The 72089-nt window shown below is 37.6% G+C and overlaps 3 protein-coding genes, 2 long non-coding RNA genes and 1 pseudogene across 9 annotated transcripts in view; 2 read left to right on the top strand and 4 right to left on the bottom strand.

Moving 5' to 3' along the window:
• The window catches only part of LOC147481644 (uncharacterized), a 966-nt gene extending 150 nt beyond the window's left edge, over window positions 1-816 (bottom strand). Inside the window, exons 1-3 of the mRNA XM_086578992.1 lie at window positions 726-816; window positions 484-581; window positions 1-225 (exon numbers count right to left, since the gene is read on the bottom strand). The exon at window positions 1-225 is cut by the window's left edge and continues 150 nt beyond it. Of these exons, the coding sequence (XP_086435118.1) occupies window positions 1-225; window positions 484-581; window positions 726-816 (414 nt within the window). The remainder of the gene's footprint in view (window positions 226-483; window positions 582-725) is intronic.
• Window positions 817-30921: 30105 nt separating this feature from the next.
• Window positions 30922-33493, bottom strand: LOC147481643 (protein FAR1-RELATED SEQUENCE 3-like; annotated as a pseudogene).
• Window positions 33494-37211: 3718 nt separating this feature from the next.
• On the bottom strand, window positions 37212-37844 carry LOC147481642 (uncharacterized). The gene is made up of 3 exons (XR_015204130.1): window positions 37709-37844; window positions 37535-37636; window positions 37212-37421 (listed from the first exon to the last, which is right to left on the bottom strand). It is a non-coding gene; the product is annotated as an uncharacterized LOC147481642 (long non-coding RNA).
• A 2626-nt stretch (window positions 37845-40470) lies between these two features.
• On the bottom strand, window positions 40471-42005 carry LOC147481641 (uncharacterized). The gene is given in 2 exon segments (XM_086578991.1): window positions 40471-41165; window positions 41168-42005. Coding segments are annotated over 2 exon segments (1533 nt in total).
• Window positions 42006-51051: 9046 nt separating this feature from the next.
• Window positions 51052-60834, top strand: LOC147481640 (glutathione S-transferase L3-like). Of its 4 annotated transcripts, none has more exons than XM_086581585.1 (10): window positions 51052-51319; window positions 51396-51467; window positions 51589-51649; window positions 52285-52371; window positions 52542-52640; window positions 53117-53219; window positions 53315-53391; window positions 59563-59670; window positions 60388-60468; window positions 60578-60834. In XM_086581585.1, the coding sequence occupies exons 1-10, from the start codon at window positions 51099-51101 to the stop codon at window positions 60587-60589; spliced, it is 921 nt and encodes a 306-aa protein (XP_086437711.1). In that variant the 5' UTR covers window positions 51052-51098; the 3' UTR covers window positions 60590-60834. The 4 variants fall into 4 exon arrangements, with proteins under 4 accessions (XP_086437711.1, XP_086437710.1, XP_086437709.1 ...); XM_086581584.1 differs by having other exon boundaries at window positions 51393-51467; XM_086581583.1 differs by having other exon boundaries at window positions 51066-51319; window positions 53297-53391.
• A 4291-nt stretch (window positions 60835-65125) lies between these two features.
• Window positions 65126-70806, top strand: LOC147481639 (uncharacterized). Of its 2 annotated transcripts, none has more exons than XR_015207030.1 (8): window positions 65126-65253; window positions 66139-66243; window positions 66376-67633; window positions 68070-68166; window positions 68551-68712; window positions 69285-69385; window positions 69497-70069; window positions 70190-70806. It is a non-coding gene; the product is annotated as an uncharacterized LOC147481639 (long non-coding RNA). The 2 variants fall into 2 exon arrangements; XR_015207031.1 differs by lacking the exon at window positions 65126-65253 and adding an exon at window positions 65705-65883.
• Window positions 70807-72089: the final 1283 nt, after the last annotated feature.

The following is a 72089-nucleotide window of genomic DNA, read 5'->3' as shown; positions in this document are numbered from 1 at the left end:
CACATGGGGATCAATTCCTAGGATTTCTTCGAATGACCAAGCAAACACGTCCTTGTACTCTCGGAGGAACTGTGTCAGAGTCATGTGCTCTTCAGAACTCAACATGGTGCTGATGAAAGTGGTTCTTGGTGAGCTGCCTCCCCCAATATCCACTTCCTCTAACGTCTTTAGTGATGGGGGATCCTTCCTTTCTCTTGGGACCAGGTCCGGAAGAGGGGGATCCAACTGTAATTGCTATTTGGCGGGTTTCTCTACCTCTATTGGTTCAAAAGGGAGTGGGGACTGCTTCGTCGCCAGAGCGTAGCATGTTTTGGCAGCCACCTGATCTCCTCTGATTATCTCAATTTTCCTATTATGTGGGAATTTTAGACATTGGTGATAGGTGCTAGGAACGGCACAGAGTCTATGCAGCTAAGTCTTGCCCAAAATCATGTGATAAGGTGTATTAGCTTTTACCACAACAAAATTTATGATGAGAGTTACCGGACCAGTAGCTACAGGTAGCTGGATCTCCCCAACTATTAAAGCTTTGTTCCCACTGAATCCATATAGGTTGGAGTTGGTGGAAACCATCTCAGCATCTGGGATATGCAACTTTTTGAATGTGTTATAGTATAACACATCTTCCGAACTTCCTAGGTTAACCAATATGCGGTGCAAATCATAATCTCCAAAAGAAAGTGTGAGAACCAGCCCATCCTCATGTGGACTCTAGATGCTGAGACAGTCAGCCTCAGTGAAAAGAATGAGAGGATCTTTCTGAGGTACCGCGTTGACCTGAGCACCCGTAGTCAGTTCGTTGTTCATGATCCTCATCTACTTGGCAATGCGCATCTGATATCGCGCACCCTTTTCAGCGACCTGCCCACTTCGCTTACTTGCCTTTCCGGAGATCATATTTATTTGTAGTCAGCCATTGAGCGGCCCAGTTCCTGGAGGATCTTGAACTGACGGGTTGATTTCCTCAGGTTGTACTGCATTCGCCTGTTCGTGTCCCACAAACTGCTTCAAATACCCCCTTTCGATCAGATCCAGTAGTTCATTTTTCAGGGTCCTACAACCTCTGGTACTGTGACCCTTACTCTTATGGAACTTGCAGTAAGTCCTTTAGTCTCGGGTACCCAAATAGCATGGCTTAAGAGGAGCTTGCCATTTGAGGTAACTTTGATTCTTGATTGAATCCATAACCTCATCCGGCATTTTGTTCAGAGGGACGAAGTTCTGGTCCATCAATGGAAGAGCTTCTTTAGCTCCTTCCATACGTGGCTTCTTTTATGGCTTTCCATCTGCACTACTGGCTACATTTTGGTACTGCCCTCTGGGCATTCATCCCTTTGATGGGGATTCGGCCCTTTGGCGACCACAATTACGGTCTCTCTTTGATTTTTGAGGAGAAGAATTCCCGTTCCCTTCTCGGGGGACCACAGGAACTACCCGATTAATCTTCTTCGCTTCCTGACATCTATTCAGGACATCCTCTTCCCACCCCGGATGAGTTTCAACCCTGTCTAGGAGTTCCTCTAAATCATGGGGTGGTTTCCTAGAGAGAGATCCGAATAAGGCATTGTTTTCATCCAAACCTTGTTTGAAAGCTATTATAGCAGTCTGTTCGTCACAAGACTCTATTTGGATTGAAATTTCCATGAACCATTGCATGTAGGACCTTAATGCCTCCCCGTCTTTTTTCTTGATGTTGAATAGTGCATTGATCCATTTTGGTCGATGCTTGTTGCACGAGTACCTATCTCTGAAGGTCCTAAATAACTCCTCTAAGGACCTGATCTGCCGCTTAGGTAACCTATGGTACCACTAGAGCATAGATCCAGACAGAGAGGCTTTGAACTCTTGACACATGACATGGTCATACCTTTCATATTATCACATAATGGCACGATACCTGAATACGTGATCCACCAGATCTGACTTGCCACTAAAGACACAAAACTTCAGTTGTCTATAACCACGGGGATATGGCTTCCTCATCACCCGTGATGCGAAAGGAGATCTTTCTGCCCCCATTATGGCGGATTGAACAAGGGAGTCTTGCATTTTTCTCCCTTTGCCTGTCATCCGATGCATTTGGCGGATCAGGTCATTCTTTTCAGTTTCTCATGCACTTTCTTTGGTAAAAAGTTTCCTGTCTGAGTTCTTTTTCGGTGTCAAGGGTCGACATCATGATCTTGGTCAGTTAACTCTAGTTCTAAGGCTATTCCTGAGTCCTCATCTGAGTTGTTGTATTCTGACTCAGATGGCTCGCACCGCACTGGATCCCCACGACTTGGGTTCCTAGCATAACCACCTTCCGGAGGTTGTCATCATCGACATTGATGAGTGGCTCCTTCCCAGTGTCAGACTGGTATAAGTGCCTCAGCAGCTGTAACTCTCGCTCAAGGTTGTTTCTTCTCTGATAGCGACGCTGGGTGTGGTAGCGCCACCTTTCATTTTTTTTGCTCCTACCATCACAACAGTAGGAGTGTTTAGACTAAATCAGTCGTTTGGAACGAACATTTACCTGCTTTCATCCGCACAGACGGCGCCACAAGATGTAAGGAATTTTTCGAGTATCCCCTGATCTTCCTCTGTGCCTTGTGATCTAGAAGCCCTTACTAGGTAGATAAGGGATGAGATGATTGTGAGTTCAGGGTTGAACCGATTAGCGGCTGCCTACGTATCTCCTTGTTTTCGTTGGAGAATCAAACCCTATTTTGCATAGTTCCTAAGAGTGGAATCCCTATGGTTTATAAAGGAAGAGCTTTGAGAGTCCTAGGGTTAGGGCTGTCTCTACCGCTTGTGAGTCCCCTTCCATCTTTGGACTCTATCTTCCTATTAGGAATTCCCTCTTTATGGAAGTCTGAATCTAGACCATATCTTATGAGAGGTAAGTTTTCTTGTTGATAATAATGTCCCATTGTTTATAGGAAGATTATATCTAAAAGGTAACTCTCCAAGATATGCCATCACGATTCCTTCCTTATCATCAAAGATCGCCCTCATCAGTTTCTCTCTGTTTAGGAACCATATCAGTTCCTAACGACTTGGAGAACTATTGTGCTTAGAGGTGGTCAGTCACCTGCCTGGCACAAGTCAACTAAACACTCGTGCGAAGCATGAGTTCACTTATCCATAGAACTGATCCGATAGTCCTCGTCTCATTCTGGACATCTATAGTCCTAGGTTATTTCTAATGCACGTGTCATCTATCTAATAATGGGAAATCCCCCTTACACCACTTATGAAAGACGAGAGGGAAAGGGGTGTCGAGGGATTAAAAACTAATATTGTAGATATTGTGGATTACTAACTAATTAAATTAAACGAAACTAAAAATTGGGATTTGGAAATAGAGAGAGAGAGAGAGAGAGAGAGAGATTCAAATCCACTAATACTTTTGATTCAAGGACCTTTTACTTCATGTTGTTCTCCCAAGTTATTATTATGCATGTGTTATTAACATTCCGTTTACGGACTTGTATCTTGAACAACTTATATAGTGTCGTGAACAACTTTTATAGTGTCTTGAACAACTTTTTTAATTTATGCTTATTAACTTTTTAATTTATGCTTATATATGACACTATATAAGATGTGCAAGACATTATATAAGCTAAAGACACTATATAACATGTCGTAAACGGACGTCCGTTTAAGAGAGCAGTATATATATATATATATATATATATATATATATATATATATATATATATATATATATATATATATAATCATTCATTCTCTAAAAAGTAACTACTTAAATTAACTTAAAATAAATACGTAAGTAAAACTTCACCTAGAAAATGAATTCAAACCTAATTTTTTGTGGTTATGAAGCACTCACCATAAAGATCATCTCCACAAAATTTCAACTCATTTGGAAACATCCAACATAAATAAAAATTGTTGTCATCTTTAATAAGAAATCTAACGGTCCAGAAATGTCGAGTTTTTGCAATCATTTTTTACCAATGTAAAAGGTTTCCAAATGAGCTAAAATTTTGTAGAGATAATCATTATGGTGAGTATATCATATCCACAAAAACTTAGAGTTAAATTTATTTTATAGGTGAAGTTTTACTTACATACTTATTTTAAGTTAACTTAAGTAGCTACTTTTAAGAGAATGACTGTATATAAGTTTGGGCAGCCATTCAATAAATCACCATCCAAGTCAAACACAAGGAATACTCCTCTTACTCTAAAATAATGATAATTGTAAAATTGAATAGTTTTACTCACAAATATGCGATGAAACTCTAAACGCAAGTAAAACTAAAACTAAACTTGTACTAGATTTATCAAAGATTTCTACTCTCGATACTATTGAAGTAGAGTTGGAATAGAAAATTCGTTCCACTCCTAGTTCTTTAGCATTCAAGTTTCCTATGACTATCAATCCTACCAAAGTCAATGAGAGAATTACGAATTATACTATGAAATGCTACGGAATACTAAGGTTTGAATCTAGAATACGAATTAGGGGGGAATTGAATCCACCTTGAATCCAACTTAAGAAACTAGCATAGATTGTTGTAATCCAATTCTTATGTTCTTACGGTAAGAATTGGTCGTTCTAATCCCTAATTATACATGGCATCTCTACCAATTCATAACTAGCATGTGAGGACGTCCACTCATTCTCATGGCGAATCAACGACCTTCTAAAGTGGAATAGACTCTTACAACGACTCACCGCTAACAAAATCAAGTTTTCATCAAGGCTTCATTCAAACCCCTCTAATGGAGGTTTAGCCTCGATTCATCAAACTATCATTTCCAAATGAAATTGAATAAGACATAATATAAAGATTCTAACTTTATTAAATTTAACTAAACAATAATTGAAATCTAAATTAACAACTAAGAAATCAATAAATAACACGAATCGAAATTAATCTAAACAATCATTAAATAACAAGATCAAATTTAACAAGAACTAACTATTTTATTTATCTAATGAATGATATTCAATGATTCAAATAACTAATCTAAAATAAGGAATGAAAGTAATTAATGGAATGAAAACTAATTAATTAAATCCAAAAACTAGATCTATAACTAAGCTTTTTAATGGCTACTTTCTAACCTAAGCTAATTGATTCTTTTGAGCTAAGTCTTGTGTGTGGAAATGGAGGAGACCAGATCCACATTTTCGTGCATGGGCTGAGGGTCCATGTTTTGGGCGGAAAAAATCGAGCCCAAAGCCCAATTTCTTCAGTCTACAGGCCCCTTTTCAGTTGGCTTTGACTTCAACAAGCTTTTTATCTACTTTTGCTCCTCTGATTGGGTCAAAGTTTAGACCATTGGAAAGCTCTTTCCGAGCTGGTCGTTTTGACATAAGGTATGCCCAATTCCAAGGCTTAAGTCCAAAGATATGATCTTCGGTTCTGCTGACTTTTGTGTGCTGTTTCTGCCCGTCTTGGCCTTTAATCCCATAACTTCTTAGCAACCAACCCTTTGCTCCTTTATATCACCAAAGTGGCATATTTCTGCACATAATTGATTTCAATGCCTAAAATACATAAAAGCATGTAATTAGCATTAACTCTTATTTATTACTCGCATAATTGGTCTAAAAGTATTATTGTTAAGGGGTTAAAACTACAATTTTGGGATCTTATCAAACCACCCCCAAACAGCATTTTGCTTGTCCTCAAGCAAATATGAGAAATTAGCATAAGTGACCAAAAGTGGAATTCTAACTAATCTCATTTCGCCGAGTGCGATTGCATTGATCATATTCAACAAGGCCTTAAACCACTAGGAATTCCCTAGTGGACGAGTTATAGCCTCATGAGAGTTTTCTAGTGAAGGTACTCACAAACTTCATCTATACTACAACGACTCAAAAATAAAACTATTGTTTCCTTATCTATGTCTCAATTATCTATACATCTCACTAGCAATGAATACAAAATAATCAAGTCAAAACCTAAGCTAATATATGCATAATAATCAATCATCTACGAATAAACATATATACAATGAGTAATACTATGAGATGAACTAGCAGGTATGTTTCTGAAAACTCGGAATAGCATCCTTAAGTAGGTCCTCACATAAATATCAAGACAAAAACCACTCTGATTTTTCCGCTCAAGTTTCGTTACTCCAATGTGCAGTGGGCACACTTTACCTTACAATCTCAATGACACACAAGGAAGCCGGAGTCGATCAAACACATCTGTCACTTACTATCACACTAACCTATTCCTAATTGAGCTAGAGGTCTTTATTAGGTGTTGCGGGAATTAGGAGATGGTTTAAGAAGGAAGGAAATGAATATTCAAAGACGACAAGTCTGAGATAATAGAGTCTTCATATTATATAACTAGAGAAAACTTTATTCATTACTTTTGCTTCTACACTTTGTTTCCGTCCTTAGCCATTTTTTTTTCTTTTTCTTTGTCTTTTGACTCCTTGATTCTATTTTTGGAGTTCTAACTCTTTATTTCCTTTTATTTTATTTTATTTTTATGTTTTTATTTGGATGGAAACTTACTTTTTTCTTCTGAAGCGACTAACGAATTCTTGATTTCAAAGGTTCTTCTCTTTTCTATTCTTCATCTCTATTCTCAGACTTATTTAAAGAATTGGGTAGGTTGATTTTTTATTCTGTTTTGTTTTGTAACAGGGTAACGGATTTGTGGTTTGTGAAAGGCTCAGAGGGGCGACTAGCGGAAAATAATTCATAGGTTTGAATTTCTAGTTATATCAATCCAAAGAGGGCCTAAATTCTTGCTTAGGATATGGTATAGTAATCAAGCAAGTGGACGTGTGATTTCTTTATCCGGATTTTACTTCTCCCTTGTGTCATTTCTCAAATATTCACTCATATAAGGCTTTAAGCTATATTCTCACAAGATTTGTAGAATAAGTACTCTAGCCTAGATTTTAGAAACTTACTGCCAACAATCATAGATACTCATGTAACATATTTATAGATAGATGCAAGGATTATTACCTACATATCTACATATTAGCCTAAGTTTCTAAAAACTATTCTAATGCAAAAGCTACGTGAGACTTCTTGATTATTGAGAGCATAGAGAAAGAAAACAATACCAATATTTCTAAGTGCATAGCATACTTTTTATTTATATTTTTAAAAATTTGAATTTTTTAACTAGAAAACAAGTGCATATTATACATATCTATATCCTAACAGATGCCTTAATTACACGTGTTTCTATGCCCCCCCCCAAACAAAAAGCATGATTTGTCCTCAAAGTATTTAAATAACTAGGGTAGAGAAATACCATTGAAACGCGTGAAATTCTGGAGCATCTGCAAAATAAGGTTAAACATACTAATATAAAAAAGAAAAACCGACGCAATTCTATAAGAGTTCCACCCGTTATGGGGTTAATGAGAAATAAATTGCTTGGGACATAAGCAGACACTAACTGAAATAAAAACTAACCTTAACTCCCGTTTAAGCATTTCCCTCCTCATCCTTAATAAATAAATGAGGTTCCTTCGCATCCTGCCACGCCATGGTAATTTGTCAGGCTTCACGCCACTTATCGTCTACTATAGCTAACCTGTCAAGCGCCACTTGGTCGGATGGGGTGTAAGGCGCAACCTGATGAGGTTATATCCTCCACCCTTGCCAAGTCATTGCACGGAAGGATCGAACAATACAATTGGTGGGTCTCACAATGTCGACCCCAACCCAATCCGTGAAACGGGCACAAAAAATAGGAAGAAACTAAGCATTATACGGCAAATTAAAACAGGCATAAGAAGGTACTCATGCCTCTTGCCATGGGCTCGGGCTAAACTAGATATTAAGGTCTGGGGAATATCATAGAGTGTACGTCCCCCAGCTAAAGCAAGGAAAATATCACAAGTTTCATCATACACAGAAGAATAACGCCATTCCCCTCTAATATTTAGCATGATCCAAAACATAACAGTACCCACGTTCATAGACAGGCTACCAAGGGCGACGTTATAATCCCCTTGGTCTTCTATCCTAAAGATTCCCTCCCCGTAATGCTCATGCAAATCTAAGCACAAGTCCAAGCACAAAAGCTATCAAGAACCTGGAAATTTCCATTGGTTCATCCCCAATAGTGATGGAGAACACTTGTTCTCCATCTGGTCTATCAAAGAACTTACAATTATCATAAAAATAAAATGTAAGTGCGGGAGAATAAAGTTCATCAGGACTTACTAATAGTGGCTCCCATCCTGCGAGAATGATCACTTCGCGAAACCAACCACCATAGGTGTCACTTTGGAACAAGTCTTCAAAAGGTTGTTCGGTATGATACGAAAAAATGTCATCCCCAATAAACTTGCTGGAATAGCTGCGAAGGATCCTGGAACAACCCACAAAAAATTGGAATTTTTCTTGCCTACGGGGTTTGGGCGCGGGGTGCACTCCACCTATACCTGGATAGGGCGCGGGGTGCGACTTGGTGATTTTCGAGTTCCAGCGCCATGCAGGTGCTTCACTTTGTGCTCGGATGGCGCTGGTCGGCGCTTCGGGGATGAAAACTGGAATTCTAGTGTTGTGGGCGCAGGTCGCCCTCAGCTCAAGGCTTGGTAGGGAGCGGGTTGCGTGATAAAACATAAAAATGAATAGTTTACCTATGAAATGAACGATAAAACTCAAAACGTAAGTAAACTAAAACTATTTTACGTGCCTAAATTTTATCAAAGATTTCTACTCTCAATCCTATGAGATATAGTGGAGTAGAGTGACTCGTTCCACTCCTAGTCCTTCCGCATGCTGTGTTCTCTACGTATAAGTAAACTTAACTAAAGTCTAATGAGAGATTTACGAAATGGCAACTAGACTACGATGCAACTAGTCGACTATTAGAACAACTATGGGAATGCTACGTCGATTCTATGATAAGGAGTTGAGGGGGATTGATTCCACCTTAACTCGACTTAATCCTACTAACGACGAATCGTCGTAATCCGAATTGAATCGCCTTGCCGCAGTAACACTGTTACTCCTAATCCCTAATTACACATGGCATTTCTACCAATTCATAATTAGCATGTGAACGATTACACCCATTCTCATGGTGAACTAATCATTTCTAGAGTGGAAAGGAAATTATGACGGCTCTACGATAATCGGGATCAAGCTTTCATCAAGGCTTCTCAACCCCCTCAAATGGAGGTTTAGCCGAGAATCATCACGCTATCATTCCCAATGGAATTCAAACAAGACATAATATAAAGATTGAAACTTTGCTTGTTTAAACTCAATTCAAAACTACTAATGCAATAATTGAATTAAACTAATAATGACAAATAATTAAATCTACGAACTGAAATTAAACAATTAATGGAAATGAAACTAGATTATGGAGAACACTATTTTATTAATCTAATGAATAATAAAACAATGATTCAAATACTAAATTAATAATCTAACTAATTTAGGTCTAGCTATCTACGTAATAAGGGAATTTAGATCTAAACAATTGTAAATGACAAGAATCAAAATTGACAAACTAGCTATTTTATTTATCAAACTAATGAAGAACAATGATTCTAAAGATTAATCTAAAACAATAATTGAATTTAAACTAAACTTAATTTTATTAAATGAAAACTAGATCTAGAATTATCTATAGTTTTAGGTCTAACTAGCTACCATTAACAAAGAGTTAAGCTTTGGTTTTTATACTTTCATATCCAAAAATCGTGCATGGGCTTGGAGCCATGTTTTGGGCCAGAGAATCAGGCCCAAAACCCAATTCTTTCAGTCCAAAAAAGGCCTCTTCAGCTGCAGTTGGCTTCAACAGACTTTTTGTCCACTTCTGCTCCTCTAATTGGATCAAGCTTAGACCATTGGAAATCTCTTTCCGAGCCGGTCGTTTTGACATAAGGTAGGCCCCATTCCGAGGTCTGAGTCCAAAGATGCGGCCTTCGGAAGTTCTGCTGACTTGTGTGTTTGCTTTACGCCCAAGGTCGACTTTTCAACTTTTTTAACTGGAATTTAGAAAGGCTTTGTCTTCTTGAATCTTGGCCTTTAATCACGGAACTCCTTAGTAACCGACCTTTGCTCCTTTATCTCGCTAAAGTGGCATATTTCTGCACATAATGGACTTTGAAGCCTGAAATGCATAAAACACGTGTCGGTGTTAACTCTTAATTATTACTCACATAATTGGTCTAAAAGTATGATGTTCTACAGGGGTTAAAACTACAGTTTTGGGCTCTTATCAAACCACCCCCAAACAGCATTTTGCTTGTCCTCAAGCAAATATGAGAAATTAGAATAAGTGACCAAAAATGGAGTTCTAACTACTCTCGTTTCGCTGAGTGCGATTGCATTGACCATATGCAACAAGGCCTTAAACCACTAGGAATTCCCTAGTGGGCCGGTTATATCCTCATGAGAGTTTTCCAAGAAAGGTACTCACAAACTTCATCTATACTACAAATCGACTAAGAAATAAAACTATTGTTTCCTTATTCATGCTCTAAATTAACTATACCTCTCACTAGCAATGCATATAGAGTAATCAAATCGAAACCTAAGCTAATATATGCATAATAATCAATCATCTACAATAAACATATATACAATGAGTAATATTATGAAATGCCTAGCGGGTTAAGTTTTCTGAAACTTCGAAATAGCGTCCATAAGTAGGTTCTCACAATAATAGTCAAGATACAACACTCGATTTTTCCACTCAAGTTTTTATTTACTCCAAATGCAGTGGGCACACTTTACCTTACAATCTCAATGACAACAAGGAAGCCGGAGTCGATCAAACACATCTGCCACTTACTATCACACTAACTTATTCCTAATTGAGCTAGAGGTCTTTATTAGGTGTTGCGGGGATTAGGAGATGGTTTATGAATGAAGGAAATGGATATTCAAAAAGGACAAGTCTGAGATAATAGAGTCTTCATATTACTAGAGAAAACCTTGTTATTTACTTTTGCTTCCACACTTTGTTTCCATCCTTAGCCATATTTTTTTTTTCTTTTTCTTTGGCTTTTGACTCCTTTTATTATTTTGGAGTTTTTATTTTATTTCAATTTTTATTTTTCTTTTCTTTGGATGGAAACTTCTTTTCTTTATTTTCTGAAGCAATTAACTAACTTTTGTTTACACAGGTTTTTCTCTTCTTCTTTCTTCCTTATTCTATTCTCAGACTTATCTAAATTGGGTAGGTTGAATTTTTTATTTTGTTTTGTACAGGGTAAAGGATTTGTGGTTTATGAAAGGCTAAAGAAAGGCTCACAGGGGTGACTAGCGGAAAATAATTCATAGGTTTGAATTTCTGGCTATATCGATCCAAAGAGGGCCTAAATTCTCGCTTAGGATATGGTTTAGTGATCAAGCAAGTGGGCGTGTGATATCTCTATCCGGATTTTACTTCTCCCTTGTGTCATTTCTCAAATGTTTAGGCTCATATAAGGCTTTAGGCTATATTCTCACAGGATTTGTAGAATAAGTACTCTAGCCTAGATTTGAAACTTCTCATTAACAATCATCGATACTCATGTAATATATTTATAGATAGATGCAAAGATTATTACCTACATATTAACCTAAGTTTCTAAAAATTATTCTAATGCAAAATCTACGTGAGACTTCTAGATTATTAAGAGCATAGAGAAGGAAAACAATACCAATATTCCTAAGTGTATAGCATGAACTTATTTATTTATATTTTTGAAATTTTGAAATTTTAACTAGAAAACAAATGCATATTATACATATTTATATCCTAGCAAATGCCTTAATTACACGTGTTTCTATGCCCCCCCCCCCCCCAAACAAGAAGCATGCTTTGTCCTCAAAGTATTTTAAATAAAGAGGGTAGGAAAAATACCATTGAAACGCGTGAAATTCAAGAACATCTGCAAAACAAAGTTAGAACGTACTAATATAGGAAATAAAAATTGACTCAACTCTATAAGAGTTCCACCCATTATGGGGTTAACAAGAATCAAATTGCTTGGGACATAAGCAGACACTAAGTAAAATTAAAACTTACCTTATCTCCGCTTTATTCATCATCCCGCTCATCATCTTCTTCTATAAAGAAGTGAGGTTCATTCGATCTGCCATGCCATGATAATTTGCCGGCTTTCCGCCATTTATCATCTATTATTGCTAACCTATTAAAGCCACTTGATCCGACGGGGTGTACGGTGCAACCTGATGAGGTTGTATCCTCCACCCTTGCCAAGTCATTGCACAGAAAGATCGAATAATACTATTGGTGGGTCGCGATTAATCGTCGACCGTAATCCAATCTGTGAAAACGTGTACAAAAAATAGGAAAGAAACATAACATAATACGGAAATTAGAACAGGCATAAGAAGATACTTATGCCTCATGCTATGGGCTCGTGCTAAACTAGACATCAAGGTTCGGGAAGGTCATGGCACATACGTCCCGTGGCTAAAGCAAGGAAGACGGCAAGTGGCATCATTCACGTAAGAAAAAACGCCATTCCCTAAAATATTTAGCATGATCCAAAACATAACAGTTCCTATGTTCATGGACCGAGGGCTACCAAAGGCGACGTTATATTCCCTTTTGTCCTCGATCACGGAAAATGCCTGCCCCCATAGGACTCATGCAAAACTCATAAGTGTAGACATACATATTATCTACCCAATAGCACCATGGGTCTTGTATTTCAAATGGGCATAGCAAGTCCAAGAACAAATGCTAGCAAGAACCTGGTAATTTCCATTGGTTCATCATCTATGTTGATGGAGAACACTTGTTCTCCATCTGGTCTCTCAAAGAAAATGCAGTTATCGTAAAAATAAGATGCTAGTGTTGGAGAATAAAGTGCATTGGGTCTTACCATAAGCGGTTCCCAGCCAACGTATGTGATCGCCTCGCGAAACCAAGCACCATAAGTAGTGCTTTGGAACAAATCTTCGAAAGACTATTCCGGTATCAATGTAGGAGATGTCATCTCAAAATTACGCTCTGGAATAGCTGCAAATGACCTCGAACAACCCGCAGAAAACCGAATTTTTCGGTCCACGGAAGTCGGTAGCGAAGCGCTCGACTGATTTGAATTCCAGTGTTTGAGCGCGAAGTCACGCTCACCTTAGCGAAAAGTCGCTCTGTACAAAATTTTGACAAATGTGTAGGGCGCGCTGAAAGTGCGCTCCTCCAGGGCGAAAGCGCCCGAGGTGTCTTGAAGATCGAAAAATGAGACGAAACGTGGAAAACGTGGGAGTGAAAGGTGAGTGATGGAAGTTAGGTGTAGTGTGGGTTGTGAGTGTAGAATGAATGAAGTTTATATAGGTTTTAAGTTGCTAAAACGGATCGGGAAGTTGCCAAAAAGTTTTTACGGCAGTTTCCGGAAATAATAAAATTTCCAAACCCGAAAACGAAAACAACTCATTTTCTTGATTCTACAACAAACCTAGTATCTTTTAGGTTGAATTTAGGATAGAATCTACCTATTTTATCGAGATTTCATCCTACCATGATATTTATTCATAGATATGCCTAAACGGCCATATTTTCACCCTGACTCCGCAATAACTTCTAAAACAAGGGTCATATAAAAATCATGCTGGAATAGATAACACCACCCCTAAACAATTTGGGAAGGTGGGATCAATATTAAACAATCACGCACAATAAAAATAACGACATTATATTAAAATTGGCATTAAATGCCCTTTTACTACAAAATCCAAATTACGGAATTAAACCTTACATTAAAATAACTAACAATAATAAAACTACAAATAAAAAACATCAAACTATACTATCCCTAACTACTTCAGTACTGGTAGCGGAGGGCACACGCTCAGGAGATGGCTCCTGAGCTCCCGATGGGCCAGCACCATTCGCCTTTTCGGTGACGACGCTGCGTGCCCTCGATGGTGTGTCCTCGGAAGGAGAATCCCCATGAGGTGGGAATCGTGGTGCGCATGTCGGCCCGAATCGGCGGAAGCTTCTAGCTCGATCCTCATCTGTTCCCACCGCTCGTCCTCCCGCTGGAATCGGATCTTGAAGTTATGATGGATAGGAGCCTGTCGAGTCCAGAGGTCTTCGCAGATAGTGTTGAGTGAACGCATGCCACGATGAATTACGGCCATGCGCTCGATCCGACCAACACCTCCAAGGCATCGATATCAAAACAAGTCAAGTCCTCCTCATCCTCCGAGGCATTCTCATTTCCCCCATCCTCCTCATCATTCTCATTTCCACCATTTTCCTCGTCCTCTACCCTATCCTCAGGCAACCTCCCTCGTTGGACACAATCCTTATAAATAAGGATTTTTCAACACAGTGTAGGGTGATGTAAAACCTATCAAATATAGCGGAGTCGCTCTCAACTTCAGGCAAGATGATCTTGGTTATCAACACGGAGGTGTAACGGACTTCCCTACTCCCCTAATCATGCTAAGCAAAACTCCAAGATATAGAACTTCGTGACTTCCCCATAACGAGTATCCATAAAATGTGGAGGCAGCTTCGGACCGATGTCGCCGACCTTCTCCTTCCCCAAGACGTTCGACCAATCCACCGAGCCGCAAAGCGCAGCCATTGAAACCGGTTGGTTCTAAAGGATGCTGGCGAACACAATGCGAAGCTTCGATTGTAGTTACCTTTCGAATTTCGGCTTTTCACATTCATCAATGGCTCTACCCCGCTATATTGGGACTCTTAACATGGCATCAAAATGGATTCTAGGCGGAATGCCTAGAATCTCAACCAACAACCCAAGAGTTATTTCCTTCCTCCTCTTCGGCCACCATAACAAAATTCTACTCCCCTCCAACTCCCTCATTTTAGATCTAAAACCGTCGGACTAAGTCTTCGTGGTAAAAGGCTTCTGGTTGATTTAAGCCCAAACTTTACCCCTTAAAAACTATTCCAGTCTCTACTAATCATTTAGATTTTTGTGTAAAACGCGCCGAAGTGGTTTAGCAAGAAATGTTTGCTCGCAAAATTCGGACGTTTATTAAGCCATTGGAGTGTTTGGAATGTAGTGGGGGTTTAAATGGGATGTGGTGTTGGAATTTTTAGCACCAGTCGATCGAATGAAAAAATTGGTGGTGGTGGCGATGGTGCCGACAGTTCACAATTTTTTTTTGGTTTTTGAAATTTTCGATGGTTTTTGGTTTTTTAACTTGGTGGAGATGGTGGTGGAAGGATTTAAGAAGATTTGAAGTGGATTTTTGATGGTTTTCCAGATGGGTTAGTTTAGGTTTTAAGTTTTCAATTTTTTTTTTTTAAAAAAAAATTTTGAAGCTTGGTGGTCGCTTAATGGCGGTTTTGAAAAGATGAAATCACGACTTGGTGTGGAGGTAAAGAACCGCTCATTTCCATTTCTAGGTTGGGCCAAGCCCAATTCGAAATTTTCGAATTTTTCGATTTTTAATATTCTTTATAACAACTTCAAACTAAAATTGCCGCCGTTACAAGTCCGATTTTTCTGAATGAGATATGGAAATGATCAGAGAGAATTTCCAATCCAATGATCTATAAAACACTCTATTCCGACCGTGGATGACATATAAGATAGTGGAAAACACCTCGAAGTGCATGCATGACGTATGTACGTTATGCGAACGAATGAACTCTAAATTCATAGAATATGTCAACCCGAATTGAATTACAATTAAACGGCTTAAACAACTCTAATGGGACATAAAACATTCTAGGACGGAAACACGACCACCCCACCCCCAAACAAATTTTTTACAACAAAGTTTAGAAAATTTGTTTTTTAACCGTGACTTCCTAGGCTACTATATTTATTATTTAATATTTTTTTCTTTTATAAGGAAAAATAATAAGCAATAAGGACATAATTCACTCCATAGAGAAACATGACTAAAAAATCCGAGAAAACATGCAAGAGTGGAAAACGTGAATTATGTTAAACGTGGACTTAGGATCCGGTACTTACAGCCACACACTCCATAGGGAGGGCCCGGTTACGTTAATGGTGCACTCACCAATATATGAAAATGAAAGGAAATGCACCAAACACAAAAGTTGAGTTGTTTATAGTGAGATACTCGAGACTTTATTTAAACATATGTCTAAATATGCAGTTTATCATATATCAACAACCGAAATAGTTGTGGATCATTCCATAAATAAATATCACAGAAAACATATCCAAACACAATCAAGCACCAAGATTTCCTATGACGCAACCTAGTGAACTGAAAACGAAGTCGGATAACCCTATAGCGTAACCTAGCATGCACCTTCTTTTTCATTTTTGAATGAGAGGGTGTCCTAGTGAATAAGTGTGGAAAAGTGAATGGTTGTGGAAAAAATGGAGGATATGGATAAGTTGGAGAAGGAAAGCATGTAAACAATGAGGATGTGGGTTTAGCACAAAACTCATTCATGGTGTAGGTAGGGACTGTTTCAAGTCTGAAAATAAAGGTGTCAAATGTTTTGTTCTTCCTCAAGTATTTGTTTACTAGGTGGATTTAAAAATTATGAAGCCTGAAAAAAAACAAAAGGATCGAGTGCAAACTCGAGATCCTTTTGAAAGGGTGGAAGGAGGGGAGTCGAGGTGGATGTTGTGCAAAGTAGTTCCTGATTGGGTGAATCATCACCTGCTCTAAGAAACTCATCAAATTCCTCATCTAGATTGGTCATATCCACGTTACTATGATAGTCCTCTATATCTTTGAGAAAGTCATCTATCTCATCATCATCCGTAATATGTGTATCGACTAGTGTGGGGATGAAAATGTTGGAGTCTGAACTTCCAAAGGAAAGAAATTTGGGCATATGATTATCAGGGAACGTGTTGTTGAAATAATCTCGAGCGAAGCTCTCGATCATGCTAACCTCTCCATCCATAGACGAATCGGGTAAATGTGTCTTTGTTTTAAAAACATTTACTTCAACAGCAAGATGGCCAAAAGACATGGACATTGAACCATCGCGGCAATTAATGAGCGCATTGGCAGTTGCCAGGAAAGGACGCCCTAAGATGATCGAGACAGAGTCGTTAGCGACATCTGTATCGAGGATGACAAAATCAGCCGGATAGTAGAAATCTTGAACTTTTACCAGCACATTTTCGACCACACCCTTAGGATACTTAATAGACCGATCAGCTAATTGCAACGTCATTTTAGTGGGTTGCATCTCGTCTAGACCTATTTGTCTATACAAATAAAACGGGAGTAAGTTAACACTAGCCCCCAAATCTAATAACGCTGTCGTCAGATAAGAATCTCCTAAGGTGCATTGTATAGTAGGGACTAACCGTGGTCCTTGTACTTAACAATTCCATTATGTTCGGATAGAGTTGGGAATTATTCTGTTAAAAAGGCTCTTTTGGTATATTGGTCTTAGGCCTAGTAGTACAGAAACTCCTTAAGAAACTTAGCATGGTGTGGTAGCTTTTTAATAGCTTCAAAGGAAGGGAAGGTTTATAGTTAGATTTTTGAAAACGTCCTAATCTCCTCATAATTAGTATCCCTAGTTAACATGGCTAATTTTTGTGGAAAGCGGTGGCTACTATATATTTAGCAATGGTATCACCTGGATGTTTAACCTTGGCTTTCTGTTTCTTAGGTTGTGTTATGGCCGGGTACCTCTACCGGTAGGCTCTTCAGTTTCTATTTCGGTATCTAGTAAAATAGCGGTGTAGGGTTCTCGGGTGGGGTAACTATAGGCATAGTTACTTTGTTATCAACCATTCTGCCGAAAGCGGAGTGGTGATGGCCTTTAGCTCACCTACATTTTCATATTCATTACTAGTATTATTGGTTACTTCAAAGGCTGTGTTTGTTGTTTTAGGATTAGGTATTGCGTGACTGAAACACACCTTTGGGTTGGGCTTTATCTTGGGCTAACCGTTGGCTTAAATTATTTACGGATTGTAGAAGCCGTTGGTTAGATTGAGCCATGGTTTGGAAAAGTTTTTGCTCTCACTTGTATGAAGGTGTCAAGACGATCCATTATTATGGGTGTAGTAGTCACGGGTGGTGTGATTGGAACTATCTCGCGTGAATTATTTATTGGCGGATTTTGATAGTTATTATTTACCGGACGACGATACCTCTATTAGCATTATAATTATTATAACTACCTTGACCTTGTACTTGACCTTGTCGAGGTTGCACTTGGTTGTTGTAATTATTAAAATTACCCCGACCACGTCCTTGTCGTGGTGGAGCTTGGATAAAACGTCGTTGGCCTAACATATTGATTATTGTACCACGGAAGTGTGGCGTGTTGGTTATTTCTCCAACCGAAGTTGGGATTTTGTCTCCAAGGGGCGTTAGGTTCACTATTAATGGAACAAGCCTGTTCATAGGCTATAGGACAGTGGAAGTCGGGATGCTCAGGGCTCCAACAGAAACTACATGGATTTGAATTTACATTCATAAAGGGGATAGGCTTTTGTTGAACAGAAATGACCTCTACCTTTTTAGTGAGTGATTCGATTAGAGTTTTAAGCTCGGGATCGTGTTTGATTCCAAACATACCAGCGCCTTAACGGTATTAGAAGAACTAGCGGAGCGGTGGATATCGTCACTACCCTCCCAGTTGTTATTTCGCATAGTTTGATCCTCTATAAATTTATAAGCCTCCGAGTCTCCTTTACTTAAAAAACTACCCCCATTCATTATGTCAAGGACTTCTTTATGGTGGTGTAGAAGTCCTTTGAAAAAGGCACGAACTAACGTGTCTTTCGCTAGGTTATGATGTGGACACTCTATAAGGAGATCGGTGAAACGATTCCAAGCCTCTGAAAATGATTCATGAGGATTTTGTCGAAAAAAATGAATCTTGGAAAGCATCTCATCCGTCTTTAGGGGTGGGTAAAATGTTCCATAAACAAATGAACAAGTTTAGCCCACGAGTCCACGTAATTAGGCGCTTTGGGCGGTTAACCAAGACGCCTTTTATCGGGTAAGGTGAAAGGGAATACCCTCAGTTTAATTTGTTCCGCACCAACCGTAGGATGATGGATTGTTGTAAGGACTTGTTCAATCCTACACATGTGCTGATAAGGTTTTTCATGGTCTAAACCATGAAAAACAGGCAACGAATTAAAAATATTTGGGGATTCGAAATCCCCAATCGGTCCGCTAGAACGATGCAAGATTTGGGGCTATCGCTCAAGGCTTTATAAAAGTCCGAGAGAGGAGTCTCTCCTTCATCGGGCATTATGTCAGGTAGAGTATGTGGAATAGTAGCTAGAGGTGTAATGAGTGGTATACTAGATAGGCGTGCTTGTTGATGTTCTTTGTGTAATTATGCTCGGTGTTTTGTTCGACCCGGATCTTAATCTCATACAAGGCTAAGACCAAACTTAGCTAATTACGCCAACACTCCAAACAACCCCGATATACTAGTATAAACCTCTAACAGGAGATCGCGAGGTGTGGAAGAAAGGAATACCTGATTGCGTCATTGCTTCGCTTATAAATAAGCGTCTTGTTTACGGCGTGTTCAGGTGTATATAACAAGTTAGAACACCTGAAAACTTGAAAAATTGAAGTTCGAATCAAACCCGTGGAAATCCGGCAAAATTCAACTCGAGCGCAGGTGCTCCACTTTGGCGCTGGGTCACTTCGAGTGTAAGTTTAAGTTACAGTGTTTGGTAGGGCGGGCTTTTGTTTAGGCGGCTCCGGCCAACTTGGTAAGAATTTTTTTTTGAGGCCTTTTTTTGCGAGTCACACTCCGTGCAATTTTTTTCTCAAAAGTTTTCAATGCTGAAACATACAACCACAGTATGAATCAAACAAGGGTGGGTGGGTTTAATGGGACTTTAAGAAGAGTACTTATATTACGAAAACAATGCGAAAGTGAAACTAAGATGGCAGCGGCGCTATTTGATAAAACATAAAAATAAATAGTTTACCTACGAAATGAACGATAAAACTCAAAACGTAAGTAAACTAAAACTATTTTACGTGCCTAAATTTTATCAAAGATTTCTACTCTCAATCCTATGAGATATAGTGGAGTAGAGTGATTCGTTCCACTCCTAGTCCTTCCGCATGCTGTGTTCTCTACGTATAAGTAAACTTAACTAAAGTCTAATGAGAGATTTATGAAATGGCAACTAGACTACGATGCAACTACCCACAAGATGCAACTAGTCGACTATGAGAACAACTATGGGAATGCTACGTCGATTCTATGATAAGGAGTTGAGGGGGATTGATTCCACCTTAACTTGACTTAATCCTACTAACGACGAATTGTCGTAATCCGAATTGAACTGCTTCGCAGAACAATCTGGTTACTCCTAATCCCTAATTACACATGGCATTTCTACCAATTCATAATTAGCATGTGAACGATTACACCCATTCTCATGGTGAACTAATCATTTCTAGAGTGGAAAGGAAATTATGACGGCTCTACGATAATCGGGATCAAGCTTTCATCAAGGCTTCTCAACCCCCTCAAATGGAGGTTTAGCCGAGAATCATCACGCTATCATTCCCAATGGAATTCAAACAAGACATGATATAAAGATTGAAATTTTGCTTGTTTAAACTCAATTCAAAACTACTAATGCAATAATTGAATTAAACTAATAATGACAAATAATTAAATCTACGAATTGAAATTAAACAATTAATGGAAATGAAACTAGATTATGGAGAACACTATTTTATTAAGTTAATGAATAATAAAACAATTATTCAAATACTAAATTAATAATCTAACTAATCTAGGTCTAGCTATCTACGTAATAAGGGAATTTAGATCTAAACAATTGTAAATGACAAGAATCGAAATTGACAAACTAGCTATTTAATTTATCAAACTAATGAAGAACAATGATTCTAAAGATTAATCTAAAACAATAATTGAATTTAAACTAAACTTAATTTTATTACATGAAAACTAGATATAGAATTATCTATAGTTTTAGGTCTAACTAGCTACCATTAACAAAGAGTTAAGCTTTGGTTTTTATACTTTCAGATCCAAAAATCGTGCATGGGCTTGGAGCCATGTTTTAGGCCAGAGAATCAGGCCCAAAACCCAATTCTTTCAGTCCAAAAAGGCCTCTTCAGCTGCAGTTGGCTTCAATAGACTTTTCGTCCACTTATGCTCCTCTAATTGGATCAAATCTTAGACCATTGGAAATCCCTTTCCGATCCGGTCGTTTTGACATAAGGTAGGCCCCATTCTGAGGTCTGAGTCCAAAGATACGGCCTTCGAAGTTCTCACGACTTGTGTCTTTGTTTACTTGTCGACTTTTCAACTTTTAACCGGGCTTTAGAAAGGCTTTGTCTTTTTGAATCTTGGCCTTTAATCACGGAACTCCTTAGTAACCGACCTTTGCTCCTTTATCTCGCTAAAGTGGCACATTTCTGCACATAATGGACTTTGAAGCCTGAAATGCATAAAAACACGTAATCAGTGTTAACTCTTAATTATTACTCACATAATTGGTCTAAAAGTATGACTGTTACAGGGTTAAAACTACAGTTTTGGGCTCTTATCATTGCGCTCTGATGAAATTCTGTCAGAGAGTGCCTAGGCTGCAGTTAAGCTCTCCATCCATCAGGTAGCTCCGAAATACTTGATAGTGCTAAAATGGATAAGAAGATGGGAATCGTGGGAGTGAGAGGTGAGAGATGAAAGTGAGGTGTAGTGTGGGTGAGTGAGAGGTGAGAGATGAATGAAGTTTTTATAGGTTTTAAATTGCTAAAATGAATCAGGAAGTTACCAAAAAGTTTTAAGGCAATTGTCGGAAAGAAAAAATTTCCAAAACCGAAAACGGAAACAACCCATATTCTTTATTCCAAAACAAACCTAATATCTTTTAGGTTGAATTTAGGATAGAAACTGCCTAATTCATCGAGATTTCATCCTATCACAATATCTATTCATGGTGATGCCCATATCGGCAATATTCTCAACCCTCACTCCAACACAAATTCTAAACCGGAGGATCATATCAAAAATCATGCTAGAATACATAATACCACCCCCAAACAATTCGGGAAGGTGGGATTAATGATAAAAACAATGCACAATTTAAAAAGAACTGGATTATATTAAAACAGAAATTCAAACAACATTTAACAACCAAATTCAAAATTAAATACAGAATTCATAAATTAACATCTGATCAACTAAAATAAAAAGCAAATACAAAACAACATCAACTCATAATATTCCTAAACCACTCCCTGCTGGTAGTGGAAGGGACATGGGAAGGTGATGTCTCCTGAGCTCCTGATAGGCCAGAGCCATCCGTCCTGCGGCGACGACGCTCATGCCTCACAGACTAGTCCTCAGAAGAAGCACCCCCTGGGGTGGAAAGCATGCAAGCATATCGTCTCAGAATTTGCACTGAGCTTCCATCTTGGCCCTCATCTGTTCCCACCGCTCATCCTCGCACTGGGCACGAGTCTCAAAATTATGATACATGGTAGCCTACCGAGTTCGGAGGTCTTCACAAATAGTATTGAGAGGACACATGCCACAATGAATCACAGCCATGCGTTCTGCATCCGACCTACACCTCTCCAAGGCATCGACATCAAAACATGTCGTGTCCTCCTCATCCTCCGAGTCATCCTCATCGACTACCCTCTCTTCAAGCAACCTCCAAACTCGTTGGATACACTCCATATAAATATGGGGATTTCAGTGCTCTTTCAGGCAAATCCTATCAGAAGTCGGAGTTACTCTCAAGGTCATCATGATCTTGGTTATCAAAACGGGGAGAGGTGCAATACTCTTCCCAACTCCCCTAATCATGTTACCCAAAACTCCAAAATACAGAACTCGTACTTCTGCTGTTGGAGTATCCATAGAATGCGAATGCAGTTCAGACCAATGTCACTAACGTTCTCCTTCCCTATGACATTCCTACCAATCCACTGAGCTACAGCCAGCTGGTTGGTTCTGAGAGACGACTGGCGAACACAATGTGAGCTCGCATTGTAGTTTCCTTCCGGAACAGTCACGTTCATCAAAGGTTCGACCCCAGTAAATTGGGAATCTTGTAGTGTGGCATCGAGATGGCGTCTAGGCGGAATGCCTAAAATCTCAGCTAACAACCCAATAGATACTTCCCTCCTCCTCCCATCCACCTTAACAGAAATCCTATTTACATCTAACTACTTCGTCCTATAAAACTGTCGGACCAAATCTTCATGGTAAAAATCTTATGTCGAGTACCACAAACCACTCCAATCTCTCCTAACCATCTCGTCACCATAAAACGGCGTGAAGTGGTCGGCATTAAACGCGTGCTCCGGCAAAATCCGACGTCTTTGAGCCATTTTAAGATTTGGGGCGAGTTGGGGCTTTAAATTGAATGTGGGGATGGTGTTTGAGACAACCTCACTAACCAAACAGTGGTGGTGGCACGGTGGTGGCGCATTAGTTCAAATTCCTCAATTTTTTTTTGTTTTTTTCTAATGTTTTGGTGGTGGGAATTTGTGGGGATGGTGGTGGGTGTAGTTTGGAGAAGATTTGGGGTCGATTTAATTGATTGGCGTGGGTGTAATTAGATTTCTTTTCTTTTTTTTTTTTTAGGTTAGGTTTTTTAAGCTTGTTAATGGCGGTGGTGGGAGATGGAATCGCGAACTGTTGGTGTGAAGGAAAGGGACGCACGTGCGTGGCACATGTGCACGAGTTTGGGCCCAAGCCCAATTTGATTTTCCGATTTTTGTTGAGTTTTCGCGCAACTTTAAACTAAAATTGCCGCTTCGTTACCACTCCGATTTTTGCGAATGAGTTATGGAAATGATCAGGAGAGAATTTCCAATCCAATGATCCATAAAACACTCTATTCTGACCAGGGATGACATATAAGAAGATGGAAAATGCTTCAAAATGTGCGTGACGTAAGTTATGCGAACGAATGAACTCTAATTTCATAGATAAAGTCAACTCAAATCGAAATACAATTAAATGGCCTACACAACACAAATGGAAAGTTGAACAATCCAGTACATAAATGAACACCCCACCCCTAAACAAATTTTTGGCAACGAAGTTTAGAAAATTGGTTTTAAAAGTAGGTCTTTTAAAGTCAGATTCCCGAGACTTCCTAAATTACTATTTTTATGATTTTAACAAATTTTTTTATTTTTTTTTTATAAATAAGGTTTAATATAAGAAAAACAATAAAGCAATAAATGCATAATTCACACCATAGAAGAACATGACTCAAAATCCGAGAAAACATACAAGAGTGGAAAACGTGAATTATGTTTAACGTGGACTTAGGATCCGGTACTTACAACCACACACTCCATAAGGAGGACTCGATTACCTGAATGGTGCACTTACCAATATATGGAAATGAAAGAAAGTACACCAATGAAAACGGTCAGTCCTCATAGACAGGGCCCTGTAAAAGGACTTCCTCTACATCAGGGGACAATAGCTCGTGAAAATGTTTCAACCGTTGGCCATTGACTTGAAAGGTATTGTTGTCCTTGGGATTTACCAAGGTGATTGCCCCATGAGGTGACTTCAGTAGCCAAAAAAGGACCAGACCAACGGGTTTTTAATTTCCCTGAAAAAATATGTAGACGGGAGTTGTAAAGCAAGACTTTTTGACCTACCACAAACTCTTTGCGCAAGATTTGCTTATCATGAACATGTTTCATGTTAGCTTTATAATCCTTCACGAGATCATAAGAATCGCTACGGATTTCTTCAAGCTCATTGATCAATTGCAACTTGCGCTTGACACCCGCCTCATCGACATTGAAGTTAAGGATTTTTATAGCCCACATAGCACGGTGCTCCAATTCAACGGGCAAATGACAAGGTTTCCCAAATACAAGTCTAAAGGGAGACATACCTATAGGAGTTTTGAAAACCATCCTATATGCCCATAAGGCATCAGATAGACGCTTTGACCAGTCCTTCCTATCAGGATTTACAGTTGTTTCTAATATCTTTTTGATTTCCCTATTAGAAACTTCTACCTGTCCGCTAGTTTATGGATGATACGGAGTTGCTAATTTATGTGTAACTCCATACTTTTTCACTAGAGATGCAACAACTCTGTTGCAAAAATATGTTCCACCATCACTAATGATGGCTTTGGGAATGCCAAATCGATAGAAAATATATTCTTTAACAAAAAACACAACTGTCTTATGGTCATTGCTACGGCAAGTCATGGCCTCTATCCATTTAGACACGTAGTCCACGGCGACTAGAATATAAATTAAACCGTGGGAAACTGGAAAGGGACCAATGAAATCAATGCCCCATACGTCAAAAATTTCTACCACCATGATTGGATTCAATGGCATCATATTACGCTTCGTGATTCGCCCAAGTTGTTGGCAACGAATGCACGTCTTGCAATGCACTTGGGCATCTTTAAAGAGAGTAGGCCAATAAAACCCACATTGAAGAATTTTAGCAGCTGTTTTCATACCACTAAAATGGCCACCACACTCTTTGTCATGGCAGAATGAGAGAACCTCATTATATTCCCATTGGGGAATACAACGACGAATAATCTGATCTGCACAATACTTGAAAAGGTAGGGCTCATCCCTGTAGTATAGCTTAACTCTGGCCAAAAACTTCTTACGTTCATTTCTTGACAAATCATAAGGAATAACATCAGACGCTAAATAATTCACAATGTCAGCATACCGTGGTGCAGAAAAAATAGCATACAGATGCTCATCTGGAAAAGAGTCCGGTATGGAGTCAGAATCACTATCATCGTCGTTTGTAAGTCTAGATAAGTGGTCGGCAACTACGTTTTCGACCCCTCATTTGTCCTTTATTTCTAATGTGAATTATTGTAGGAGAAGAATCCATCGGATTAATCTCTGCTTAGCATCCTTCTTTGTGAGAAGGCACCTAAGGGCTGCATGGTCTGTGTAAACTAGAGTCTTAGAACCAACCAAATAAGGACGAAACTTATCTAAAGCATAAACGACAGCTAAGAATTTTTTTTCAGTAGTTGTATAATTCCTCTAAGCATCGTTTAGAGTTTTACTAGCATAATAAATAATAGTGGATTTATTATCTAGTTTTTGTCCCAAGACAGCACCAACTGTATAGTCACTAACATCACACGAGTTCGAAAGGTTTAAACCAATCGGGAGGCTGTATAATGGGTGCAGAAGTTAAGGCGGCTTTTAAAGTATCAAAAGCTTGTTTACAGTTAAAATTAAAATCAAAGATGGCCTCCTTTAAAAGCAGATTAGTTAAGGGTCTAGCTATTTTCAAAAAATCTTTAATAAAACGCCTATAAAAACCTGCATGGCCTAGAAAGGCTCTAATATCATGGACAGTCCGTGGTATAGGTAGAGTCGCTATCTTATCTAGTTTGGCCTTATCTACTTCGATGTCATCACTAGATACGATGTGACCTAGTACTATGCCTTTTTTCACCATGAAGTGACATTTTTCCCTATTTATAACGAGACTCTTCTCTTCACATCGTGTTAAAACTTTAGACAGGTTAGACAGGCATTCAGTGAAAGAGTCTCCATAGATAGAAAAATCATCCATGAACACTTCCATGAAACGCTCTACCATGTCACTAAATATATGAAGCATACACCGCTGGAAGGTACCAGGAGCATTGCAAAGGCTAAAAGGCATTCGTTTATAGGTGTATGTTCCAAAAGGACATGTGAAGGTAGTCTTTTCTTGGTCATCAATATCAATAATAATTTGGAAATAGCCAGAGTAGCCATCCAAAAAACAATAAAAAGCATGACCAGCTAGACGTTCAAGCATCTGATCTATAAAGGGTAAAGGAAAATGATTTTTCGTGTCATGGCATTTAAACGTTTGTAATCAATACAGATCCTCCATTTCATAGGACCATGTGTGGCAATATATTCACCCTTGGTGTTACGTACCATGGTAATCTCTAATTTCTTTGGAACTACATGAATGAGACTTACCCATTCGCTATCAGAGATTGGGTATATGATACCCACATCGAGTAACCGTATGACCTCTTCCCTGACCACTTCTTTCATGGCAGGGTTTAAACAACGCTGATGTTCACGGGAAGTCTTTGTGTTATCCTCTAAATGGATACGATGAGTGCACACATTAGGGTCAATTCCCTTTATGTCGGCTAGGGACCAACCAATCGTAGAACGATGTTCCCTAATCACCCTGATCAACCGTGTCTCTTCCTCCTTAGATAGCAGAGAAGATATAATTACCGGATGACTACCATCCGGAACAAGTTGAATATACTTTAACTCGGGAGGAAGAGGTTTAAGCACCGGGGTGGAAGAAATATCGATAAATACTTTTGGAGGGTCCTCATCTTGAGTAATGAATACTTGCTTAGGCAGCAGGCCTTCAAACTCTGTATATGGGGCAACCGAAGGGTCTACGATTTGTGTAGACTCAAAGATGGTGTTGACTTCCTCTATGTAGGAGTCATCGACAAAATCTGAACTTCCAAAAGAAAGGAATTTATGCATATGGTTTTTCGGAAACGTGTTATTAAAGTAATATTGAGCTAAGCTCTCGATCATGCTAACCTCTCCATCTATTGACAAATCTGGTAACTGTTTCATCATTTTAAAAACATTTACCTCAACCGAAAGATGGCCAAAAGACACATCGAACTATCGCGGCAGTTTATAAGCGTGTTGGTAGTCGCTAAGAAGGGACGCCCTAAGATGATCAGAACAAAGTCGTTAGCGACTTCTATATCGAGGATAACAAAATCAGCAGGATAGTAGAAATCCTAGACCTTAACAAACACGTTTTCAACCACGCCCTTAGGGTACTTAATAGATCAATCCGCTAATTGCAACGTCATTTAGGTTGCACTTTCTCTTGAGCTAACTGCTGTAAGGAAAGTTGGATGGCTTGTAAAATCTGTTGTTGAGATTGCATAAAGGTATCAAAACGATCCGTTGTGGAGTAGTATTTGCTCGGGTTGTGTGACAGAACTATGTCACGTTGATTATTAATGGGTGGATTTTGGTAGTTATTATTTCTTTGAACGATACCTATTAGTATTATAATTATTATTGTTATAATTATTATAATTACCCTGATTATTGTCGTGGTATATTTGTTGTTATAATTATAATTACCCTGATCTTGTCCTTGACCTTGTTGTGGTGGGCCTTGGTTATAATTATTTGTTGGCCTAACATTTTGATTATTAAACCCTGGAGGTGTTACTTGTTGATTATTTCTCCAACTGAAATTAGGATGTGGTCTCCAAGGGGCATTAGGAATAGGAAAACTATTAATCGAGCAAATATTATCTTGTTGTGACTGTTGTTGTTCATAGGCGAAAGGACAATAGGAGTCGGGATGCTCTGGACTCAAACAGAAATTACATAGATTGAAGTTGACATTCATGACAGGGATCGGCGTTTGTTGAACAGAAATAGCCTCTACCTTTTTAGTTAGAGATTCGATTAAATTTTTAAGTTCCGGATCGGTTTCATCTCAAACATACCCGCAGCTTTAACTGTTGTAGAAGAACTAGCGGAACCATCCCCCCCACAGTTATTATTATGCTTAGTTTGATCTTCTAAAAATTTATAAGCCTCTGAGGCTCCCTTACTTAGGAAACTACCCCATTCATTATGTCAAGCACCTCCTTGTGGTGGTGTAACAGTTCCTTGAAAATGGCACGAACTAGCGTGTCTTTCGCGAGCACTATACCAAAATAGGACATCCCTAACAGTCAGAAACCGTTACTAAAAATATTTGTAACGGTTTTATCCACGTCCACATTTGAAGCGTTGCTAATTAGTTATTAATATTAAGTAGAACGGTTTATAACAGTTACATAATTATTTATTGTATCGGTTTCTAACCGTTACTAAAATATTTACTAACGGTTTTCTTTGCTCAATTGTATTACTCTTTTAGCAACGGTTTTATAAAATTAGTAACACTTTTTGGTGTTACTCTTTTTTAACATCAGTAACGGTTTTATAACATTAGTAACGCTTTTTGTGTTACTCTTTTTAACATCAATAACGGTTTTATAAAAATAGTAACGCTTTTTGTGTTACTCTTTTCTAACATTAGTAACGGTTTTATAAAGTTAGTAACGCTTTTTTATGTTATTCTTTTCTAACATTAGTAACACTTTTATAAAGTTAGTAACGCTTTTTTGTGTTACTCTTTTCTAACATTAGTAACGCTTTTTTGTGTTACTTATTGCAAAGCTTAGTAACGGTGAAGAACCGTTACAAAACTATTTCATATGTAAAAAAAAAATCCCCAAAACCACCCCCCTTTTTGGGAGACTACTTAACCTGCATAAAGATGCCCCCACTTATTGGGTATTTTACAATCGTCCATAATATAAACAAGAAATCTTACAAGTACATCCAATCACATAATCTTTTATTAAAATAACATCACCAAAACGTCTTTCATAAATTGGACTTGCCACGAATGAAATACACACTATTTTCAAATCAATGGGACTTGTCCTTAAACTCAAGCTCTCATATCATTTGTACAAAACTAGCACCTTCAGTAGTTGTAAGCATCGGGGGATGACTTTGGGATGGTATCATCAAAAAGTCCCTTTCATCCTATACACCAATAGAAATAAATAAAAGGAGTCGAAAGCAAGAAAAACAAATATGTATATATAGATATATACTTATATCCTATTCTTAAGTAGTAGCTCCTTATACTCAAACTACGAATTCAGAAAACAGAGTATGGTAGCATAATTCTTAAGTAGCAGTATGTTTTGTCCCTTCCAAGAGATCGGAAAGTTCAGTATTTATTTTCACTGGTCCAACAACCAAACTCACAAAAAATGTGGCAACAGGGTCTCATACTCCTAACAATATGAGCAATTCAAACTCCAATAAATTGTTCCACTTGAGCAGTCTTCAAAGATCCTACTTTTGACACCGTTTTGTGCCTTCCAGAAAAATATTTGACGCAAGGAGGTGTTCTCTCGTCTCATATACAACCCTACAGACTTTATTAAATCCATGGGAAGAGTAAGAGAACAGTTCTATTGATTATTACTAAAGAAGCTCATGGAGTCCAAAAAAAGTTATATGCTGAAGATTACTGACCACTACTAGTGTGTATCTACGAGTATGATCATACTATTTGCAACAATTCTTTAAGATTAAATAGCTAAACAAAGTAAACAAAAACAAACAAAATCATTCACAACAATTCTTTGGAGCTTCCAAGAAATTTTCGCAAAACACCTACACCTTATACACGCCAGTTTTGTACTTGAGCAGATTCTAGAACGAGATTAACGTATTTGTAAATCACGCAAAGAGAGTGCCTTGGTGTTTTCAATAATCTGTTCGTACCTGCAAGTCAGATTAGAGAAGAAAGGGAGTGAGTTGGAAAGGGCTAGCCGACAAAGACACAAATGAATGCTTAGCGGGAGGAACACCAGTTGAACACTTACACATTCACATGATTGGGTTCCATGACAACAGTTCCCGACTTGAATCAATCTTTCGTCAAGCTTTGAATTTAGCACAAGATTCACTATCCATCTTTCGCCCTCGTCATAAGTCATATTCAACTTTTTCCTTAAAGTGTTCTCATTTATATAAATGAAAAGACAGATGAATGGACACTGAATTTCTGCACGCCACAAATTACTAGGCGAACAAAGTGAAACTAATTTACATATAAAACTGATTCTTCAAGTCGCATTTAATTACCCTATATCAATGCAATCGATGTATTTGCACTAAGTTTCAAATATGAAAACACGGGCATTTTCGAAAACTCATCCCTCAAAGGTAATCAGAGTAATAACATAGGCTCCAAATTGAGTCTTGAAAGTCGGAACTTCACCTCTCGATTCTCTCTGAAGGGTTCTTGCTATAATCTTGCAATTGGAATGAGAAACAAAATGAGCAGAACTAGATAAGCATGCTGACTATAGCTATGCAATTAAAACATAGGTTAATGGTCATGATACCGACACGCAATAATGAAATGAAGTCAAGGGTAGGAATTTGTGCCTTCAAATTGATTACAAAGAACTCGATTAAGCAGGTGAGTTCTTATTCTCCATGACCCAAGTCATGGATTTGAGGCAAGGCAAAATGACCTACATAAATTGAAAGAAACAAATAAACAAAGAGTTACCACATGTCTAGTGTCCAAATTCATTTCAACTTCTTCAAAACTTATCGACAAATGTCTTGAAAGAAAACCATCAACTATGGGTCAATAAAATTAACTTCCCAAAGATAGAATGAAGAACTTGTTAAGCATTTCCCTTCCATACCATATTATCGAAGGGCCATCATCCCGATGAAGAGAAACAGGGGGGCCATGTGAGGCAAATTCAAATCAGTAACTGGCGTGTGGAAGCTCTAGAATCATTAAGATTGAATCTACGCAGTGATTTCATCTTGTCGAGGCCACAGTAAAGGAGTCATATCCGAAGTAGAAGTAGGGGTTTTCTTGTTACCATCTTCGTGATTGCTTACTCTGTGAGAGCTAGGAGGCGTGACCCTTGCAACACTTTTTTTCACAACAACAATCTTCTTTGTACCCTCTCTGAGGGCATTCATTGCCACGTGATAAGTCTCCGTAGCTATTGCCCCTTCCTCGGCATACTTAATAGCTTCCCTACATAGATTGTTGTATCTCAAGGTCATGGACTCTTGAACACGAGCTCCCCATTACGCTCATCTGATCCAGTGGACTGTCTTGGCATTTCTTGTCCAACACTTCAAGATGTAATGAGATGGGAGAGTAAGTACATTTGTTACTGATGAAAAACCGCCAATATATGCCTACTGAGAGAATGCCTGAAAATTCAAACATCCGACAGCTGCAACTTGCTCTCATTTCGGGAACATTTAAGGTGACAATGTATGCCTTGTCGCCATCCTCAAACTTTGCTACCCGAAAAGTGCTAATTGCACCATCCCCTCAATTTTATTTGCGATATAAACAAACGCGTTTCAACTAATTCATCTTGAAATTTTGCAAATATTTTCCTCGTGGTACAAGTTTGCGGCTTGTTTCTCCATTGGGGAAGGAGTCTTCATCTCGGTGTGGTGTAGATTGTCTTGAAATCCGCTTCAATTTCTTTCTCAAACCAATTTTCTAAAGCTCTTTCATACTGACGAAAGAACATGGGCAGCGTGGTCTATTGGTTAGCATAACCATCAAAAAATGAACTAACACTTTCATACCCTTGATTCATGGAGATTGCAAAGAAAGAAAGTATCACGGAAATATACTGGGGCCCGGTGTCTACGAGCATTATACAAGGCCTGAAGCCAATCATTTTTCCTAAGATCATATTTGTCGACTAAAGAACTCCAAGATGATTCAAACTCCTCAATCGTCTCGGTCAAGTTGATGCACTTATAAAGTTCCCCTTGGAAAGTTAGATGGGTATGGCAGACATTACCAAGTCTTTCCCCGACCTTCCCTTAAAATGTGCCATTTACAAATACAATTAGAAGTTCCGGGAAAACTTGAACAATGCTACTCAGATAGCCCCGTCTCCGATCTGTTGTTAGAGAAACAGAACACGACCGGACATTGCTTCAAGCCAAGTCTTGAAGAGCCACAAAAAGAAGACTTCGGACTCGTCAAAGATTAGAGCACAACCAAACAAAGACCATCCATCGTGATGGTTCATACCGATGAATGGCGCGTATGGAACCCGATCTTGGTTAGGTCCGTACATAGTGTCAAAAGTAACAACATCCCCAGAGTGAATGTAAGCATTTCTTGACCTTGCATCTGCCCAAAAACATTAGTCATATGGCCCTCGTCGCCGAGTTGCATTGCATAAAAGAAGCCGGGATTCTCGGCTGCATACGCTTTGAAATAATCCGAAGATTCTTAAGGCCTCCCCAATGGTTTTCTTTACGTTAGAAGATCTACCATAACTTGAGGACCCAATTTCTCATTTGGGCGATTTGCTCTGAGGGGGAACATTCTGGCGGGGCAATTTGGTTCGACAGAGACGCGGTTTCCATCCATGGACATAAACATGACCCCATCGGAGGAAACTCCCACCCCCGATAAGTTTCAAAGAATGGTCTTTGCTGCCCTCGCAAAATGCCTACGAGGTCTAAGGTAATGCACTTTAATATTATATAAGGTAAAGGGAGCCAAATCCTGGAAAATCTCTCTTCTACAAAAGGATGAAATCAATTAATATTATATATAATTAAATAAAAAAGAAGTAAGTAATTAAATTAAATAAAGAACCTTGGATAAATCAAGAAAAGCATTTTCACGAAGATCGGGATTACTCAATTTGAAAACCAATTGTTCAGCGGAAGCCATTTTCTGCTCTTTGTCGGTGTTATTATTATTATTGTTATTGGAAAAAGAAAGAACGGCAGCTGCAGATGAAAATGAGGATCGATTAAATGACACAACGAATTGTCTGCGACCCAAATTAAGCCATGCAAACCAAAAAAACAAAACTAATAATTATTGTCCCGTTGCAACATAAAACTCCCTAGATTTGTCGACAACCAAGACTTAGCAGATGGAGGTTGGTGGAAGGTGGTAGAGGGGAATATCTTACTTGAACGGATAGCAATGGAGGTTCTTCCCAAGAATGTTGCTTTCGCCTTCATTGTCACCAAGGCGGAGTCCGAAATATCGATGTTTGCTTAAGGCCGTGCGTGCACGGTGGCGGGAACAACTCTAGAATATAATCATCACATCCAGACAACCCAGTGTAAGTGCTACGTAAACAGATAGCAAAGCAGCTACTTAACCCAAACATGCGTGCGTAGTGTACCAAGGGATACTCACTTTTGCTCAACTGTGTCATATCACTAGAGAAACACGAGCTTTTTGATGAAAATGCCCTCCCACCAACCCCCTGCCCCTTCTGTAAGTGATGCTCTGACCAGGCGTCGCCAAAACCCCACGTGTCAACATCTACTACATAGAATGCTACATCAGTTGTTCACATGCAAACTTGCCCCATACAGCTTCCATCAAAGCTTCTGCAGCTCTTCTTCACACCACCACCACCACCCGGCTACAACCCCCGCGATGCTTGCATGGAACCCGTGTTTGAGCTAAAGCTAATTTATGGCTCTCGATACCGTGGTCAATATTTGAAACATTTCCACAAGGGCATTTTGACGCACACCATTGCAGATCTGCTTTTAATGCATATACCGTGAGTAGCGATTTCGCAGAGGAAAATAAGTATTTAGAATACAATGGCGTCTAACCTCGAGCTTGGGTGATCCAACAATTCAACTCTTGATTCTTACCTGCTGAAACAACTCAACTTGGGTCAATGAAAAGTAATGCGCAATGCCGAGCAAGAAACAATCATCGGATAAAATAAATTCTGCATTCTCCGGATGAACACACTTTGAAACACTAGTAAAATAGATAGATAGAGTAAAACCAACCTCAAGAGCTTTACGGACTTTATTATTGAGATTATCCCAAGTCTTCAAAAATGCACATTCTCTATAACGAATGGCACTTTCTTATAAGTAGAGTTAAACTATTAATCACATTAGACTTCATTTCTTATTGTCTTGCCGAACAAAATACTAGTTTAATCTAGATTACACGATCAAGCGCCAACCTAGTGATAGTCCCGAACCGACACTACACGTCCTACGACAATGATACAATCCCATTGCTTGCTAAATTCATTCCGAATACCAAACTAGTAACATACTAAAATGGTCAAGTCACCCATAAGTTGTCCGTGTACAACGAAAAAGCGATCCAAACCGAGCCATTACCGCACACACTACATGAGTTACGTTCACACTTATAAAGCACTCAATGTCTAAATTACTAGAAGATCTCGCTCAAACAACAAACTCTCATTCATTTAACCGACACAATACATTATGAACAATATTCATACAATAAACAACATATCAAATAAGCTAAGAACCCAATCAACAAATACAAGTTCAAAAATCCCAAGTAAATTTGTGATTCAAAAGAAAAATCAATATATTTGATTCAAATAACAACAAACCATTTGGAAAATAGATGGGCCAATTTCAATGAAAATGAAAACATGTATATTGAATTGAACCTGTCAAATCAATTGTATCCCTGCTTGACTGATGAATCGAACCTCAGTAAATTGATAGAAGAGTAATCAAAAGTAATAATCTACAAAGAAAACTGAAAAAATCATAATTAAAGCTTTTGGATTCTAACCTTAGAGATTGTAGGGTTTATGAGGAGTTAATCACTGAAATGAGGAGTTAATCGCTGAAATGAGGTGATGAAAAAAAAAAAGCTCACTACTTCTAGCAAACGAAAAGAGAACGACAGATTTGAAGAAACTAAAGGGAATATATTGATACCTGACCATAGATTGTGATTTGATTAGAATAGATCAGACCTTCAATCGCACAAACACAATCAATAAAACTATCTTTTTTTTGTTGATATAAAAACCCATAAAAGGAAGAAAATCGAGACAAAGGGGTCACTTGAATAATTTCTGGAAAAACTGTCTAGGGTATTCTTGATTTCTCATGAGTAATTACTTCCCACACTCTAAACCAAGTACCTTGACACCATAGGGCATACATTTAGCATAATATTTAGGGGCAACTCACACTAACAAAGACATACCTTATTTAAGGTTAGAAGCAGTCAGAGACCATACCACTAAGGATTGGATTCAAAATTGGTACCAACCAGGCTACCACTAGATAACTAGCCAGCAGATTCAAAACTTATGCAGATTTCTTTCACTAACAATGACAATATATTTGAAACCAAGAAAGCAATGATAGCTAATAAATAGATTACTAAAAAAAAGCTTATACTCAAGTAGCTAATTAAAACCAACAATGCATATAAGAAAGAGGTAACGTTTATGACACATTATACAAGTAAAGGTGTTGCAAGTATTATTTTTCCACAAGAGCTTATGTGCACATCATAGAAACACAAGTAACATTGAGTCTCCCACACACAAATATCATTCTTTTCTATAATAACAATTAATAGTGAAAATGAAAATGAAAAGAAGAAAAATAATATACAGAAAAGATGAAGGTGCTACACTTACATGGTTGGAAACCGAGCATTTATCCATGACCAAGTGAGTTTGAAGCCGCATGCATCTAAGAAATGATATTCAGAAAACGACAATATATGACTCAATAATTCATAAGCGAAACTATAGAGATACGAGAAATAATACTACCCAACTATAGAGATACGACAAAATCAAGTAATGCTAACGCAATCTATATACCAGTGAAACAAGAAGAGTGTAAGTGACAACCGTCTTAACTAAGCTAGGCACAGGCAGCTTTTACATTATTCGACAGGCTACAGAAACACCAACAAGAGAAACTAAACTAAGTTACAACATGTTAAGCAAAGACTAGTATACACCTTTAGTTCGAGAATCCCAACGTTCAATGGAAAAACAGTCCAAGGCTCCACCATCCTCCCTCCTCCTTTATCCGGGCTTGGGACCGGCAATGCAAACCAATTATATTAATTTGCACAGGCGGAGTTAAAAATGGGTTAGGGCTTTCTTCAACCTACTAAGCAAACAAGCATACATACACTGCAATCAAATTTAATAAATAGATATAGTACGAACATATTAAAGTTAATACTCATCCATACCAAAAAAAGACCATAAGTTTGTCAAGTCACTATGACATCCATATTAAACAAAAAACAAACAGCATTCAAAACATAAAGAAGCCAAACCATACTAAAAAATCCCAAGTTCAGAAAAGTTTGCATATCCCAAACAACTTATTAAGAAAAATGCATCCTTGACTCGAGCCAAATTAAAGGACCTCCAAAGACTAAAGCCATCCAAAAATCTAACTCCATCTTGGGGCCCATCGTAAACAAGAGCATCACCAACCAAGACTTCCTCTATGTAGACCTTTTTTTCACTGCGAGAACTTTTTTTCTGCCATTGCAATCTCCAATTTGTCTCTGTCATGACATACCCCCCCTTAGCAACCACTACACCATCCCTATCTAATAAGGATACATTTGGTGAAGAACCAAAGCGTCCCCGAAGGAGGATTCAAATTTGCAAACATATTCATCAAGTTTTGTTGAGTCGAAAGATGAAACGTGAATTGAACCGACTTCAGTTTCGTGTTAGGCCGCGGTTGTTGAGTAGTTGATGTTCCATTGTTTTAACAACCTTAAGTACATCCTGACACAATTTATAGTAACAATTGGTCATACATAATGAAATTGTATGCAAGAAAGCACAAGTGCAAACTGCAAACTCACCTTTAACACGCCTATGACATTAGATAAGGAAGATTTCATCTCATTCATTTCCCCTTCAACTCGAATGGATGAAGAGCTTGCTTGCTGCAATAATGCCTTGGCAATACCTGTACGTTGCAATTGCTTCTTAGACTTGTTGGAGCTGATTCCACGTGTTCTACTCCCTTTGTTAGGCCCAAAGACTTCAGACAACTCATCATTATCGAAGTCTACTTCCATTACACTGCCCTCACCACCCGCACTTGCTTCTTTTCTTCTTTTATTAGAAGCCTCCACTTGTTCCTATATGAGTAATACATGCATAAATTATGAGAATGGTATGCAAGTATGCAACATAGCCTATATACAATACCAACACACAAGTAAGTTCAAGCTTCAATGTTATTAGAACTTACATAATGGGTTTGAGCGCTCGCTAATATAGTTCCATCACGACGCTCATGTCCTTTTTTCCAACTATCTACCCGTCCATGTTTTCTACTAGGATCTTCTTTATCCTACAAAAATAATCCTTAATAGTTGTTAGCATAAGGTGATAAGAAAACGTTAGTACAAGAATAGACACCTACCATTTTATCCAATTTATGGGCATATGTGCCCCGCCCATTAGTATGTCGATATATGTTCTTTTTGGCATTCTCAGCATTCTTTGCGTTTCTAGCTCTCACTTCAGCGGTACTCTCATTTCTGACAAACGCAGCCCAATGATTTGGATCATTGCCATATGGGCATGCTGCAATAGCTTCTTCCACGCCCCCGCACTTACGCAAAAATCTTTCCAAAAGGCATACTTTGATGATCTGAACTTTTGGGAAAAGTCCTTTTCAACTTCTCGGCGTGCCGTTGCTTGGGGAACATTAGGCTCAAATTCTTCCTACATGAACAAAGTGATGTTTGTTCATTTCATATTAAGTAAATTTCCACACATAGGGCTGGACAACATGTAGATATAGGATTGGAAAAACATACTAATTATCAAGAATAATGGATGCTATCATTGAAATTAAAGTACATGTAAACCATACCATTAATTTGTTCCAGACATTATCCTTGAAGCTTCCATCTATTTTTCTCCAATCTTTGTAATGAATTGGAATACGAGCTCGAACATAAACTCCAACCTGGGTATTCCATTTGGCATGGTTAGGACCCACAGTGACGCCATCCTCATTGAACTCTATAGGTAACTTGGTAATCGTTGGTAAAGCTTCCGAAGGCTGAGATGTATGTGAGTCGGAAGTTAAATTATGAGATGGATGTGGGACTGAACTCGAAGGTTGGGAAGCAGTATGTTGTGATTGATTGACGATGACATTATTAAATAGCCTAATATGACAAAAAAAAAATTAGAACAAAGAGGTAAAACTAGGATACCACAAAAAAAAATGAAAAAGTTCAAAAGTATACATTTATAAAGACCACTCTTGATAATAAAAAAACATAACTCTCACCTAATTGCACAAACAAACTTCAAAATAGAAAAAGTAGAAAATGAGAAGTTTGCATGCAACTAAGAATCTTAAAAATATCTAAGAATCTTAAAATGTGATAATGCAACTATTACAATCGGGGTTAGACTTTGCATCAAAGGCTGCAAATTAGGTTGGTCCTCAAGAATAGATTGGAAGTCGGTTGGTGCATCTAGTTCATCAACTTCGACTTGTCAATCGCCTAGGTGAATTTATCACTACCCACCAATTAGGATTTCTCAAATCCTTTGAGTAAAATACTTGACTAGCCTCGAAGCAAGAATCGTCGGCTCATCAATATCTTGATCAACACTCTTTTAGCCTATTGAGATTAACCATCACCAAATTAGAATCGGGACAAAGTTTACAACCATTGGTCTTGTCCTCCACCTTCACCCAATTGCAGTAAAAGACAACATCTTTGGAAGGTCGATAGTCCAGCTCTATTATCTGTTCGATAACCCCATACCACTTAGTCGATGCATCAATGGGATTTTTGTCCTTCCTACTTGACGTAAATGTAGTGATTGCATTCATGCAAACACCACTGTCTTGTGTAGCAACTGTTTCATCATGCGACCTAGTAGAGAACACAAAACCATTAACACGATACTTTTTATACGTTTTAGCTTTGAACAATGGTCCTTGGACAAATCGCCATAAGTCACAATTTGTGTCTTTTTCAGCCAACAACTGTGAAGTGAAAAAAAAAAACGACAATTAGAAAGTTAAAAGTACAAATTGTAATATCTTAGTAAACTAAATACATGAATAGAAGAAAACAATACCTTGTCATATAACCACACAATGAACTCAGTTTGTATCTCCACTTCTGTCTTTGCTATCCCTTTTCTTTTGCCACGTGCACTTGCTTGCAAGGCACGATACTCACTGCAATTTGTTTATGCAGTTTGACATGACTATTTATTACGACTTTCTAGACTAGTAATTTCAAGTCAAATGTGTCAAAAAAAAAAGAAATCAAACCTATAATGTTCATCAAGCTTTTCGACGCCTAGTCGAAAAAGAACCCATCTACGGATTTGTATCCATTGTTCCTTGCCTAGGGTCCGCGGTTTTACCCTCAAGTATAGGCCCCTCATCACAATACTCTCCATCTTCATCTAGAAACACCTCACGAGTAGCTTTGTGATTTCCATCCCGTGAATTTGGCATGTACTCCATAGCATACCTAATGATTCAAAACAATATAGGACTCCTTAATAGAGCCTTCAACATAGCGTTTATTGCTCGGAATATTTTACACTCCTTCATTGCCCTATTAAAATAAACAAATCCAAAATTGTACTTAGTAGTTTTCGATGATAATTGCCATTAAATATGAAATAAAGGTAAAATTGTACATACCGTTCAAATGGATACATCCACCTAGGATACACGGGTCCACAAATCAGCCCTTCATCACCAAATGCACCAAAAGGTGGATCCGATATCAAAAAAGCGGTTGGAAAATACTTTTCCAAAGACACACAATGCCTCTGCTACCATGTATTTGACAACTTGGATTTCCTTTCGGATTAAGACTTTCGAACATAGGAGATTAAAGAATAAGCTAATCCGGTGAATAGCTCTCACGCCAAATCAATGTTTTTGGAAAAGCGTGTTGAAGCAAAACTGGAAGCAAGTAACACATAATCACGTGATAGTCGTGTGGATTTCATTGTAAGCAAACCCGGAGGACTCAAAGTGACAACATTTTTTAAATTCGACGAAAAACTTAAGGAAGCTTCAAGTTCTTCAAAATTGTGCAAAACTCAAGTTTCTCATCTTTATTCAAGACAAATGGGGCCATTGGTTTAACAGATCTCCCTGTGATTGGGTCTGTTTGCATCCACTAACCACTATGAATCCCCATTTTCTTCAAATCCTCTCGCTTTATCTTTGTCATCCTTTGTTTTCTCTTTCTTGTCAAGAATCTCATTTATTATGTGTTCTGCCACATTCTTCTCATCGTGCATCACATCAATAACATGTCGAATCTTATGTTTCGGCCAATATTCCATTTCAAAGAGAATATACCTCTTATACCATGCTTCAGTAACTTCATAATCTTCATCATCTCCAATAGCAACCACATCTACATCATCTACACTCCGTTTGGCACCTTTTAATACTTTACCAGGTACATAATGGACACGACTTAGCATTTTCTCAATTACTTCTCCCTTTAACCTTGGTGGAGGGGGGTTTAACTCTTTTGTCTTAATACCTAAGTACTTGCCCTGCCTAAATGGGTGATCAGATTTAAGAAACATCCGGTAATTTGTATAAATGATCTTCCTTGCATTCTCAAGATGCATAGACGGAGTTTCATCACCACAAATAGGACAAGCTTTGTAACCATGTGTTACACAGCCTGATAAGTTACCATACGCAGGTAAATCATGAATCCCCCACATCAACATAGCCCTCAAAGTAAAGTGCTCTCTTTTGTACATGTCATAAGCTGCCACCCCTTCTTTCCATAACTGTTGTAACTCATCAACTAGTGGTTGAAGAAATACATCAATGTTTTGACTTCGGTGCCTTCGCCCCGTATTAATAATGACATCATATGGAACTCATATTTCATGCACAAAGACGGAGGGAGATTATAAGGAACTATGTAAACATGCCAACAACTGTAACCAGTGGATTGAACTCCACGTGGATTGAATCCATCAGTTGCAATCCCAAGCCAAACATTACGCCCTTCCTTAGCAAAGTCTGGCCAATCATCTTTACATGTCTTCCACTGAAGTGAATCGATTGGGTGTCGCATATAATTCCAAGAAGGTGTCGCTCTATCGTGCCATGTCATTTCACGCGCTATCCATGCTATTGTGTACAACCTCTTGAGTCTTGGAATCAAAGGAAAATGTCTCAATACTTTTCTCGCCTCTTTTGTTTCTTTCTTCCCCGTTTTCCCCTCCTTCACTTTGTATCTAGGTGTTTCACATTGAGGACATACCGTTAAGTCAGCTTCAGTCTTCCAATATAACATACAGTTGTTTTCGCATGCATCTATACACTTGGCTTTCATTCCCAAATCTTTTAACATTGCCTTCATTACAGGATACTTTAAAGGCAACGTGTTTCCTTCCGGCAACCATTTTCTTAACATGGACAAGAGCGCGGTCACACTGTTTCCTGACCAATTATATTGCTTCTTCAAGTTTTGTAGGTCCACCACTTTGCCGAGAGTTGTTATAGGAGCCTCGCATGAAGGGTATAATTTTTCTTCCGCTTTTTGTTTATATTCATTATACCTTTTACCCAAATCTGGTTCAAGAACATATGGTGGTTCCAAATCTCCACCCTCACTTTCATCGCCTCCATTCAAATCACCTGCTAGCCCTTCATGTATGCCATAAGCAACGTCAACAAGATTCCCCATTCCGAGTCCTTGACCTCCTCATCGTTTTTTCTTACGCATCTCGGTCTACCATTCGATCCTTATATGGGTTCTCACCATGTAAAACCCATACACGGTATGTTGATTCTATACCATGCAAAATCAAATGTTTTCTCACTATATCAAACGGAAACCTTTTCCTATTTCGGCACTTATTACAAGGGCAAGGACACGTGGTCGATGTAGGGTCCTTGTCACTAGCAAATTGAATAAAATCCGACACCCCTTGCTTGTATACAATCCCAAATCTGTCAATTTCATTCATCCAATCCTTTGGAATTGGTTGAGACATACTGCAAAATAACTCCTTACACTACACCGTTTAGAATAAAATAAAATCTACCCAAAATAGTTTAGAGGCAAAAGGATGAAAGTGACTTTGAGCTTGCAATATGACATATACAAACACAACTATTTACTTAACTTCATTATACCAAATCAGGGAGTTCCTTTAATATGCAAGTCTAGTATAGGTAATAGCAGAGTATCATTTTTTTTTTTTTTTTAGAAATATCGGCAAAGTATCAAACCACTAAGGTAAGTATACTCAATATTTTAATCCAGTCACCATAACAAATTTGACAAGGAAACACTAAAGAAAAATACAAACACTCGAGTTCACTCATGACAATGACGACAAGATATTTGTCCAAATAATGACATATAAGAAAAGATCTCTCAAAGTCAGTTTTAACACCATCGATTAGTTTACTTACCACAATCATTTTACTTGAAAAAAAACCATAGGATAAAACAACGATAATAACATGTAAACAGATAATAACCACAAATATGCATTTCCACAAACAATCCAGAGACTCAAAAGAAGAGTTCAAACAGCATAGTATTCATATATTGAATAGTACTAATAGAGCATACCCATTACATGCTTGATTAAACCAACAAACTGAAACAGAGAACTAACAACTCCCAAAAACAATTGTTTTTTTATGCCTGATTGTTATGTAATTTGCGTTTTTCTTGGTTACAAAATTATTTCGCGTGAGTTTCTAATGGGCTTTGAATTTTATATTGTATGAACTCAAATATAAATATTTGTGTGGGTTTCTGCTATGAATTTTATATTTCGTGTGCTATGAATTTTATATAATATTTGCGTGGGTTTCCTATGAATTTTATATTGCCCAACTATGAATTTCCTACACTATGGGGGCATATGTGTGAACAATGTCTACTTGCAGCCCAAGTCCCCGTGTACTCATAGTTTAAATCCAAGTCCTCATTGCAAGAGATCAATTATCTATCACAAGTAAGGGAAGAAAAAGTAAAAGGGACAAACAAAGTAAAATAGTAAAGTGAAAAGATGGTCTTAAGTCTAAATACACTAAAGAACACCCACTTTGTAGAAATCTATTATATGGTCTTGCACTAGGTCATTGAATTTCAAGTACAAAACATCAAATCCTAGGCTCTCGATCAAAGTTTCTTCAAGAAAGGAAACGTACATATGGGTGTTGCAAGGACTTTGGAATATCTTTCTAGTTAAGCTAAGCAAGAACCATGAAAAGAGCAAGAAAAATAAACTATTGCAAACTGGGGAACTTATGGTCAGTATGGACTGTGATGGATGTGAGCTTAAAGTTAAGAAAACCCTCTCTTCACTGAAAGGTATCTCTACTACTTAACCCCTTAAAATGTATTTGCATATATAAAGCAAATAAGATATGATACATAATATGGTTGTACTCAAAACAACAAACCATATGATAGTGGGTATAGGTTAGAATATAATAGGTAGATTAAGCAAATAGTATACTAACACAGGCTATTGTATACTGGCCCGACATGTAAGGACTTCGGAAGCACGGGGGCGTGAATAGGACATATACTCACCATCGAAGCAGAATTTAGGATATCCTTGTGGCCTTGATAGGATGAGATTCGGCATATTCCCAATTCCCAGTCAAGTAAATAGGAAAGAATTCCCAATCTTTGTCTGAATGAGGGAGATTCAATACTTGCGTGGGTTTCCTACTATGAATTTTATATGAATTTTATCTCTCAACTCAAAAATTCATAGTTTCTAATATTTGCGTGGGTTTCCTATGTAACCTGCTATGAATTTTATCTCTCAACTCAAATATTTTGAACCTGCTTTTCTCCAGCTTTTCTTTTATTTTTTGGGCTCTCCTTAACTGGTTTGATGGTGTATCTACAAGGAAAACTAAAGGTCTCGTACACTAGGCTTCAGTATATTTTAGCATAACAAGTTCATTAATGCCTAAGGTGCTTGTTTGGCATGCTTCAACAGCACATACTTCTCAGTAGTGTGTGTCAGGTGTACATGGATGGATAACCAAGAAAACTTATTTGAAGAACACAAGATATCAAATAAAAATCAAAATTTTTTGTTGTATTTCAAAATAAATATCATACCTTTGAAGCAAACTAGCACCGAAATTACTTGCAGTTGTGGATTAAACACCTAGAGCAGTGTGAAAAAAAAACATAAAAGTGGAAATTAGTTAATGAAAATTAACAGACCCGTATAAGAAGAAGGAAAAGGAAGAGAAAACTACTTGATGTCGGTGGCGGCAGAAGTGTTTGTTTGGTTGAGAGAGAGGCGTTGGAAAAACAATAATAGGGGATGAAAAATATAAGAGAGAAGAGAGCGATTTTTTTCTCGCCCAAAATTCTAATTTTGGATTTTATTTAGTTTCTATTATCTTTTTTTTTTTTTTTTTTTTTTTTTGCTAATCTAGTTTCTATTATCTTAATAACCTTTACGGTTTCCTGTCAAAACAAAACTTTATAAATACGTTACAAATTAATTCTCAAATCCGGGAAAATTAACTAACACATTATTTGCAATTTTAACGCTAAATAAACGTTAGGAACTTAGTTATGCCTAAAAAGCGTTAGTAAACAAAAAAAGTGTGCGTTACTGATTTTCTGTTTTGGTGTAGTGGAGGTTATGGTGTGGACACTCTATAAGTAGATCGGTGAAACAATTCCAAGCCTCTAAAAATGATTTATGAGGATTTTGTCGAAAGAAATGAATCTTGAAAAGCATTTCATCGGTCTTCAGTGGTGGCCTGGGTAAAAATGTTCCATAAACAGTTGAACAAGTTTAGCCCACGAGTCCACAGAATTTAGCGCTTGGGCAGTTAACCAAGATGCCGCCTTATCGGTTAAAGTGAAGGGAAATACCCTTAGTTTAATTTGTTCAGTACCAACTGTAGGATGGTGGAATATAGTAAGGACTTGGTCAATCCTATGCATGTGGTGATAAGGCTTTTCATGGTCTAACCCATGAAAAACGGATAACAAATTAAATATATTTGGGGGGATTCGGAAATCCCCCACTGGGTCTGATAGAACAATGCAAGATTTAGGGCTATCGTTCAAGGCTTTGTAAAAGTCAGAGAGAGGTGACTCTCTTTCTTCAACCATTACTTCAGGTGGTGTGTGTTGTATATTAGTTAGAGGTGTAGTCAGTGGTATACTAAAAAGGCGTGTTTGTTGACGTTACCGGTTGATTATGTTAGGCGTTTTTCTTCGACCTGACCTTAATCTCATGCAAGGCTAAGCCAATCTTAATGAAACACAACAACACTCCAAACAATCCTGATATGGTAGTATTAACCTCTAACAGGAGATGCGAGGTGTGGAAGAAAAGAGTACCTGAATGCCTCCTTGCTTCGCTTATAAATAGCGTCTTGTTTACGCGTGCTCAGTGTGTATAACAAGTTAAAACACTGAAAACTATGAAGAAATGGAAATTTGAAACAAACCTATGGAAATCGGGCAGTTTCAGCAGAGGGCGCAGGTAGCTCTCATAATAGGTCTAAGTAGGGAGCATGTAGCGCTCCGGTTCGAGCTAGAGTTCCAGGCTCTTGGGCGCGGGTCGCGCTCCAATTTAGCCTTGGTAAGGTGCAGGTAGCACTCAGGGAAAACCTCGAGGTCCAGGCACTTCAGCGCGGGGGGCGCTCATGTTTGCCTTGGCAAGGCGCGGGTCGCACTCAGCCAAAGAGTGGAGTTCCAGGCGCTTGGGCGCAGGTCGCGCTCCAATTATGCCTACCCAGGGCGCGGATCGCGCTCCGTGTAATTTTTCGAGGAAAATTTTCAGTGCTGAAATAGACAACCACAATGAGAATCAAACAAGGGTGGGTGGGTTATGGGACTTTGGAAAATTAATAATTCTAAAGAAAACAATGCTAAAGGCAACTAAGATGGCAGCAGCGCCATTTGATAATCGTAAAATGATAGTTTTACTTATGAATAAAGCGATGCAACTCTAAATGCAAGTAAATATAAAAACTAAACTTGTACTTTGTACTAGATTTATCAAAGATTTCTACTCTCGATACTATTGAAGTAGAATTGGAATAGAAGATGCGTTCCACTCCTAGTTCGTTAGCATTCAAGTTTCCTATGACTATCAATCCTACCAAAGTCAATGAGAGAATTACGAATTATACTACAAAATGCTACGGAATACTAAGGTTTGAATCTAGAATAAGAATTAGGGGGGAATTGAATCCAACTTAAGAAACTAGCATAGATTGTTGTAATCTAATTCTTACGTTCTTACAGTAAGAAAGAACGTAAGAATTGGTCGTTCTAATCCCTAATTATACATGGCATCTCTACCAATTCATAACTAGCATGTGAGGACGTCCACCCATTCTCATAGTGAATCATCGACCTTCTAGAGTGGAATAGACTCTTACAATGACTCGCCGCTAACAAAATCAAGTTTTCATCAAGGTTTCATTCAAACCCCTCTAATGGAGGTTTAGCCTCGATTCATCAAACTATCATTTCCAAATGAAATTGAATAAGACATAATATAAAGATTCTAACTTTATTAAATTTAACTAAACAATAATTGAAATCTAAATTAACAACTAAGAAATCAGTAAATAACAAGAATCGAAATTAATCTAAACAATCATTAAGTAACAAGATCGAATTTAACAAGAACTAACTATTTTATTTATCTAATGAATGATATTCAATGATTCAAATAACTAATCTAAAACAAGGAATGAAACTAATTAATGGAATGGAAACTAATTAATTAAATCCAAAAACTAGATCTATAACTAAGCTTTTTAATGGCTACTTTCTAACCTAAGCTAATTGATTCTTTTGAGCTAAGTCTTGTGTGTGGAAATGGAGGAGACCAGATCCATATTTTCATGCATGGGCTGAGGGTCCATGTTTTGGGCCGGAAAATCGAGCCCAAAGCCCAATTTCTTCAGTCTATAGGCCCTTTTCAGCTAGCTTTGACTTCAACAAGCTTTTCGTCCACTTTTGCTCCTCTGATTGGGTCAAAGTTTGGACCATTAGAAAGCTCTTTCTGAGTCGGTCATTTTGACATAAGGTACGCCCAATTCTGAGGCTTGAGTCCAAAGATACAATCTTCGGAAGTTCTACTGACTTTTGTGTGTTGTTTCTGCCCGTCTTGGCCTTTAATCCCATAACTTCTTCGCAACCAACCCTTTGCTCCTTTATATCGCCAAAGTGGCACATTTCTGCACATAATTGACTTCAATGCCTAAAATATATAAAAGCACGTAATTAGTATTAACTCTTATTTATTACTCGCATAATTGGTCTAAAAGTATTATTGTTAAGGGGTTAAAACTATAGTTTTGGGCTCTTATCAAATACTACACAACTAGAAGAAAATTAAAGAATGGTAGAATGACATTCAATTACAATAAATAAACCATATTCTAGCATTATATTCAATTGCAATAAATAAAACCATAAACTAACGCAATAAATAAAAACCCTAATATATTACTTCCATCCCCTGGTCTGGGCAATGGAACTAATACTAAGCAAAACATAAGAACTAACATGATTGAAAAACATCATGAACCAAAAGAATCACCAAACCCCAAGTCTAGCTTCATATTTTCCCTTGAAGGAGATCAAAAATTTGTTTTCCATAGAAGTCGAAGAACAAGAAGAACATAAGACTAACGAGATTAATTTATTAAGATTATGCTAGTAAAAACCTAATATTTTATTATTAATCTCCATCTACCTCAAGTTTTGGAAACCAAGAAGAATGAATGAGGTGAATGAGATGTTTACAACTCACACTAAGGTGCTATTTATATAGGGGTTACAATGAGTTCTCGAAACATATAAAATATGGGCTTTTGGGTCCAATTTCCTATTCCATGGACTTTGACCAAGTCCCAACCGATATTGACTTTTCTTTTTCCTAAAATTAGGGTTTTGTTGTTTTTCGTGCGTCTAGGACATATTGACTACTTTATCGCAGGACACAAATCTTGTAAACTTAGTATCTTTTGAATCGTAAGTCCGTTTGAGTCGTGTGACCTATCAAAATGACCATTGCGAAGAGATCTAAGCTACAATATATGGCATTTCAATGTTTGACAGAGAAATTCTTGCTGAATTTCTAAACAATGTCTAGGCATCCAACATGGCTTCCAAATAGGTCCATCTGTGCGGGTTTTGATCCAATCAATGAGTCCAATGTCTTGGGCTACCAAATAAGCTTTAAAATAGGTTCAAGTGCATTTGTTTCATAAGTTTATAAATATTGGGCCTTCTCCATAATATTCCATGAGTTTCACATGATCCTTAATGCTCTAAATTGTTTTTTTCCCCTTTTTCTCCAATATTATACAAATCTCTCTTTTTTACCTGTAAAAACACAAAACATAACATATAAACATAATTAGTCCACTAAGTGGGACAAACAAAATACACTTTTTGAGCACTTATCAACCATCGCTAAATCTTTGATCGAGGTTTGTTTTCCCGTATCAAATTATTAATTTCGCTTCTCATTGATCAAATTCTATGCTCGATACCACTTATGTTAGTTGTAGATTCAAATTAAAGTAGTTTGAAAATAGAGAATAAGTTGAAAAAGTTGGAGAACTCTTTCTCTAGAAAATAGGTTCATTCATGTTCTTAATATTATCAAAGAACACACTTATAAAGGACACACTAACATTAATTAGTAGGACATAAATATTCAATAAAACATGGCATTAGTTTTAACACTAGTTTCAATTGATAACACATGCATTGTTCTCCACTAATAGCACATACCTTTTTCTCCACCTAAAAGATGACTTGCCCATCTATCTTATAGTTTTGAGACACATTTACTTGATTCTAATTTTGTACCCAACATCTCTAACCACGTTTGAAAGCGGCAGTAGACCATAGTACACAATACCACGATATTTCACAATATATATCGAGAAATAAAAAAAAGATATATAAATATCACGATATCCCGTGGGATATATTCCAATATAAATATCATCGCTATTTTAGATATATCACAATATTTCAATGATATGATGGATATGACAATATATCACTAAACATTTGAATTTATCATGATATATCCAAGAAATTTCAACGATATCAACTCTATTTTTCATTATTGGTGGCAATTTCTAAATGTCAATCTTTTTGCTAAGTGTGGACTTGAACCTTGTAAACTCAAATTGTACACTACCTTATCTACCACTAGTGCCAACAACTTGTTGTGATAACTATTGGCTCTCAAAATATTCATACAATTTGTGGAAATTAAGAAAATAGAGTTTTTAATAATAATTAAGTGCGCTGCTTGGTGGGATTGAACCTTAGCTTTTAGGTAAAATAGTATGCACACTAAAACTTGGAGAATGAACAACATTAATATACATAGACCAATCTATTAATTTATATCTATTGATGAATAAGCCAGTAACCCAATCCCTTTACTGGGTTGAGGTCCGGGCTAGGTCTACTAACATTGCTTGGTGGTGGTGGTGGTAGTGGTAGATATTGAGATTATAAAAAATAAATGGTGGTAATTATTGAGTTGATTTGAAAGAAAGTAGAGGAGAGTGAAACTTGAGTTGAAAAGAGAGTTGATGACCAAAATTCATTACAAACAGACGAATTCTCAAGGCTACAAAAGGATAAGTTCTCTTCTCTCAATATTCATCGCTTTCTCACTCCGAAAATTGTGGATTAACTCCTTGCTTTGTGGATATTCATATGTCGGTTTTTATAAGTTTTATTTGTTTGTTTTCACTTGATGTACTTCCTAAAATATTTGAACTTATATTTGGAACTTAAAACATGACTTTATAACTATATAGAACAATCATAAATATGTGCAAATAAGTTAGTTACCATTTTTGGACACTAGAGTACAGTAGCTCATATTAAAAATATTACAATATTACTATATTTAAAGAAAATATAGACAATTTGCCGTAAAAAAATACTCACGCATAGTCTTGTGTTGATATTTGTCGATATATCCACAATATTTGCAGTAAAAAATACTCACACACAGTCTGTCGATATTTATAGGCGTAGATTCCCTTTTTGCGCTGTCTTGATGATTGCTTTTACTCCCTCCATTATGAAATAATGATCTGTCATTAATGATGCTGCTGACTAGCTTGCAGCGGTTACGTTTTCTAGGTCGTTTGGACGACCTAATCTTATGTCGTATGCACGACCTGCTTATAGTCTGGACACGTGGTCTGTCACGAGTATTTGAGAATAGAGGGTACTAACAATCTACGTACTTAGCGTCCTTAGTCGAGCTAAACAACTAATTAAATGAAGCTCATAAGTTTATCATAGAAGAGTATAAGAGCATGTACTCTATATGGGGTTCTTGGTTAGGTTTTTTAATTTTTGTTGTTTGTTTTAGGGAGTTTATATTTTATCCAGGTTATGACTTGTGAATTGCTTCATTTTCATAATGCATTATGGGTATATTTATGTATTATAGATTGGTGAAAGTATTGGCCTAGTTCATGATAGATGATAGGAAAAAAAAGGAAAAACAAAATTTGAAAAAAATAATAATAATAAAAATGGGTTTCTTAATCAAGTTAGTGCAAATCTCTAGTCACGTGGGTTTAGTCAATAAAAGTAGGTGTAGATATTTGTGGATATTTGTCTCGATACATCCACAATATTTGCAGATGTCGCACTCCAATGTAAAATATCCCATAAAGCCATCCCACACAGGAGGTGGAACACTTGGCAGTTAACACTTGGTTGTTCTTTCTAGAAAAAAGAACCAAACCATCATCCATGGGTACATTCATTGTCAGCAACAAGTCGTCATTCCTTACGCTTTCTTCTTCTACTAATCCTACTCCCACTTATCAACACATAAAAGGAGTTCCAGCCTATAAATTCATAACAACCACCACAAGATTTTTATTACCTTCACTTTCCTCCTCCTCCAACTCCTCCTCCTCCTCATCATACATCAAGAACAAAACAACAGTAACTATGGCCACAGCAACTGGGTGAGAGCTTGTTTCTTCTTTGATATATGTGTGTTTATATGTTTTGACCAGTGAACTAACTAATGATTTGTAGTAGCTTTCCGGAAGTTCTTCCACCTATTCTTAATTCTACCTCAGACCAACCACCTCTTTTTGATGGAACCACAAGGTGTGCTTTTATATTTATATGACATTTCTGTTTCTTGTAAAAGTAATCATTGGAATTGTGTTTCTTTATGTACTTTCTGACTTGAAATGAATTGATTGGTTTTGTATTAAATTTGTTCAAGGTTGTATATATCTTTCATATGCCCCTACGCCCAAAGAGCCTGGATTACTAGAAATTGTAAGGTACCTATCGTTCCTCTCGTTTACTATTTACGATTTATTCACTTTTGATTTTGGAATTGCCCTTCAAACTTAAGTTAGATATAACCAAATTATTTAGTATAAAGAAAATTTACCCATAACATTGAAATGTTAATTAGATATGACCACCACAAAATTTTGCTATTTCTTCTCGAATTACTGTGTTATCTAAATTTAAGTAGGATTAGGGAAATCTTCCCTCTTGACTTTATTGGTTGTCATGATTGCAAACTTCAACAATGGATTTTCTACTGTGCTACTTGAAGAGAACTAATCCCTCTCTCGATAGAGTGTTAACCCTAGCCTACTTAACGATGGAAAGATGAGAGGTAGGGGCTCACGAAACTCCAATAAATTTTTGTTTGAAACTTGGATAGCTCCTTCTACTGAGTATTTTAGTGATATATGCTATTATTTATTGTTTGGAGGTGTATTCATATACCATGTTTAATGACATCTTATTTTACGATTAAAAAAAAAAAGGGTACAGTAAATAAGAGCTTAAACTTACGTATGTGAGTATCTTTCTTATATATGCTTTTGATTAATGTATCCTGTATTTCGTTTCTAAGTCAACTTGTGGACTTTGTTTTTCAAATCAATGTTTGGCGTACCAGGGATTGCAGGAGAAGATAAAGTTGGTTCCCATTGATCTACAAAATCGACCCGCTTGGTACAAGGAGAAGGTTTACCCACCAAATAAGGTAATGGTAGACTGTGTTGCTCTTATTTATCATTTGTGGACTTCAGCATTAAATTTGATTAAATTCTGTGATATAACGGAGTCTCCTTGTTTAAGAAAAGGGAAAACAGTAGAGCTGACAAGCCTTTTCCCCTTCCTTTCAATACTTATTGTTGAGTTGCTTTTTTTTAGGTGCCTTCATTGGAACACAATAATGAAATCAAAGGAGAGAGTCTTGATGTAATTAAGTATCTTGATCAGCACTTTGAAGGGCCTTCTCTCTATCCTGATGTAAGCAAAATATTCACTCTTTCTACGGCTTCTGCTTTAAAAGGGTGACGTTGAGGATTAATCTTCTTATTTACCCGCTCTCAACTATGGCCAAGTGGTTGGGTGAGGATATTTATAAGGCTACTACATTGGCATTTTTGAAAAAGAGGAATAATTGAATGTTTTTTTTGTGGTGGGAAAAAGAGAGGATTGTTTGATAACAAAGAAAGAGAATTGGATGTATTTTTATTCGTTTGGGCAGTAGGGGATCCCGCTTTATAGATTTTACTATAATACTCTGTTTTTAATTGGATTTTATGATTCTGTATATGTTGGATCCTTCTCTTGTTTTTAGGATCTCCTGCCACCTTACTTCTAGTGAGTATGCAGACCCAAATGATTTTTGGGGGGTCATGCGGGATGTGTTTGCACAATGGATTTTTTTACTGATCACACAAACAAATCTCGACTCTGAGGTTACTCTAAAACTTTGTTAGGATCCCTCCAAAAGAGAATTTGCTGAGGAATTACTATCCTACACAGAGACTTTCAATACAACTGTAACAACTTCATTTAAGGAAGATGCAGAGACTCAAGCTGGTAAGTTCAGCTACTCTGTAAGGGTGAGGACATTGGGAAGTATTGTTACTTAGAACATACAGTTATTGGATGATTAGTTGGCTACTCTGCATCAGGTGCTCCTTTTGATTACCTGGAAGGAGCTCTATCGAAATTTAACAATGGACCTTTCTTCCTTGGCCAATTCAGCCTGGTAAGTTGTCGATGTGATGATTTTTACTGTTTTTGTCGTTATTGTTTTTTAATTCGACTTGTTTAATTTAACCCCTTGTGATTATTATTCCCATGCTTGTCTTTGAAAAATTAGACTCAACTAGTTTAGTCATTTTCCAGACTTGTTAAATATCTTAAGATTGCGATATTACATGGCATGTTTTATGATTCATATTCCTTGGCTAACCAAGCAGTAAGGGTTTAAGTCGTGAATCAACATGAATGGCTACCATGTATTAAAAGCAAAGCCATAAGTCACTATGAAGGGCACCCCTTATGTTGGAAGTGAATAAACACATTAATTGGATACGGCAAAATTTAACTTGCCCCAACACAACATCGATTTGTCGTTCTACACTAGAAAAATGAATTAGCTGAAGCAGTGGTACTTTTGTCGAAGTATATGGCTACCTATAATTACAGAGTGGTCGTGAACCATCTTTGTATATCCGTGATTATTAGTTTCAACTTACGTGTGTTGGAGTTATCCCTCACATGAGGAGAAAAGGATTTATGCTTGCGTCGCAGAAGCTGGCCGATCCGCTTCGGAATAAACTTTAATCAATCTCGCGACCAGCGCCATTCGTTCCTTAATCGACCTCCAACTTTCAAATAGACCCGACTCGACTCGCCTTTGCCCTGCCGACCAGCGCTTCATGTCTATTTTCAGAAGAATTCTATTTTTTTGTGGACTGTGAGTTTGCAAAAAAGGTTGGGGTTTTTGGCAAAACCTAACACTCAAAAGAGACAAAAATACACAAGAACAAAAAGAGAAACCCAATCTTGAAAGCAATCAAGATTGAGAGATAACATTTACAGAGAGACAACCCTGTAAAAAGAGATGAGTGATCTAGTAAGGTGAGAGACTGTAAGGAATGATTGTAATCTTTCTTTCCACTTTATAAAAGGACTAGTTCTTGTAGAAGTAGGCACCATTGGCTGAACCACGGTATATTTTTGTGTTGTGGTTTGCTTTTACTGCTTTACATTATTATCTGTTATTAATAGTTATTTAGCGAGTTAAACATGCTAGTTTGGTTGTAGGGAATAATGAGAAGTTGTCTAGAGTTGAATTGTGTTCAAATACAAGTTATCTGTGTAGTGGGGAATCGATTCCAATCGGTGCTTAATTCCCCAACAAGTAGTATCAGAGCCAGGTTAGATTAGCCTAGGGGTTATCCAAATCTTGGTCGGAAGGTGTTTGACAAAACTCCTGAGAGAAGATTTGAGTTTAGATAACTTGTAGAAATGGATCATTCCATGAACACTCGCATGACGAGTTTAAATAAGAAGAACTACACCATTTAGAAAGCCAAGATGAAAGACTTGTTTTATTGCAAGGACTTAACACAACCCATTGAGAATGGAGAAGAAATGATCGAAAACGGTTGCTGCGGCCGAGTAGAGTAAGCTTGACAGAAAAGCAATTGGATATATTCGACAATGGATTGACGACAGTGTCTTTCACCATGTATCCCAAGAGACTACAACTTTTTTATTGTGGAAGAAACTCGAAGACTTTTATGAGAGAAAGTCGGGCGGAAACAAAGTGTTAGTCATTAAGAAGTTTGTCAACACGAAGTACCAAGAAAATTCTTCAATGTCTGAGCATTTTAACGAAGTACAGAATATCATCAATCAGATGCATTTGATGAAGATTAATTTGGGAGACGAAGTTGAGGCTTTGTCTCTATTAGGCTCTCTACCCGAAAGTTGGGAGACGTTAGCAGTCTCTCTACACGGAGCAGCCAAGGATGGAATTGTTACCATGGAGATGGCTACCGCGTCTTTGTTGAATGAGGAGACTAGAAGGAGTTCAAAATGTAGCTCTTCTCACTCAGAGATCCTTATCACAGAGAATTGGGGGAGAGATAGATACAAAAAACCATCTCGTTCTAGAGGTGATGACAAAAATAAATCTAGGAGTGAAGCTAGAACTCCTAAGGCAGAGAGGCAATGTTACTATTATGCCACCAAGAGCCATTTCAGATATAAGTCGTGAAACAAGAAGGGGATGAGAAGAATAACCGTGTAATGAAGACATGGTGCGAGGAGGAACGAAAACACAAAGCAGAGATACTTACCGCACTAGTCGGGACCTAGTGGGAATTGTGGTCGATTGTGGTGTGTCTTTGTTTTAATATCTCATGTCAGGATACAGAGTGGGTGATAGATACAGGAGCATCCTATCACGTCACACCGCATAGGGAATTCTTCACAACCTATAGCGGTGGTGAATATGGTGAAGTGAAGATGGGTAACAGTGGCGTCTCGAAAATTATAAATATTGGTGATGTTCATGTAGAAACCTATGCCGGCTACACCTTGACGCTCAAGGATGTGAGACATGTTCCTGACATTCGGCTAAGCCTAATTTCGGCTGGGAAGTTAGATGACGATGGTTTTGTAAACTCGTTTGGTAACGGGGTATGGAAGCTGAGCAGAAATTCCATTGTAGCAGCCAGAGAAAAGAAAACTTGCTCTCTTTACAAAACACAAGTTATTTTGTGTAAAGTAGAAGTGAATCAAGCAGAAGAAGAAGTTTTTTCTCGAATCAGTAAGACAAGAGATCGCGGTCATATGGGCCTAAAAAAGGATAGAAGTTCTTGCTAAGCAAAAGGCTTTGCCAGACATCAAAGGTACACATTTAAATATATGTACTCACTGTTTGGTAGGAAAGCAACACAGGGTGTTTCCAAAGATTTCCGTCTCACAGAAAGGATAATGTCCTTGAACTAGTACACACAGACTTATGTGGTCCTATAAAAGTGAAGTCCCACGGGAGAGCTTCATACTTCGTGACCTTCATTGATTATGCGTTAAGAAAGATATGGGCATATAGTCTGAAGACCAAGGATGAAGTATTTGGCGTGTTTGAGAAATTTCATAGCATGGTGGAAAAAGAGACAGAGAAGTTGTTGAAGTGTATTTGCTCGGATAATGGGGGTGAGTACATTGGGCCGTTTGAAGAGTATTGCCATAGTCATGGGATTCGTCATGAGCAGATTGTTCCCAAGACCGCAACAGAATGGAATAGCAGAGAGAATGAACAAGACCATTGTAGAGGATGAGATGCATGTTGTCTCACTCTAAGTTATTTAGAAGTTACTGGGTAGAAATAATGCGTACAGCCGTGCATGTGATCAACCTATCGCCATCAAAGTCTCTGAATAGTGATTATCCAGAGAGAGTATGGTCAAGCAAAGATGTTGATTATGGATACTTGAGGGTATTTGGGTGTAGGGTATTTGTGCACATTCCGAAGGATGAGAGATCCAAGTTTAATGACAAAGCCAAGCAGTGTATTTTTCTGGGCTATGGAGATGAAAAGTTTGGTTACAAACTCTATGATCCGATTAACAAGAAGGTAATCCGAAGTCGAGATGTTGTGTTCTTGGAAGACCAAACCATAGCAGACTTTTAGGAGGTGAGAAACTACAGGCTTTCACTAATGATCTTGTTGATTCAGAACCAGAAATTCCTACTGTGGAACGTGCAGAAGGTATTGAGAATGCAGAGAACCATGAGTTTGAAGTTCATGATGAGAATCCTATTACTCATGATAGAATAGAACCTATTGGTATAGGAGATGCAGATGAAGTGCATGAACCACCACCAGAGCAGCAGAAGTGCATCTTCCCGAGGCACCAGCCGATGGGGCAAGGAGGTCAAACAAAGAGACTAGCTTCAACCAGGTATCCACCACATATGTATGTTCTACTATCGGATGGTGGAGAACCTATGTACTATCAAAAGGCACTTGAAGAGCGTACGACAAAGAGTGGTTGAAGGTCATGCGTCATGCATGACGATCTGCAAAGAATCACACATGAGTTAGTTGAGAAACCGCAAGGACGAAAAATTCTCAAAAATAAGTGGATATACAAAGTCAAGCATGAGGAGAACAATCCTCACCTAAGACACAAAGCGCGCCTTGTTGTTAAGGGATTCGGTCAAAGGAAAAAGATTGACTTTGATGAGATTTTCTCTCCTGTAGTGAAGATGACTTCTATTCGAGTGGTATTGGGTATGACCGCAAGTATGAACTTAGAGATTGAGCAGCTAGATGTTAAGACAGTCTTTCTTCATGGAGACCTTGAAGAAGATGTCTACATGGACCAGCCAGAAGAGTTTGAGGTCAAAGGCAAGGAGCACCTAGTATGCAAGCTGATAAAGAGATTGTATGGATTGAAGCAAGCTCCAAGGCAGTGGTACATAAAGTTTGGTTCCTTTATGGCGAAGCAAGAATACAAGAAGTCTGTTTCCGATCATTGTGTGTTTCTTCAGAGATTTTCAGATGGGGATTTCATAGTGCTCTTGTTGTATGTGGATGATATGTTAATAATTGGCCCAAACATCAACAAGATATCCAAACTGAAGAAAGACTTGAGTAAGTCCTTTGAGATGAAGGATTTGGGTCAAGCAAAGCAGATACTTGGGATGTGGATCACTCGTGACAGAAAGGGTGGGAAGTTGTGGCTTTCTTAAAAAAGCTACATTGAGAAGGTGTTGAAGAAATTCAACATGGATCAAAAGCCGAAACCCGATCGGTTAATGCGCTTGGTGGCCCGGTTCACCAAAGATGTGTCCAAAGGGTGAGCATGAGCAGAGTCAGATGGAAAAGATTCTTTATGCATCCGCAGTGGGCAGCTTGATGTACAGCAATGGTATATACAAGACCGGATATTGCTTTCACCATTGGTGTTGTAAGCCGATTTCTGTCAAATCCGGGGAAGGAGCATTGGAAAGGTGTTAAGTGGATATTGAGATATCTCAAGGGCACTTCCAAATCGTGTTTGTGCTTTGGTGGAAGTAAGCCTTTACTTGAAGGCTATACACTGATGCAGACATAGCGGTGATGTTGACTTGATGAAGTCCACCTCCGGTTATCTGGTTACTTTTGCAAGAGGAGCAGTTTCTTGGCAATCAAAGTTGTAAAAGTGTGTTGCCCTCTCCACTACAGAAGCTGAGTATATTACTCACTGAGTGTTGCAAAGAGTTGTTATGGATGAAGAGGTTCTACGACGAATTAGGGCTAAAGTAGAAACAGTTTGTAGTTTTATGTGACAGTCAGAGCGCCATCCATTTGAGTAAGAATCCGAGTTTCTATTCTAGATCCAAGCACATACATGTGCGTTATCATTAGATTAGAGAAGTACTCGAAGACAAGTATTTGTGTATTGAGAAGATCCATACCGACAAGAATGAATCGGATATGATGACCAAAGTCTTACCAAAAGGTAAGTTTGATGTTTGTTGTGCTACCGCCGGAATGATAGCAGAGTCCTCCTGTTGAGTTGGAAATTGCATGTAGGTATCCCCCTTTACTGTTCGGGAGGGGGAGATTGTTAGAGTTATCCCTCACATGAGGAGAAAAGGATTTATGTTTGCGTGCATAAGCCCGGCGCGAATTGCGTTCGAGTAGGCTGCCAAGGCGCGTGACCAGCCATGCCATGCCTTGAATTCGACCTCCAAGATACTTTCAAGAGCGACCCGCGCTCGACTTGGCCTTGCCCAAGGCGCGACCCGTACTCATGTCTATTTTCAGAAGAATTCTATTTTTTTGTGGACCGCGAGTTTGCAAAAAAGGTTGAGGTTTTTGGCAAAACCTAACACTCAGAAGAGACACAAAAATATACAAGAACAAAGAGAGAAACCCAATCTTGAAAGCAATCAAGATTGAGATATAATCTTTACAAAGAAACAACCCTGTAAAGAGAGAAGAGTGATCTAGTAAGGTAGTAAGGTGAGAGACTACAAGGAGTGATTGTAATCTTCCTTCCCACTTTATAAAGGGACTAGTTCTTGTGGAAATAGGCACCATTGGCCGAACCACGGTATATCTTTGTGTTGTGGTTTGCTTTTACTGCTTTACATTATTATCTGTTGTTAATAGTTGTTTAGCGAGTTGGACATGTTAGTTTGGTTATAGGGAATATTGAGAAGTTGTCTGGAGTTGAATTGTGTTTAAATACAAATTATCTGTGTAGTGGGGAATCGATTGGTATCGGTGCATAATGCCCCAACAACGTGATGTTAACAAAAGCACTAAATTGCAATCAGTACTTATAGCGGAATGTGATTTGAAGTTAAATATGTTCTTTTATCCATTTTCATTGTTATGTTTATAAATATAAATGTTACATTGTAGGTGGATATAGCCTATGCTCCATTTATTGAAAGGTTTCAGCAGTTCTTATTCGATTTTAAGAAGTATGACATCACGGAAGGAAGACCAAAACTGGCAGCATGGATTGAGGTACAACACTAACTTTCTTTGATCATTTACTCAATATTGTGACCTTATAATTTTGTTGCCCTGGTGAATTGCTCCCTCCTATCTTTTTCTTGAAACTATTATTAATTTGTGTACTTTAATATAAGAATTGATCTGATTAGGCTAAGGTGAGTATGCCTGTAAATTTCTTGGATTTTCAGGTTATGAGATTTACCCATTAGTCTCAAATACCTGAAATTTATTTTTGACGGATTGGTTATATGGTTGTAGCGAAGTTATTAACTTGTCATACATAATAGCAAAGATTTAGGCTTCTCGTTAATGATTTTTTGGCTTTGCCTATGGCTTAGTGAGTAATTGGCTTTTTTTAAAACTGAATTTGTAAATTATTTTGTCCTATAAAGATGGCGCCAATTATTATTCCCAGGCTGATCACACTTGCTTTGGATACCTGTGTTAGAGTTCTAAGGGATATCTCCCAGAGTCCCAGACCCGGATTTTTCAAGAAGTTCCTATTATGTAAAAACCTTTTATGTTCTTATATATATTAGAGTGATATAAGGCCAAAACTAACTAAGGCCGTATCCTCTCTTTTTTCTCCAGATTTTCTGCTTCCTGATTTCCAGCAATAATATATTTTAACTACTTGATTGAATTGTGATTTCATTGGAATACTGGAATCCTTTGTTCATAACTGGGCAAGAGGTTGGTTTTGATCCTTACTCTGATGTTATGCAGGGGATAAACAAGCTAGAGGGTTACAAGCAAACCAAACGTGATCCCCAGGAACTTGCGGAAATATACAAGAAACGCTTTTTGGTACATATTCGCCCTTGATATTAATCTTGATTCTTGTAACATTTGATAATTGAAAGATACATGGTAACTGGTCTTCCTTTCAATTTTTTGATTATTTGTTGTTTTGCAGACACGGGTTTGAACAGTAGCAGTCATGAAAACGAGCTCTAGGCAATTGTCAAGCTAGGAAAATATGATTATAAATCTGTCGAAATAAAATCCAATTGCAATCGTCATGTATGGTCTAAACTTCGGTGAGCTTGTTTCTCATGTTGGAGTCTGTCAATCTAGCGTTTGAATCGGAATATGTAGTTCAAAGTTGTACGATGGGGCATGTACTTAAAATCACATCACTTTTCTATCATAAATAAACTTTTTGCACTGATATATGTACTAGAATTTGTCTGCTTCAGTTGGACAATGATAATCAATGGGCAAGCTCGGTTGAATTAAATAATAATGATTAGATGATTTAAGTCTTGAAGTGTAACCCTGGAAAATGCGGTTGGCTAGGGCTAGCTGTTCTTTTTCGAGTACTATTCAGGTGAGCGCAACCTGAATCCAACCTAAATAAGTGAACAGAGCATACAACCCAGAAAACTCCATGTTGCAATCCAAATAGAAGGCACTCCTTGTTCGTTACACTTTACCAGTCCAATACGTCATTAGTGTTTAAGTCATTACACATTTTGTCGCTCCCACCCAGTTGCACAAACTGTTATTTGACATACTTCCACAGGGCAAGTTTGTGCCTTCGGCGTTTCAATCTATTTCCATTGCTAATGCGTGTATCAAACATTTAGTGCATCCTTTAGCACATAGGTATAGCTAAGAGCAAGTCCAATGGGGGTGGTCCTATATGGGCTGCTAAAGGCCATATAGCACCCCAAACACCAAAAGACCAAGCCAATGGGGTTGCTAGAAGACTCCTAAATTTGGTTGGTGTGATATACCTGGACAAATTTGTGGCATTGTCTAGCAGTTGCCAAAATAAGTTGTCGGGAGACGAACGACACTTTCTGTCATCTGTTGGTAATTTGTATACAAACGGTAGAAATTGTACCATTTGTCACTGTTTTTAATATAATGGACGGATGACAGAAAGTCTGCCGTCTGTACCTTTCAGAAACTCAATGTGATTTCTTACTTAGTCAAATTCAACCAATTCTAGTTATTCATTCATTCACATGCATTTACTTGTCATCAAAGCCTCAACTATCAAATCCTCAACCATCACAGCCTCAACCAATTTTATTTATACCATTTCAATCACATCCATTCATTCCACTACCTTCATTTCTTGCTTCAATCACATCATCTATTCCACCAATTTCATTTCTGGTGTCAACTTTATAGACCACAAATTTCTATTTTTCTTCTTCACTCGCACCATCTTTTTCATTATACCATCAAAACTTCACCATTCTCAACACTGCAACCTTTCTTCTCACACCCAATGCCCTATTCTTCTCGCTATGTCAAATCAAGCTCCTCGTCTGAAGAAGTGAACATTGTTAATGACGACAACATGTTCTTGCCTATCTTCACCTTCTTGTAAGACATGCACGAAGCAGTTCGCGATCATCGAGGCTTGGTCATGGGTAGGAATTGAATTACATTTATTGTGATCAAATCGATGCTCACAATCAAATTATGAGGGATACTTCGTGCAAAATCCAAAGTATCAACTTCATGTATTCCGTAAGAGGTTTAGGATGCAACACCATCTCTTCCTCTGAATCTTGAAAGTCTTCACCGACCACGACAAGTACTTCACATATAAGGTTGATGGCATTGGAAAGTTATGCTTTATGGGTATGCAAAACGTGGTTGTTTGTAATGTTTGCTTGCATTTTTCTGATGACGTGACGACAATCTTTGAAGAAGAATATTTGAGAGCTCCAAACGAACAAGGCATTCAACGTCTACTTCAACAAGGTAAAGCTCATGGCTTCCCGAGTATGCTTGGAAGCTTGGATTGTATGCATTATATTGGCAATGGAAAAGGTGTCCTACGACATGACATGGTACACATGCATGTTTGACATAAAAAAAAACATACAATAATTTTGGAAGTCGTCACCGATAGAGACTTGTGGATTTAGCTTGCATTTTTTTGGTATGGCGGGTTCAAACAACGATGTCAATGTGTTTCAATATTCTCACCTCCTCGACAATCTTATTCGTGGTGATGCTCCTCGTTGCAATTACACTGTGAATGATCGCTAATACAAAATGGGTTACTATTTGACCGATAAGATTTGTCCTAAATGGGCTACACTTGTGCAAATAATCGCTCACCCAACAACTCAAAGAGAGTTTTTCTTTGCTAAAATGCAAGCAATAAGCGTGTCGAAAAGATGTTAAGCGTGCATTTGGTGTCTTACAAGCTAGGTGAGGGATAATCAAGAGGCCGGCACAAATATGGAGTAGGGATGACATTAATCGGATAATGAAGACGTGTATCATTTTACATAATATGATTATCAAATTATCAAGGATGAACAAGATATTGATATCGAAGATTGGCAAATTGACATTTTTTGGTAGCCCCCCGTCATATTGCATGTTGTAGGAAATCGATATGAAGCAGTTGCAAGAAGAATCAATACACTTCGTCGTATTCATAGCAAAAAAAACTAATGTTTAAGTAAGACTTGACCTCATCATTGACATTTGGGAATATCATGCGGATCAAGGAATGTAGCTTGGGAGTTATTTATTTTAGTGAGTATTATCTATCTTGTTTCTAAGTTATATGTGTCACTTATGTTCTAGTTTAATGACTATCTATGTTGTATTATTTTAGTTTGAGTATTATGTTTATTTGTTCTATAGTTTAATGATTATCTATGTTTGACTTCATGTTGTTTTCAAGACACTTCAAATTTACATTAAAACTTAAAATTGAAATCTCTACTAGTAGTATAACATATAATGATCGTGGTCTCTTAAATTCATCTTGGTCTTTTTCTTACGCATAATACCCTTGGATGAATAATAAAATCAGATGCCTAGATATTTATTAATAAGGACTACTTTGTCTTTTTATGCCTTTATATATTTTCAGTACCGATATTGTCCTTAAATAAAAATATTGCTTAACACCTTTGAATAGGAGCAATCAGTCTTTTCATGTGGGAATTATATTAAAAAACCTATTCCACGCCATTCTCAATTGTACGCCTTATTGGCATTTAATTAGTAATAATTGGTTTATTTAATAAGACGTTAAGAAAAAGAAAAGTCTAATGAGAGAATACGAAGGGGAGATTCTTTTCCAAACTCTCCAATCTCTTCTGTTTCTCATATTATTTTTTTTCTCATTACAATCATTACAATGAAACTACTGTAGGAACCGTTATTTCAAAACGAATATTTCTACAAACCGCGAGAACCCACGCGCAGCGGAATCAATGTGGTTCTCACGATTTTGGATAGAGAACATACCTTTTAAGAATCGGCTTAGATGTAATCTCTGAGAATCAAAGCTTTATCAAATCCGAAATCAACCCCTTGATCTTCTGTTGTATTCCTTTAGAATAGATTGGATGTTGTGTGGGCAACGATCTACCAATCCCCTTCTTTCTCACAAAGCTAGATCCAATTTTGGATCTATCTTTCCTTGCCTCTTTTTCTAATACAGTGAATAGTGAATTTCAGCCAAGAGAAATAGTATTCTATTTATAGGCTACAACAGGGACTATGAGGAGAAATTAAGGTTGGGCCTCCTAACTGGCTTAGGCTTCCCGTGTTCGCCCAGAACACACGGCCCAAGTCCGTCAACAAATGACTTATTCTACTAAAGGTCATTGTTGCACTACCGCCATAATCCCAAATTATGTGTCAGCGTTTATGGGCTCCATATTATATGCTCGTTGATCTCCCCGTATTTAAGATATCGAATGTACGTTGATTAAGTCAAGTTATTGACAACTACATTAATCAATTTCTTATGTCCTTGAGTAGTACCACTCAATCTCATTGTCATGTCGGAATAAATCCACCTGCAGGGTTTACATGACAATCTTTTGAGCTCCTCAAGGGGACATCATCAACCCGACTTCTGCTTGGTCCACAGATTCCTTCTATAATCAACAGCACACCCTACATACAATGTCATTACCCAATCCATCGAGTTTGTTGATTCACAAATGAATCTCACTTATTGATGATTTAAAGTAATATACAATGCACGTAAGTGCCTGTTATTATATCCGGATTAAGAGGACAAGCATCCATAATAACAGAGGTGTTTGTTCTCTTATATAGTCAGTATAAGGAGAAACAACCTCACTTGGTCTTGTTCAATACACACAAAGTGTACTAGTGTAATCCTATAGTTAAGATAGACTAATACCAGATTATACTACAACCGTACCAATGGTTTGTCCAAATCCATCTAAGTTGTGAACGATTACTTATACTTTATAAGGTACTGATGATATGATCTTCTGTGTGTCCACACTATATCATCTACAACATAAAGTATTAGACACATGCATATAACTAATAACATATATAATATGCATAATATTTGCCCATATGATTCTCATTCAAAATATAAAGAATTAGAGTTAATACAAAAGTAATGATTTTAGTATATAACCCTATCAACTACTACTCTCATTCTTTTAATTTTGGGTTTCTCCCAGTAAGACAAGACAAAAGGAAAAAAAAAAAAAGTAACCAAAAAGTTGAGTGTAAAACCATTATAGAAGAGCTCGGAGAAGAAAGTGTCATGGAGGAAAACCCCTCTAGCTATTTATCTCCTATCTACCTTTTGATATTATTTCAAATGCAAAGGTATGAACTGGTGAGCTAATCATGTTGAAAACCAAAATGCTTTATTAGTCAAATAGAGTTCATACCTCTTCATTGGCTTTCTATGATTTTCTTGAATGGGTTGTAGTTATTGTTCAATTCTATACATGTTTTGTTGTTGTTCTCGATGTTACAATTGGTTTGTGCATTTCTGTTGGTTTTTAGTTTTTTTTGTTGTTGTTGTTTAAATTATTGGGGGTGTTTTAAATTGGTTTCTCAGATCAGTTTCTGTAATTGGTTTAGTTTTGTTTATATCAGTATAATTACATTTTTTTAATAATGATGGCATCCGCGAAAGAGGCAACGATTAGGGATGGTATGGACAACTCTCAAAGTGTGACATTTTTCGAGCCTGATAAACTTCTCGAGTATTGACCCATGTGCTAAAGCTAATAGAGTGGAACTTAAGATTGCTCAGCCTCAACTGTTGACTGTTGGCTTTCAAGCGTTTAAGTGTTGTTATCAACAGCCTGAGTTCCATCTCCGCGGAGGGTGTTGGATGAAAAGGATTAGAAAGATGGGGAAAGTTATATGATATTCATCGGACTCGATGTTCTGAAAGACCCAAAGAAAGATTTCTTAGTGAAAGACACCATCGTTGACGAGGCAGAGGTTACTGTCCTGGCTTAGTTACCAGTTGAAAATGTCATCAATTCAATTTTTCTTTCTATTGATTACTGTATATTATAATCATAGTATGACGTTAAAGGGGAGATGCCATGAAATGCAAATCATTATAGCAAATCTCTTCGCCTTTTTTCAGAGTCCATGTAGCATAGACTACTTTTCCACTCTATTGATATTTGATTTACTTCTTCATTAGCTAATTTGTACAAATAATATATATGTCATCCTCTTATCTGGCAGGAGTTGGCGATTTGATTTGTTTGGGGGTCCGACAACAAGTCTGAAGATGATGTTCATATCAAAGGAAATATTCAAAAGAGATTGTAAGCATGTCTTCTGGTTTTGGTATGTTAACCCAAAATTATTGTTTATCATTTTGTGTACCTCACAAGATCGTTGGAAAACTATATTGGCATTGAGTCACTTGTGTGCTAAAAGCATGAAGTTTTACTGAAGCTATTTATCAATGTTTTTCAGAGATTGACTCATTATAACAAGATTTTGCTGACAACGCTGTGCACAGTGAACTCTTCAGTGAAAATGAAATAAGTGAGGTATCTATCTTTTTGTTATACTTGAGTGTAGAGAATGGGCGTTAACAACAAGTAATATACGCAATTTGGATTATCATATTATTCTTTTTCCAATAATACATGCGAGTTGGAAACATTATTTCTTAGAGAATTTCTTATCACATAATAGCGTTATTTCTTATTATGTAATACTGCAAACTAGATGTTGTTTCTTATGTTAACCAATTACTTGATTAGTAGATATCGATGGTTAGATGATTTGAGATTTTGGAATGTGGGACTATTGGAACTGCATATGAGGTTGTATCTATGTAACATGGACACACCATATTTCAAAAATAATCCGTGTCGGATACATATCCACGTGTCCGTGTTAGACACATATTGGACACATATTGTATGTTGATATACCTCAATTTTTTATATTTCTCCATGCCCGACTCTTTGTATTCATGTTGGATATGGACACACCTAGCCGTCTCAATGTAACTTAGGGTTGTATACATCATGCATGTGCATTTCAGCTAGCTTAGGCAAAATCCCTAGCTTTAATGAATTGGTTTCTTATATTTTTCCCCCTTAATTATCTCGGTGGGTAATCATGATATTTTGGTTGCACATCATCAATGTCAAATTCACTAACCCACTAAAGAAAATCCATGGTTTTTCTATTACACCAATCATTTCTCTTCCTCTCCCTCGGGCCTTTTATAGAGGAGGGCAAGTTATATTTCACCATGAAACTCAAAGAGATTAATCTTAGTATGTCAAAGTGAACTGCTTTTGATGTGTCGATTGAGGCCTTGGAAGCTATGGAGTCAATACAACGACTGACCACCTTCAGCTCCTTGCACCACGGCTGCAGAGACTTTGTAGTTTGAAGAACAATAATTGAGTCCTTCCAGCTGCAGAAGATGCTGGAATTGAGAAATACTTCAAATTTGTAAATGATGTTTCCTTTCTCGACTGTCTCATGCATCTCTAGATACTCTGACGCACAGCGCATTGCAACCACATTGTAAGTATTTAGCATAACTGTCATGCCATAACAGAACTTGGCACATATTTCAAAAGCAGCTAGTCCTCCAGGAATATTAGGTGTGTGGATTTCATTGTCATTTTCACCATTTATTGATGCAACCAACTTCTGTAAGCGAGCGCTCTTGGACAGAAGGGGAAACTATAGAACCAAAATGATCACAGTAAGTTTTTTCAATCCCATAATATCATGAGGTGGATAATGATGATAACTTTATATTGAGTATATGATTAGGAACTTTATCAGCAAATGTTGCCGGTGGGCCAAGCCCAATTATTTATATTGTCCAAACAAGGTGGTAATACTCAATTCGATTGTTATTTCCGCTTATTCTTTCATCAGTTATTGTACCCTGTTTTGTTTCATTTTAGACTTTAGCTATTGTCTATTGCTTGCTTGTGACTTCGAAATTCTAAACATTAGAAGCATGCTGCTTTTAGCACATTATTCTTTTCTTTTTGCTATTAGCAATTTAAGGGTATAATGTTGTATTTCTGCATTGGTGATCAATTAGGATGGTTGTTTACATTCATTGATATTCAATTTCTTTTATCTATTTGTCAGTATTTAAGGTTTTAAATATATGTTTTTCTGTCTAGGCAATCTGTAGAAGTAGCAATACAGAGATTGAATGGAACTATGATTGGCCAGCAAACTGTACGCCTTTCATGGGGTAGAAGTATGACAGCTAAACAGGTAAATCCATGATATATGCTTGCTATTGAATAGGGAGGTCCTTGAATTAGATTTCTATTTGTGCATATATGGTGTGAGGATGAACTCTATAACATTTTATTCTTAGAAACCATTAAATTTTGTTTACTGTAACTATTTCCATACTTATGAATATTTTGAGGAGGTTGAGGATTTGAACAATTTATTCCCTAGCGGGTTTCAAAGCAACAAGTGCATGATGTTTTATTGTCACATTCCTCACATATTAATCATGACTGGAACACAATTGCCCCGCCTTCCTTCTAAGTTCTTTTCTTGATTTTTAACTTGCCAAATACTGTTCTAAAATGTTGGAGTTCCATTTTTACATGGCCATTGACTGATGTTTTACTGTCCAAATTATAGGATCAGCCTAGCGCCTGGGCTCAGCCATCAGATCCCAATCAGTGGAATGGTGCTTATTATGGTTATGGGCAAGGCTATGATGCATATGGTTATGGGGCTGCTCCAGACCTTTCTTTATATTCATACGGTGCATACGCGGGATATGGGCGGTATCCTCAATAGGCAAGATATTTCAAACACTTAATTTGTCAAATAATCCTTATGTTTAACGCTTCTTTAGAGAATTTTTTTGGGATGTGTTTGATTGGCCTAAAAATTTGATTATTAGTGTTACTTCTTATTTATAGGTTTATGAAACACTCAAGAATTGGTGTGTGTCTATGTATTATGGACACTCCATATTTTAAAAATAATCCATGTGGGATATGTATCCATGTATTTGTGTCAAACATGACACACACGTATTGTATGTGATATACCTAATTTTTGGTACTTCGCCATATCGGACACTTTGTATCGGTGTCGGATGGGTATGCGTACCCGTGTCAATGTAAATTAGGTGTGCGATACTAGATTCAAACAAAGGAGGACTAAATGATGGAAGAAATTATCTATTGATACTTAGACTCTATATATTATTTTTTGCATCTGTACATTTTAATTTTCTTTAAGATGAGCCCTGTTTCATCCTTTTAAATTTAAATTATGCAAGTCATGAAGATATAATATACATAAATATAAATCCATTGGTAACCTAACTGTTCTTAAGACATTTTCTGCTTCTTGCTTTTCAGGCGGAAGGCATGCAAGAGATGGTAGCTATGGCAGGTGCTGTCCCATCTATGGAGCAGAAAGAAGAATTATATGATCCGTTGGCTACACCTGACATTGACAAGTCAGTTTTTTTCCCTTTTGTCAGCTTTCATAACTTTATTCAATCAGGTCTATTATTTACTTCATGGTTTGTGTCTAAATATACACTCATTGTTAACTCCTTATATGCCAGGTTAAATTTTGCATATTTGGGCGTCCATAGAAATGCTATGGTGGGGCGACCTTTGTAGTTGAAAACTTCAGCACTCTATCAACAAGCTTAGCCTACTGATTCTAGTGGTTTTTCTTATTGGCATGTTTGCTAGGAAATCTTGATCTGGTTTCTCTATTAATTGAGAACTTCTTATTTTGATAGAATAAATGCTACTTTATTACTTGGCTGTCCATGGAAATGCCATAGTGGGGCAACCTTTATTATAGAAAACACTCTCATTGTATCACAAGTCACAATAACCCTAACCCGTGTGCAGTTTGTATTCTGGTTAAATCCTTCTGGTGGTCTTTCTTATTTTGAAGGCAACTTTGGTGTCTTTACAAGGAAATCCTGATCTGGTTTGTCTAAAATTATTTTGAACTTCTAATTTTGATAGGTCAAAATGCTGCTTACTTTGAGGTCCCTGGAAGTGCAATGGTGGGGCAACCATTATAGTTGAAAACCTTGACACTCTCACGACAAGCCTAGCCGCGTGCAGCTTGTACTTGGTTAGATCCTTCGGAGGTCTTTCTTATTTTGAAGGCAAAATTGGTGGGTTTATGATAAGAGCCCAAAACTGTAGTTTTAACCCTGTAACAGTTATACTATTAGACCAATTATGTGAGTAATAATTAAGAGTTAACACTGATTATGTGTTTTTATGCATTTTAGGCTTCAAAGTCCATTATGTGCAGAAATGTGCCACTTTAAGCGAGATAAAAGAGCAAAGGTCGGTTACTAAGGAGTTTCGTGATTAAAGGCCAAGATTCAAGAAGACAAAGCCTTTCTAAAGCCGGTCCAAAAGCTGAAAAGTCGAAAAGTCGGCGAAATGCGTAAACAAGTCAGTCACGAGAACTTCCGAAGGCCGTATCTTTGGACTCAGACCTCGGAATGGGGCCTACCTTACGTCAAAACGACCGGATCGGAAAGAGCTTTCCAATGGTCTAAGCCTTGACCTAATCAGAGGAACAGAAGTGGACGAAAAGTCTGTTGAAGACAACTGCAACTGAAGAGGCCTTTCTAGATTGAAAGAATTGGGTTTTGGGCCTGATTCTCTGGCCCAAAACATGGCTCCAAGCCCATGCACGATTTTTGGATCTGAAAACATATAAAAACAAAAGCTTAGCTCTTTGTTAATGGTAGCTAGTTAGACCTAAAACTATAGATAATTCTAGATCTAGTTTCAGTAGAGTAATTAAGTTTAAGTTCCATACTTAATTCTTGTTTTAGATTAAGTCTTGAATCATTGTTCTTGATTGATTAGATAAATAAAATAGTTATTTTGTCAATTTCGATTTTTTTCATTTCAATTTATAGATCTAGTTTTAATTCTTGTTGATTATCATTTTAAGTAGTTTAAGTAGATTGAAACATTGTTAGTTAAATTAGTTAAGTTAGAATTTTAATATGATGTGTAGTTATAATTCAATGGGAAATGATGGGTTGATGACTCAAGGCTAAAACCTCCATTAGAGGGGTTGATGAAGTTTTGATGAAAACTTAGTGGTATAGTGTAGAAGCGTTGTAGAATCTATTCCACTCTAGAAGGTCGTGATTCGCCATGAGAATGGGTGGACGACCTCACATGATAGTTAGTATTTGGTAGAAATGCCATGAACACTAGGGATTAGAACTCGAAATTCTTGCCGTGAGAACGTAAGAATCGAGATACAAGAATCTATGCTAGGTTATTAAGTTGGATTCAAGGTGGATTCAATTCTCCTCTAATCCTTTATCTAGATTCAAAAACAATCATATTTCCATAGCATTCGTAGTTTAAATTCAACATAATCAATTTCATATTGTATCGTAGTATAACACCCTTCGTAAAGCTCTCAGTGGACTTAAGACCGATTAGTTAACTACGAAAGCATTCCATGCTAGAGAACTAGGAGTGGAACGAATTTGTTACTCCACTCTATTTCGATAGAATTGAGAGTAGAATCTTTGATAAAATATAGACACGTTAAAGTTTTAGTTTACTTACGTTTTGAGTTTCATCGTTCATTCTGTAGGTAAACTATCAATTTTATCTTTTATCAAATGGCGCCGCTGCCATCTTAGTTTCACTTTAGCATTGTTTTCATAGTATAATTAGTCATTTTTAAGTCCCATTAAACCCACCCACCCTTGTTTGATTCATACTGTGGTTGTCCGTTTTAGCGTTGAAAAGTTTCGCGAAAAATTACACTGAGCACGACCGCGCCCTAACCGAGCGCACCTGCGCCCAAACGCCTGGAACCTTGGGCGCGACCGGCCCCATCTTGAGTGCGACCCGCCCTAAAACACTATAACTTGGAGTTACACGGAGGGAGAGACCCTAAGCGAAAGCGCCTTTTAAAGCTAAATTTTCCGGATTTCTATAGGTTTGTTTCGAACTTCGATTTTTTAAGTTTTTCAGTGTTCTAACTTGTTATTTACACTGAACACGCGTAAACAAGACGCTATTCATAAGCAAAGCAAGGACGCTATCAGGTATTCCTTTCTTCCATACCTCGCATCTCCAGTTAGAGGTTTATACTAAAATATCAAGATTGTTTGGAGTGTTGTCGTGTTTAGACTTAGACTTGCA

Source organism: Coptis chinensis, chromosome 8, assembly GCF_015680905.1.
Source record: "Coptis chinensis isolate HL-2020 chromosome 8, ASM1568090v1, whole genome shotgun sequence".
Classification (NCBI taxonomy): Eukaryota; Viridiplantae; Streptophyta; class Magnoliopsida; order Ranunculales; family Ranunculaceae; genus Coptis; species Coptis chinensis.
The sequence above is the reverse complement of the archived record's forward strand: the minus strand, read 5'-3'. Positions and strand labels throughout refer to the sequence as shown.

Coding starts and splice junctions, on each gene's coding strand:
- LOC147481640 (XM_086581583.1), top strand. CDS start 51,099: ATGGGTACATTCATTGTCAGCAACAAGTCGTCATTCCTTACGCTTTCT. Junction 51,468..51,588: donor CTTTTTGATGGAACCACAAG/GTGTGCTTTTAT, acceptor AATTTGTTCAAG/GTTGTATATATCTTTCATAT. Junction 59,671..60,387: donor AACTGGCAGCATGGATTGAG/GTACAACACTAA, acceptor GATGTTATGCAG/GGGATAAACAAGCTAGAGGG.